At 43.1% G+C, this 66,115-nt stretch overlaps 2 protein-coding genes across 2 annotated transcripts in view; both read right to left on the bottom strand.

Moving 5' to 3' along the window:
* Window positions 1–15,130, bottom strand: part of LOC135896020 (uncharacterized) — a 16,462-nt gene extending 1,332 nt beyond the window's left edge. The window contains exons 1-8 of the mRNA XM_065424307.1: window positions 14,972–15,130; window positions 9,107–9,207; window positions 8,200–8,238; window positions 7,677–7,709; window positions 6,887–6,986; window positions 4,034–4,146; window positions 2,189–2,236; window positions 1,452–1,487 (exon numbers count right to left, since the gene is read on the bottom strand). Of these exons, the coding sequence (XP_065280379.1) occupies window positions 1,452–1,487; window positions 2,189–2,236; window positions 4,034–4,146; window positions 6,887–6,986; window positions 7,677–7,709; window positions 8,200–8,238; window positions 9,107–9,207; window positions 14,972–15,041 (540 nt within the window). The 5' untranslated portion in view covers window positions 15,042–15,130. The remainder of the gene's footprint in view (window positions 1–1,451; window positions 1,488–2,188; window positions 2,237–4,033; window positions 4,147–6,886; window positions 6,987–7,676; window positions 7,710–8,199; window positions 8,239–9,106; window positions 9,208–14,971) is intronic.
* A 22,738-nt stretch (window positions 15,131–37,868) lies between these two features.
* Window positions 37,869–56,717, bottom strand: LOC135921110 (uncharacterized). The gene is made up of 10 exons (XM_065455432.1): window positions 56,526–56,717; window positions 50,333–50,760; window positions 49,488–49,526; window positions 49,052–49,084; window positions 44,296–44,395; window positions 43,580–43,689; window positions 42,759–42,806; window positions 40,700–40,735; window positions 39,073–39,217; window positions 37,869–37,963 (listed from the first exon to the last, which is right to left on the bottom strand). The coding sequence occupies exons 1-10, from the start codon at window positions 56,593–56,595 to the stop codon at window positions 37,956–37,958; spliced, it is 1,017 nt and encodes a 338-aa protein (XP_065311504.1). The 5' UTR covers window positions 56,596–56,717; the 3' UTR covers window positions 37,869–37,955.
* Window positions 56,718–66,115: the final 9,398 nt, after the last annotated feature.

The following is a 66,115-nucleotide window of genomic DNA, read 5'->3' as shown; positions in this document are numbered from 1 at the left end:
TTTGCCCGTAAGGCGAAGCATCACTTAGGTTAGAACATAAAAGAACAGCTATAAGAAGTAAGGATAGTAATGTTATCGGCTGTATAAACTTGTGAACATAGGCACACTAACTAAATTAACGAGCATGGTGTAACGTGCGCACAAGAAAACATGAACACATATCGTTCAATTATCGTGAAAAATCTCTGTCAATGCACTGAACAGAGGAATCGGAGGCTTCAGCAGCGAGCGAATTGACCTTCCTGCTGCGTCTCCCATCTACGCTAAGTAAGCCAGGAAAACACATCGTGCGGCAGACTCCGTTCCCGTCGCCGATGCCTTTCAAGATGCAGCGGCTCCTCCCCCCTACCATCCCAAAGAAGACTTGCGTGCGGCGGAAGATGGCGCGCTTCCTCCCCGCTTTCTTCCCTTGCGTGCGCGTGATTGAACCACGATCGCTGGCTCAGCCGCGAACGCTTTCACTCGCACAAACAGCACACGGTGCGTGGCGAGGGTTTTATCGTGCTTGTACTATATAAGGGACCTCAGGGCGACGGCGGCACCAAGGCAGAAATGCACCTTGAATATCCATATAACTGTTGTCGCAATAAGTACACCTTCAACAATTTTCACACCTCAAGCTGAACTTAAGCGTCTATCTGTCGTCCAGCTGCGTGAAAGTCAGCGTATGTACTCGCAACAAGCGTTAGCGCATGTTCCATAATCCTGATCATTCTAGTTACTATACCTCTGCTGTCAATAACTTCCGCAGTTTGTATGTTTTCAAGTTCAAATTTCGTTATCTTTCACGCCTAAACATTTGGTGCAAGAGGATAATACCCCAGCAAAGAGTCGTTTGTGTTTATCGGCAAGTAAATGGAGGCTTAATTTCGGCTTGAGCAAGACAGAATACGAGTTTTCAAGTATTTTCTTTTTTTTTGTCTACATACAGTCGACCACCCGCAGCACCATTACATTCTACGGTTTATCGCCACTTCATGTGGTGTTATTCAACGTTCACTCAATGTAGGTGCTTTTGAAGTAGCTGCGTCAGAGAGAACGTGACTGCATTGTCTAATTTGTTGACTTCTTTTCCCGCAAAGTGAGTGCCGAAAAATCATTACGTCAAGATAAACTAAAGAACTCTCTTTTCCTCGCCCTTCGTGGATGATCAGAAAATATTATGTAAACATGCATTATGGAAGAAAGCGACAGCTTTGCCATAAAACTTCTGTAAATATGTTAAGGCACTGTTCCCCCATGGGCGTTGTAGTCTTAAAGTCTGCGTTATAATCAAGTGACATATTTCATATGACATATATCCGTGTCGAGGCGCTGGACACTTAAAAACATGCCTTGGGATCGAGACCAAAGAACGCACATTTATGTCTTAGACCAATTTATGTGCTGATGGGTAGGCGACGGGGTGGTAAGAAACGTGCTGTAATGGTATTCCATCCGCCCGCACTTACCCCAACTGTCTTGACGAGGGATTCTACAATGGAAATCTGAAAACACAAAAGGGTCAATTAGAAAAGTGCAAGCAAAATTCTTTGTAGACGCTATTGTGCACTGACTATGTCATAAGCTATAGACTAATTACTAATATTGTATGTATTGGGTTGATTGGATGTAATGGAAGTCTGAAAATTCAAAAAGGACAATTAGAAAAGCGCAAGGAAAATTCACTGTACATGCTGTTCTGCACTGACTCTGTCGGAAGCCATCGACTAATTACTAATATTAGAAGTTTCAGTCATCTGTCTTGGTAATTGAAACCAATGCTATCTGCACCATCGCGTTGTCAAAGACGAGATGATAATCTGCGGAGTGCTTTTGGGTCCGGGGAATGCATCCGCGCTGCTTATTTGTAGTTTCCGGTATAATTTACTTCTGGGAAGCAAATAATTTTATGTTTTTTTGTAAGACAATAGTGCAAAGCCACGTGCAGATAAGAACAAGTATTTTCTTATAAAGCAGTGCACTCGTTCCAAAAAAGCAGCCCCTAATAATGTTGGCGTTCGCTCAGGTTAATTATATGGGGTACATTTTAATAGATATAATTGTCACCAAAAAACTTGACATTAAGAGCCGGCAGTTTGCCATTCAAAATCATTTATGTATCACCACTAATCACTGCGTGCATTTACTTAAGAAACAATGTAGGATCGATTTACGAAGCCTACGGTAACACAAAAACAATACTCACGTCAATTGTCGTTCCGTTTTTGCAAAGCTTGAGTGTGTCATCGACGCACTGTAAAAAAAAAAGAGCACATTAACCCAAACAGGGGAAAGAACGGAGAGAATTTATGCAGCCTCACATGTGACCAGCAGTGGTTCTCAACGGAGTATTGTAATGTCAACCCTATGATATCGTTAAATAAAATGCAGCCACGTTGTAGCGTAAACTTAACTATACATTTAAACATGCAGATTGCGCAAAGCCCCTTAAAGCAAACGTAATGGAATATCAACTCCCTAAGATCACTTAATGTCAACGCATATTTGACCTCCTGGCTGTCTTTGCACATAATTGGATATCTTGCCATGGTATAGCAGGTGAGAAGAATGCAGCCGATAGCAAGACCAAAAACAGCCATTGATGACCCCACTACTTTCTAAAGTTTATTTTTAGCGGAAAAGAACATCTATTTGTACGTATACAGAAAAGTGGGCGAATGTGCGTCTTAAGTACAAAAAGTGCTAACAAAATCGAGATGCCCTCCGGTCTAGAATCAATGTTGCTGCACCCATAGCAAATTTCTCCCACATTTATCACCGTAACTTTTTAATTCAAAATGCCTCCAGTGTTTGTCTGGTGGCGTCATCCTTGCTGCTGCCCAGAATTTGTATCTTTTGGAACCACGGCTCACTTTTCGTATAAATATTCATTTCTGCTCCGAAGCAAGTTCAGTTGGTGCGTGTGTTTGTTCATATCTGTTTTGTTGTTCTGGTCCGCATTCCTGGCACCAGTTAATTTGAGACATTTAATCAATATATACTCAGCAACAGCGGGCTTTTCGGGCTGCCTTGCCTTTATTCTATTTCGAAATTACCTCGGAAGTGATTACGTTATACATTCATCGTGCTTATAATTTTGAAATGCAAGTGATGGTGTATGGAAGTGATTCAAGCATATGGTTGGTAGCAGATTTTGTGCAAATTTACAAAGCGCTGATCTAGACCCTTCCTCGCTTCGTCGCAGAAGAGAAAGAAAACCCTGAATAGCTTTTAGAATACAGCGAGTTCGTATATATCTTGCATGGACCGTCATACTGCCAACCAAACACGCAATGCCACAACTTCGTCTTTTTGTTTGCTTAGGCGAATGAAGGCGGGTTGCACGACAAAGTGCCTGCTGACGCTCTTACTTTCTCAATTTAAATTAATTTTACGCGTTCAGAATTTATCCTCGCAGAGTATTAAAGCACATAATGTGCTTCCACGTTAGTAACATACAATTCGGTAATAGCAGACAACTTCGAAAACAATTGCATCTTTGAACTGTCTTGGGGTCTAAGGTTATAATCAAAGATCATCCGGCTTTAACGGCTTTTTTTTTCATTTATGTCAACAATGCCGTTTTCTCACACAGAAATTACTTGCGCAAAACAGTCAAGCGCACTCAACAGTTAGCCACAGTAAATGAACCCAATCTTTGATAATTTGACGCTAGTAAACTGTTTATATTTTATATTTAGTATTTGATGTAAAAAGAGCTGTTTAAAAATTACGCAAGCAACCACTGAAGGCACAGATACGAGGTTACTGATTCATTGCTATCCCAAAGTGTGAACTTCCTTGCGATGTCTGCAGTATTGGTTTTAATAATTTGCGATAAGCAATATTCCCTGCAAGCACGTTAGGGCTATGTATGGCTTTTATTTTAATAATTGCGGGTTTTAACCGAAATGTTTTCTATATGTCGCGCACTTTGTTCTTACCTTCTAAGCTGCAGTGAGATTTGTCGAGAAAGAGTTTCTTTATTTTTCCACATTTCACTGCAATACTTCACTATTGCTCATAAATATAAGAAAACAGCGCAACTTACTTTTCCAAGGCTGTTAGGAACGGTAATTTTTATTTCTCCGTAGCAAACGTCGTCCTTAATTTTGTTACTTGCAAGTAAAGAGAACATGTCCAATCCATTCAATACCGTGCCCACTGAAAAGGGAAAAAAGTATCTCTAAACGCTGCACAGAAGAACCGCATAAGAAATATGAGCTAGTGTAAGCAGCACAAACCGCGGAAGCACCTACTGACACCGATCGCTAAACGTTACAAGAATAAATTTGTAGCTAAGCCGGCACCGATTGTAAGATAACCACATGAACTTCTCGGAACTAGTGGTAAAGCTATGGCAAGCAATTTTGGCTACTTCCAGATTTGGTCTCTTGATTATTTGACAAGTGCAGGACTCGCTGAAACGCTGAAACTATGTTCTCCAGAGCAAGAACAAATGCACACGCGGATTAGAAAACGTCGAGGCAGTTATTTCTCTTTCTTTTTCACTCTATTTCTGCATTCTAGAAAGATTTACACCCTTAAGGGTGTTTCCTTGTCCCACGAGTGACACCCCTACAGTTAGGGCTTTCGAAGTTATTTAAAAGACGACAACGGACCTCTTACTAGACGTGCGATGAGAAAGACGCCGTTGTAAATTATGTAATTATTCCAGCAGCATTGGGCGCACAGAGATATGCGAAAGGAAAACTTGACAAAGATAGATTGGAAACTTTATTTAATGCGCTTTTTATGTCACCTGTCACAGGTGTCATAATTATTACTAGCAAGAAAAATCCGTCAAATAAGGTACCATTATTGGTTCCCACTAGCAATTTTATCTTATCTTTTCAACGTGAGAGTGCTAGCAAGGGGACAACCGAACACCCTTTATACACATATAAAGGTGCAAAAATGTTATATTGTGTGTATTCTGTGTTTTCGTTTTGGCGAACAGCTTTTGGATCCACCACCCTAAATCTACTGAAAAGAGCTCAGCACGCCGTCCTATTTGCCCTTTTCTTTTCTGCCGCTTGTCTTTTCCCCGTATTTTTTCCTCTTCGAGACTTCTGGGCTAGATCGTCCATAAATAATGAGCACAACAGACGAAAACAAAAGGGATACAGACTAACCTAAGTTTAAGCTAACGTTATTCTAGTTAGAGTAATCAATTCAACGATGTTTGCACATATGCACAATTAGGCAGCACATGTGTATTATGGGAAAAGGGTGCCACAATGTGTTCAAAATGAGTGCGTCACAGCAGCCTGGTGCGCCAGAAATCCCGGCGGAGCCAAACAAAGAAACTGTCTTTACTGTTACTCCAAAGTGATTTAGTAGAGTGTCCGCCACGCATTACCCAGCCTAAATCCGCGGCTTTATGAATTATTGCCCAAAGATGTCGCACGCCATCACCCAAAGCGTAGGCTGATTCGCCCGCACAAAATTTCGTGAACGGCAGGAACAAGTTCATTCTCGTCGGGGGTTCAGTAATACCTGAGGTCTTATAACATAAAGCTATTGCAATCAATTTTGATTATAATCTACTGAGGTGAAATTTACATAACCACCCACGCTAGCACCGAGGGCTGACCCGCAGCGTTCTTCGAACCATCCACTCAAACGCTGTCCTCATCTATAGGAGGTCACCTTGCTTTAAAGCGAATAGCATTACCTCCTTCGACGTCTTTTTTTCTTATCCAATTAGCGAACTAGAAGAGGCGAGGAGCACGCAGAAGTGAATAGCGTTTTGGTAGGGTGGAGCTAGCAGAGAAAAAGTAGATAACCGAATGAGCAGGGTGGCTGCGGTGTCTTGGACTGACTCGCTTCCCTTGGCTTAGCTTATCACGGTGGCGCACAACAAAAAGTTGAAAATGCTGCTAGAACGGATACTTATGGAAGAAGAGTTCGAAGAGCAATGTCGTACACGTGCACGCCAAGGAGGAACATGACCGCATCCCCCCCCCAAATAATTTATTCGTGCCCTACGCCATGTAAAATATATCATCGTTGTAACGAATTCTCAATTTATTTACTTGCTATTCGCGGCTCGTAGCTTAATAATGGTATGGACTCCATCAACAAACCAGAGCAAACGCGATCTGTGTGGCGACAAACTCAAAATATGCTATTACAACAACTTCTAATCCACTAGTCAGAAGTGCCACATACCCTAGAAAGGCATATGGTAATATAATGAACCTTATTCGCCCCATTCTCTTACTTATACCAGTCCTCCCACGTATCAAGTCAGTAAATGGACAATTAGCGAGTTCTTATATTGAAAGTTGAATTGTGAAATGCTTATGTAAAAGCGCATCTTTGTATATTTCGAGTGTGCACCATGCAACAGGTTGCGCTTTCAGTTTTCTGCGCTTGATGCCACCATTGTAGCATTTCTTTTAGAATGAACTCGTCCACAGATTTTCTAAGCAACTGCACCTTTCCGAGTTACAATACTATCGGTTTGACAACTACTTTTCATTGTAAATTCCTTATAAAATGTGCAGCTTATTTACGCTCACATAAATGACACTCCTCAAAGTCAGTCCGTGCTGTTATCAGCAACGATTCGTCATTCGTACATGGCTCAGACATACGGTAATGAGAGGAATAGAGCATGACTCAGGGTGATAAGAGGAAAACGAGGAAGCGCTGTCTATTTCCTTTTCTTCGTCCTGTCCCAAGCGATATTGCTCTCACTTCAACTTGTACAAACCGTCCAGAGTTAGTATTATATTGCGGATATTTGCAAATTGGTGACGTAAATGCCAATGTTAGACAAATTTATGTTAGCAAACTTTCGCATCGAACAGATGTCCCAACACTTACAAAATGCCTATATTCATACGCGAATAGGCTTTTTTTTCGTTTTAGAAAGAGAGAATTTTTTTTTACTTACAGCTTGGCACCAGTTTGCCGAGAAGGGCAACCAGCAGATCTCTCACGGTTACTAGGGCTTTGACTACACTCAAGTTCCTAAGAACGCCATTGACAGTGCACTGGAAAAAAACATTTGGTCCTTAAACACATTGTAGAGTGCTATTTGAAAACAAAGTGAGTATGCCTAGTGACGAATACGCAACTATGACACTCCCTTCATTTCTTCATGCTCATAACACAAGTGATCTAGTTTCGAGGATGGCGGTTGTAACGGTTATTCCCATCATGTATTACGACTATTTAATGACAACCAAGCCTATTGTGCTGTCGTTGTATAAAGGGAAAAGTATCACCGGGGAGTTTGAGTAGTCTTTGCGCTATACTTCTAAGCAAAAGCCAGAAGTTCGACTGCTGCAACCAGCAGCAGCACTCATTTGGGGGGCTGGTATATACAATATATATATGTATATATATATATATATATATATATATATATATATATATATATATATATATATATATATATATATATATATATATATATACATGCGCTCGTTAAAAACAATGCTTGGTCCAACGTACTTCAACTACCTGCACTACCACTCTCAATTGTAGCTTCGTGCGTTAAATGCTGCGAAATATTGCAATCTTGTGATCTTTACCTCCGATTCTTATGCGCATATATTTTTTCTAAATGGCTGTTTTCTCACCATTCAGTGTTATTGTTACAGCAGTGGTCGCTGCAACCTAAATTTGGTAGAAAACTGGGAGCATTCACAGATGAATCTATTAAATTGAATCAGACTTACGTTTGCCAAAGATAGGACGCCTTCAATGAGAGTCTGTAAAAGCAAGTTTCAAGATGAGAAATGTATTAAATGGGAAAAGCGAACTTTAAGGAGAAAGCTTTTATAGTTACTTTTTCTTCAAAATGCTAAGAACTTTGTTTAAATCGACACTGAAAAGTACCACTCGACATACGTTTTACACACAAAAAAGACATTCTGGATATCTTTTATTAGACATCGACAGAGGCAATTCCAAATGTGCATAATTAACATGCTTAACAAAGTTATAATGATAAGTATAAATCTGGTAGGCGTGTGGAATATATACTGCCTAAATACTTCTTAGAACTGGGTCGCGAGTAGCGCAGTGGCTGCCCACACAAGTGCGACACAATAGTGCTTTTCCACAGTAAGCCTATGATAAACTTGTTAGCTTTTACCACTCTCTGCTATTATATTAGTTATCAATGTTACAACGGTATTGATAACGTGCAATAACTGTAGCAAGTTACAATCAATCAAGTTATGCGTCATGTGTACGTACTGTCTTTCCTTTGCAGAGGTTGAGGTTATCTCCAAGGCACTGCAATAAACAACATCAATGTGACTAAAACATTTAGCACCATGAAATGGGAACATGTTTAGTCGTGTAACACCTGATAATAGGTCATAGGTAAAATGTTAAATGTGGACAGAAGATGCCTTAAGACAGGTCAGGAAGGAAGAACACTCGTGGTCGGGCACACTCACTGTTTGAAGGGATTGTCATTAATGTATGTACAGCTTCTAAGTTGAGGAGGCGCCCACCACTCGTAAACCAGAATAGCCTAGGCAAATATTTAGTAATAGGGCACTTATCTAAAGTATGATGTCTACCCATGAGGAAATGTCCATCTTCGGGACTCTTTATTGCTCCAGATGTGCTATAATAATGTTCGGGAAACACAATTTTATACCTGCGCGCAAATGTGTGTGCCTTACTAGAATCGGACATTGCTTTGCGACCTGGTTAGCGGGTGTGTTGCTACGGGTAAGGAGCCTACAAAGTGAACTCTACTTTCTCATACTGAGCATTATTCCAAGTTAGTTTCTGTTGCACTGTGTGTGGTAGTAGTATTTCAAAATCAATTTAGACAGTCTTAGCGTATGTGGCTGCCTCTTTATTTTGCTGTACGCGAAATCCATAAGGTTGAGATTTCGGCAGTGATGTAATATTTGACTATATTTAAAAGTAACAATAAATAGAAAGCTGATTATTCGGACAACTTCATAATATCCGTGACATCTCTTTAGCTCTCAATTCTTTTCATGAACCAACTTCTAATTCTGCACAATTTCTGTAGAAATCATTAATTTCGATGTCCATGTCAAGGGCCACGTCATTTGCATTTTAAAACATAACAACCAGCTGGCACAAGTGTCGCCATGAGGAGACATTCTTTTCATCTCACCTGATCAATCTGCAGAATGTTTGGGAGTGTGATTTCGATACAGGTGTCCTCGTTGTATGCCTTTTCTTTCCCTTCTCGAGCTTCTTCCGTTGGGTTTTCGCCTGCAGGTGTTACATATAAATTGAGGATTGCTGACTACGACGTGTTGTCTCGTACGCAAGACCTGATCTAAAGACGATATTAGGACTTATTGACAAACTTGCACACCCTAAAGGAGGATTATAGATTGTGTCCTTCGGAAGATCTCTTTTTTCGATTATGCTGTCACAAATATTTCGTTTGAAAACACATTTTTGAGCTTGGCATGTCATTTGCTCCAAATAGCATTGAAAGTAAATAAAATATGTGGTTTTACAGGCCAAACCCACCATATTACTATGAGCACGCCGCAGTGGGGGACTCAAAAGTAATTTAGGAAAACCTGGGGTTCTTTAATGTGCACCTTATTCTAAGTGCACCTGTGCTTTTGCCTTTCACCCTCATCGAGATGCAGCAGCCGTGGCGGGGATTCGATCCCGTTACCTCATGCTTAGTAGTCGAACACCATAACCACTAAGCAACAACCATGGTGGGTTCCAAATAGCATGACCGACTCAGCACTAGAATTGCACCTAAAGTGGCGCCAAGATCACCTCTGCGTTCTAAAGGAAGGCTAGAATTTATAGTCATTTCACTCAGCTACTTTTATAAAGCGACGAACTTGCAAAAATCGTTTCTTTTATTTTTCTTTTTACAATCGAGGTTGTTGCTTTATAAATGATTTGAAATTTTGAACATTCACCGAAAGACCCAAAGAAAAAGAGCTGCGTCTGAGAAAAGCGGGGTTCTACTTTACGGCAACAAAGTTTTAAGCCAGTGCTCGCGAGGTCGAACCCCATATTCATCTGTGATGTATCTCTCAATTACTCAAAATAAAATCAAAACGAAAACTGTGAGTAACAGTCAGGAAGAATTTCGCACAATTATTCTGGTTAACTGAAGCTGGAAAATGTATCCTTCGCGCATTTTAGGCGCTACGTTTACAATTGAAGACTTAAACGCAACTTCTCAAAAACATTGGTCTTGCTTACAAAAGGAACATTATCGCCTCAAGCAATGGATATTCACTGGAATATTTTGCACGTTTTTGCAATGTTTCTGATGCATCTGCTAAACTAGCCAAATTGTGTACTTAACAATTTTTTTTCAAGTAAAACATTTTCCTTGGTTAATTGTTCTCGCGTAAAGATGGAAAAGTGAAGAAAAATATTCTAAATGAAATTTTACTGAACCTTAATCCTTTAGTTTGCACAAAAGCAGACATTGTTAACAACATTTTATAGAAGGTTCATCGCTTTTTTTATAATCATCTTTAAAGTTCTTCGACCAAAGTAAAAGCCAAAGTGACAGATGAAGACGGTTACAAATGCACCATTTCTCGTTACTCGAAATATAAATTTGGTATAAGAAAAGTGAAAATTGTCATTACTAATTAGGGCGCAAATTTCAGATTTTTTTATCTGGTGAAAGTTAAGAACAAATCCTTCATATTCTGTGTGCGCCTACCATCGCACATTAAGCTTCTCAGGCTGCCTTTGAGCTTAAAAGCGTAATGGTGAAATGATGTTCACATAGCCGCACGCCATCCCAATGAAGCCGTATTTGTGTGCCCATCACCAATAACATTCGACCATCATCCCTCAACCCTCTTTAAATATTAATTTCTGATCACATTTGACTAGCAAATAAACAGTAAGAACCGAGTGAACATTTTGGCGCCCTTCACATGGCACCTATGATAGAAGAAAATAAAGCGTGTAGAAATTTTTCCACCAGCCGGTAATTATCACCCACATTACCGCATCAGAGGACCCCACTATTCTTCTCATCAACTCTTGTGCGTTGGGAAAGGACCCGCGCAAATCTTCCAAGCACTTCGCTGCAAAAGGTGTTCTTGATGTGCCTCTTTCTGCCAAAATTCCAGTGGCATGGGTAGCATTATATATATTCTTTTAGATGTATTCGTGGATTTCATATGTCAGTCCGCGAGTTTCAGGGGCGGTTCCCGTGGATCAGTCGCAAGACAGCTGTATTTAGCTTCTCCGAGCCGCGAAAGAACTAGCGAATGCACAACTGGACTAGTGCGATTTTTTCAACTTGTCTGACGAACGCCACCTGTGCAAAAACGACCTAGTGCTTCATGTTGAAGGTACGCTGTATTTTGAACCGTGAGGATGACATCATCAGCTGCTACAACGATATCATTGCGGAGATGGCAGGTGTTGTGCAGTGACGTCGTCCCCCGTGAACTATGACTGCGTTGGTGTCGACTATCAGTGACAGCGTTTCTGCCTTTGTAATAGACTTAATATCGTGAGCTTATGATAATTGTTTTCATGTAAAATTGATTGAACATCGTTGCACACCACTGAATAGGTGCATGCTGGAATGTTACGCTCCGGGCACAGCAGCGATGGCTCCATGGCTAATGGCTTCCGTTGCTCAGCATGAGCTGCCAGGTTTCACCCTAGACCTTGATGCATGAACGATTTTGCACAGTGATATGAAATAATGCGAAAGCTACAACTCAGTTCCTGTTCCCCGGCTTTCCTTTTCCTCTTCTGTCTTTCATCTTTATTTCGCACTTTTCAAATCGCGCCAACAATGTCTATTCTTCCTTTTTCTGAAGAAAACTGGACACGCTGAATTGAACATAACTGCTCACTCGTGTCGATGATTTACCGTTTTGGTTATGTGCACACAGTAGAATCAACAGTGCTACCCCTTATTGTTCCTCCACTATGACTATGAAAGGCGAATTCTCATTCTTGATTTCTTCGTTTGAAAACTGACTACCGTCGCCTTATTCTTTACGTGCCGGCTAATTCTCCTCCTCCTTCACACCGAGGGTAGTTGAGAGCGAACTACGACTATATAAACAGGTATTCGGAAAGCAATTGCCAACAAGACGAAGACCAGAACACTTGTCCCAAATATACGCTATAGCTACATTCTTCGTTATACCACTCGATCGCTTCAAGGCCCTGTCTTCCTGTGAACTTTATTTTATTTCTCTACATGCGTGTTCCTCATGAAAATAATGAAATCTTTGAGGTAAGGGCTATGTGCGTCCTCTTCTGCCCTTGGTTTGTATTGCGTCTAGCAATACGCCTTCATTCTGGCGTCGACTGGTACTTCTCCTGTTTAGCACTCAAGTGTCAAACCGTTCGCATTAATAATTCAACGCCTTCTTGAATTTTTTAGTATTTGTTCATAATCTTGATTTTACGTTGGTGCACAGGACTTTTTGGTTAGTTAATGTGCGTTACGCACAAGGACCTTATGTATTATTAACCTTAACCCACCTTCTCTGTTATTTAGAACGATTCCACAACAGATAATATTGACACGCATGCTTGTTTATCTTTATTCGGTGACCGCACTTCACCGTCTAACAAATGCTCAAAGTTATCGCTCAGCGCGAAACGCACCTTTCTTTATCGGAAGCTTCTCCAATGTTACCGATAGTTCTATCTGGTGTACGCGTTGTCGCCGAGCCTCGTGTAAGCAAAATCTGTGCGCGACTGGAATACTGATGCAAATTCTAAAATCTACGCGAGCACCGGTGCTTAACCTGGATGGTTCATTAAGCCACATACAGATAGCCGACGCATCTGATGCGCACACCAGATTACGACGATCGCCGACTGTGCTCTCGGCTATCGTTGTGCTTTGAACTCAACCTGTTTTTATCTTAGCACATGTAGGCCGAATAGTTCGTATTGCAATACACACCTTTTGCTACTGGCGTTTTCGCATTCACTACAATCTGGCAATATACCAATTAGAATGCACTAATCCTCATACGGCACCCAATGGCCATATGCCTCAACATGTTTCCTATACTCGATAAGTCCTTGGATGTTGTAGATAACTTGTGACAGTTCCTCGTGCATCCACTCTAAGTTAGCTAAGATATGGTTCGCGTGTTCAACGGTGGACCTGAACCTTCGAGAGAGGTCACATGTTCAATGTCGCTAGGTTTCAGGTTTGTGGAACCAGGTTTTGCTTCTACACTCAGCATTTCTTCAAACACAGTTCTTAACACTACCGGTAGCACATAAAATGTGCAAAGCACCTCGACTACATGTTTGAAAATTGCCTGGAATTGTGGTGTGAATGATCAACAGAAAACTTTGTTAGGAAATATGCTGGCCTGATAGAGTACCAGAATGCCATGTTATATGCTGGCAGAACGAATGCTTTTTTGTAAAGTACTGTGGGCATTTCTAATCTTATCAATTCCTTCATTCATTTCATTCATTTCAGTCTGCAATCATGTAGTGCAACCGCTGAGTCTAAACCATGGTGTGCAGCACCTTTGTTATATACATCTCCGTAAACTGTTTTTCATTCCCTAAACCTTTCTAACTGCCTTGTAACGCTACCTGTGCAACTGCTCAAGGCAGGGTATAGCTAAAGTAATGGTATGCAACTGCAATGGAAAATGTGCGTGCATCATGGCTACGCGGCGAGCATGCGAGATCGTGTGTCGCCTCGCTCATAAGGACACGCTTACATGGAATCTTTCCGCGGCATGTTAGCGAGCGCTGGCGTGGTTCAGCGCTACAGCAGCTGACTCCCAAGCAGCGGACGATGGCTCGATCTTGGCGGAAACTGGGTCATATTTTTATGCGAAGCATACTAGCCGCACAACCACGCTCTTCCTTGCTGCGCCGCGCACGGCCGCGTAGCTACCATTGAGGGTATGAGCCATTGTTCATTGCTGCGCGTCTCATATGTGCTTCTATTCTCTTTTAAGTTTGCTATGTTTGTTATTAAGTTGCTTCTATTATGCGAAGCATACTAGCCGCACAACCACGCTCTTCTTTGCTGCGCCGCGCGCGGCCGCGTAGCTACCATATGACGTCATAACGGCTGCAAAAGCGGAGGCTCAACTCGTGCGCTCGCTTGCGGCCGCGTAGCTGCATAGCCGGGTCTCAGCTCGTGCGCTCGCCTGCATGAGTTGTTTCTTCGTCTAGTCGAACCAAATATAGCCAAGCAACAGCAGTTCACCAGGCTAAACAGTGGTTCAACCACTAAAATAAAGGCTAGTATGCTTCGCATCCTGGGCTTAACCTTAGCTAAGCCACAGTCATTTTTTTCTTATTCCCGGCAGTAGCTGCTACGGACACCGGACAGCGGCGGCAGTGGACATCATCGCCAACCGAAACGGCCCATGGAATGAGCCCATAACAGCTTACGCTGTAAAATGACTGGCGTAGTGTTAAGGATAAAAAAAACCTATGGCTCTCGATCAGACTGCCAGCGGGGGTCCCGATGTTCTAGTTGAGAATAAGATGAATAAGTTCAGTTCAGCACTTCATATACGACATATAGCAGATAACCGAATAGGTGCTATTACAAATAAAACCCTGTCGATGAGGGCAAAGGGTTTGCGGTGCAATGATGTTAGGAAATTTTCAGGTGTACAATGCAGTCAGCAGTAACAAGACAAGGGTAATGGGAGATTGCTGGCAGATGATTCTCTCCTGCACCGAGTACGACAGAAGGATAACGACAATAATGAAGATTTTCCGTTGGATTGACTTCAGCTTATAAAGGCGAGTGCCGCTAAAATGGGCACTGACAGCTTCAGATTCCAGCAAAGAAGAAGATTCCACTTCCGGGAAAGTCACTCGCAATGGAAGCATAATTATTTTAATGTGAAAAAGAAGATTGTTGTGGAAATACTAAATTATTATGAAAGCAACTTCTTAGAATCTTCTTAACCGTAGACCTGTTAGTGAGGAAACGGACATTACGAGCGAATAAATCGGGAATGAACTACCGGAGACAATGCTGGAAGCAAGCACTACTACATACCTTCAGCAGCCCGAAGGCTGCACGGGGCACTCAGGAGACAGACCAGAAGGAATATTTGAGCGAACTTCATGGCTTGCTTAAGCCTATAGGGGATAACGAGCAATTTCTCTAGTGAGACTGCTAATGCATCTGCATAACCTCTGCTGCTTGCCCCTATTTATAGTGAAATAAGCAGGCGCATAATCACAGAGTGCTATGATATCCTCCAAGGGCATGAAAGCCACACGTGTCCCCACAGTCGCTGTGCCCACTGCCGTTTCATTATCAGTGCTTTGCGTCATCGAGACCTTCTTATCTATATACAAGTACTCAGCGCGGATATGTTTAATGCTCGGTAATACGCAGGGCAATTTCACTTGCTTATTGCTATGCAGGAGGCCTGCACTCAACCAAGAGCTGATATAATATTGGAGAATAAAAAAAGACTACTAGATATCCCTCTAGAGATCAAAGGTAGGACTCATATGGTTGTCACAGTACAGTTGTCGCATGATCCAATAAGAGCCGGCGGCGCAAGTGGAAGCCGTACAATTATTACTCGTCAACCTTCCATTAAGTTTGCAAAGCCATTCCATGTAGTTGCGACGCAGCGGAAAATGTAACGCCTGCGTACGTGGAAGTGTACACGTTCTAAGGAAGTCATGCATGGGTGCTGCATTGTTCTTTGATACACTTTTCTGCAGCATTCGCCCATTTCCTGGTGAAACAGACGGCATTGGCTCATGCGTTCATATTCATCTCATTTGAGATAGAGTAGAATAAACAGAAAAGTTAAAAGGTGTTTTGCAGCATCAAAGTCTTCTTTAAGCTGTTATTCATGAAAAGTGGAAAATGCAGCCAGCGTGAAACGTTTGCTCAAAAGTCAACAATGCAAAAAGAATAAATCAAATTTGCTATTTTGTGTTAACACTGTTTTAAAGTAAAGGCGAGAAGAAAGCAACCTGAAATGAATTATTGCTGATTCAGTCCACAGTCACATTCTCGCCATTGATAGATACTTAAAATACCTTACAATGTTGAAAGAAGTAATTGAAAATTACATTTTTTCTCTGAGGCGCACCAGGCTGTACCATACCGCAGTTCGTATTTATTCCTATACGAAACAGCAATATGCTTATGGCATGCGACCGTCGGCCACCTGAACGCTACTGGAACACTTATTTTTAAGAGCTTCTTCAGTGTATCCGATTGCTGTCAAAGACGGACGCCTTGCTACGCTACCATCTAGCTTTTACCGTTACGGAGCAACGTTAGCGAGCTGTTTATGGCTGGGAGTGGCGTTTACAAACGCATACTCTTACTGTGGTCAAATGGCTGATAGCCTGATATACGACTCGTACAGGCGCAAGGAAAGAATTGAGCCCCTGTTATATATCTGACCTCGCTACGGCGTCTGCCGCCACACGCGTCAGGCCTCTTTAAACCGGCCGGGCTCGACACCTTTCTTTTTCTAGGGGGGTGGGGGTGACAAAAATAATGGGATGATGGACAGATTCGTCACTGGCACAAAGAACCTTTCGTGCTTGAGTGCAGCTCTTGAAAGGAGCAGGCGTGAGTGAGCATTTATGATCCTCCTGTATGCTTGCCATGCACGCAGTGTTCAGTTTCTCTCTACTTTCTTTTTTTATATCCCGCCTTTATTTCTTTATTTCTACTTGTCTATCTCGGTACATACGTACCTAGCAAAACGTGCCCTTTCTTTAGGATCGATAAAGAATGGATACATGCCCAGTGAAGCATACAGTCGCTCAAGTTGGTGTCTATTCGGCAAGGCATCTCCACTGTCAAAAGAGGCAAAGGATGGTGTTTATATAGGTTTGTGTTTTATAGGTATATAATAGGTTGTGGTTATAAAACACTTACACGCATAATCTCATGTGCGAGCTATCTAAATGATGCATAAGCATTTGGTACTAATCTATTGCTAATACGTCGTCATATGCTGCTGTGTTTGGTGTAATTGGGAGAAACACCGCGCACGAATCGTGAAACACAGAAGCGCGATTACAACACCGAATTGTTAACTGAGACCAGCATGACACGACGAAGAAGAGGAACGTTTACTAATGTCATATGATGGTGAGTTTAGATGACGTCACTGCTTCGTGGAAGATGAGCACTGGCCGACGCGTCCTATAGGAATTTACGTAATTGAGCAGTGTCTTGCATAGACGTGATGGATGACACTGCCTCGTCTCGGGGGGAACCGTTGTCAACCGTGACCGACTATACTCCGGTGGCGGCTGCTTATGGCACGGCCACATGGGCCCTATCTTCAAAGTTATGGGGCCATAGTAGGTTCAGTGATGATAATATGTTGTGCGCTGTGTTCTGGCAGCTTTGTTCGCGTCAAAGCGACAGGCTGCACAAAGGCTAATTCGCTCGCTGCTCCGGGCCCTGTCTTGAGAACGATCGTCATACGTGACAGACGGACGGACGGAAGGACGGGTTTGCTCGTTGGGTAGGGATAGAAATACGTAGGCATTGAAAAACTAATGTGTCCTTATGACACGCCTGTGAACTGTGTGCTCGTTGGTTTAAATACCACTGTTCCAAAAAATCGCCGACGATTACGATACCCGCTAATGTAAAATTTGAGCGCAATTCTAGAAGTGTTTTGATTTCACGGTATATTCGCACGCGCGGACAATCTGTCACGTGTGGCACTTTGCAAACGGAGCGGAATGTGGCACGACTGCCTTGTTAATTGGGAGATCACGAGACGCAGCGCGTAGACGGTGTATCGTAACGAAATTGTTTTTTTTTCTTTTCTTTTTTTTTACAGCGAAGCTGTTCATGGCTACTTTCCCCACTATCGTGTCCGCGTGTTGAAAAAAATCTCGAAGATGGTACCCTTAGAGGACCCGCTTAAGGGACAGCGCTCGCATGCGATCCCAGAAATGAGAAAAAATATATATAGATAGAAAATTATCAGTCATATCACACGTACTACAGCCCTCTGGGCCGTTCTCTCTCCAAAATTAGTCATATTAGGGTTATTATAATTATACAAAGACATTTCGCTCTCGTGAGCCGCAGTCATTGGGATAGTTACTCGGTCTAGCTTCCCACGCTAAGCGCGCCGCACTCGGCTCGCACCTGCTTAAGCTTTTCCTAGTCTCTATACCACCCGAGTTCTCTCTCATCGACGGGCGGCCATTTTTTCCAAGAAAGTATGCCTTCCAAACACTCGGAATCGACCATCACAGACAACATCAGTCCACGTAAGTACGAGGCTCTGGACAGGAGCCATGTCGCTTCAGTGTAACCTGGGCCCTGACGGACCAACAGCTGAGCTAACTCTCCGGGCGTCATCCAAGGGTCACTAGTTGAAATCCCTTGTTCTCTTCTTTTTAATTTCTTTTCTTCTAGTTTATCACTAAAAATATATGTATATATTTTCTCCTGTATTATTTATGGCCACTCATGTGCAGACCATAAAGTACCAGGTCTCTCCAGTTGAAAGCCACCTGTGCGGTTTAACAGAGACCAGATTGGTCGACCTTAACTGATCGAGGAAGGCACTAAAAATTAAATTATGGGGTTTTACGTGCCAAAACCACTTTCTGGTTATGAGGCACGCTGTAGTGGAGGACTCCGGAAATTTCGACCACCTGGGGTTCTTTAACGTGCAACTGAAACTAAGTACAGGGGCGTTTTCGCATTTCGCCTCTATCGAAATGCGGCCGCCGTGGCCGGGATTCGATCCCGCGACCTCGTGCTCAGCAGCCTATCTAAGAAGGCACCACTGTAGGTTAAATGACACGTACAACTCTTGTGGGGGCGAAGAGGTAGAGTCCTCTTGCACCTCACCTGCAAGAGGACCATGGTTTGAATCCCCGTGCCAGGCAATTTTCCATCGGATAAAAAAAAAATCCGCGTGTGGATAAAGTTGCATAAACAGGCCTGGAGTGCGGCCTAATCCCGGTGACCATAATCGGCAACCCACTCTCTCACCAGAGCAGGATTGACAACCCTGGTGCAGTACTTGGCCACAACCTCCTATATGAATACAAAAATCAAACCCCGGCCCTCAGTCCCCAGCATCCGCGACGCAACTGACCACGCCGGCGGTCAGATCTGTGACGCAGCAGAGGGTGCTAAGAATCCCTGGCTCCGCACAGGCCGCCATTGGAAGCTGAACCTGGTAGCGTTCAACGTTAGAACGTTATCTAGTGAGGCGAGTCTAGCAGTGTTATTGGAGGAATTAGAGGGTAGTAAATGGGATACAACAGGGCTCAGTGAGGTTAGGAGGACAAAAGAAGCATATACAGTGCTAAAAAACGGGCACGTCCTGTGCTACCTGGGCTTAGCAAAGAGACGAGAACTAGAAGTCAGATTCCTGATTAATAAGGATATAGCTAGTAATACTCAGGAATTCTATAGCATTAACAAGAGGGTGGCAGGTCTTGTTGCGAAAGTTAATAAGAGGTACAAATTGAAGGTCGTACAGGTCTCCGCCCCTACATCCACTCATGATGACCAGGAAGTCGAAAGCTTCTATGAAGACGTGCAATCGGCGATGGGTAAAGTCAAAACAAAATACACTATATTCCTTCCGCAAGCGGGATAGCCGAAAGTGGACGTGCAGGAGCCCGAATGGCGAGACTAGAAATGAAATAGCCTTCATACTCTGCGCTAACCATGGCATCATACAAGATGTGGACGTGCTTGGCAAGGTGCGCTGCAGCGACCATAGGATGGTAAGAACTCGAATTAGCCTAAACTTTAGGAGGGAACAGAAGAAACTGGTACACAGGAAGCCAATCAATGAGTTAGTGGCAAGAGGCAAACTTTAGGAATTCCGGATCAAGCTACAGAACAGGTATTCGGCATTAACTCAGGACGAGGACCTTAGTGTTGAAGCAATGAACGACAATCTTATGGGCATCATTAGGGACTGTGCAATAGAAATCGGTGGTAACTTCGTAAGACAGGATACCAGTAAGCTATCGCAGGACACGAAAGATCTGATCAAGAAACGCCAATGCATGAAAGTATCTAACCCTACAGCTAGAATAGAACTGGCAGAACTTTCTATGTTAATCAACAAGCGTAAGACAGCTTACATAAGGAACTATAATATGGATAGAATTGAACATGCTCTCAGGAACGGAGGAAGCCTAAAAGCAGTGAAGATGAAACTAGGAACAGGTAAAAATCAGATATGTGCGTTAAGAGACAGAGCCGGCAATATCATTACTAATATGGATGAGATAGTTGAAGTGGCTGAGGAGTTCTATGTAGATTTATACAGTAGCAGTAGCACCCACGACGATAATGAGAGTGAGAATCGTCTAGAAGAATCTGAGATCCCACAAGTAACGCTGGAAGAAGTAAAAAACGCCTTGGGAGCTATGCAAAGGGGGAAGCCAGCTGGGGAGGATCAGGTAACAGGATTTGTTGAAGGATGGTGCGAACACTGTCCTAGAAAGAATGGCCACCCTATGTACACAATGCCTCATGACCTAGAACGTATCCGAATCTTGGAAGAACGCTAACATATTCCTATTCCATAACAAAGGGGACGCCAAAGACTTGAAAAATTATAGACCGATCAGCTTACTGTCCGTTGCCTACAAAGTATTTACTAAGGTAATCGCAAATAGAATCAGGAATACATTAGACTTCTTTCAACCAAAGGACCAGGCAGGATTCCGTAAAGGCTACTCAATAGACCATATTCACACTATCAATCAGGTGATAGAGAAATGAGCGGATTCTGAATATAGCTTTCATTGACTACGAAAACGCGTTTGATTCAGTCGAAACCTCAGCAGTCATGGAGGCATTACGGAATCAGAGTGTAGACGAACCATATGTAAAAATACTGAGATATATCTATAGCGACTCCACAGCTACCGTTAGTTCTCCATAAAGAAAGCAACAAAATCCCAATAAAGAAAGGCGTCAGGAAGAGAGATACGATATCTCCAATGCTATTCACAGCATGTTTACAGGGGGTATTTAGAGACCTGGAGTTAGAAGAATTGGGGATAAGAGTTAATGGAGAATACCTTAGTACCTTGATATTTGCTGATAGCATTGCCTTCCTTAGTAACTCAGGGGACCAATTGCAATGCATGCTCACTGACCTGGAGAGGAAAAGCAGAAAGGTGGGTCTAAAAATTAATCTGCAGAAAACTAAAGTAATGTTCAACAGTCTCGGAAGAGAACAGCTGTTTACTATATGTAGCCAGGCACTGGAAGGGGTAAGGGAATACATCTACTTAGGGCAGGCAGTGAATTTCGGCACGTTTCCGACCTCGTTCTGCCAACTCTTGTTTGCTGAGGATCCGTTTTAGCGTCATTCGTAAGCTGCTGTTGCATGGCGCCACGATTTTTGACCAGCCACCGCAAGCTAAGTAAGAGAAAGCGGACGAGTGGCAGATGCCGGCACCACCTTCTTCATTCGCTTATCCATTTTCAATACAGTGGCTCGGCCCCATCTAATCCCCCTCCACTTGAGAGTGCTCCTCGCCTTTTGTCAACCAACTAGATAAGACAAGTCACTCAGTGTAGGCAATGTTATTCGTTTTTCGAGCAAACATGAGTGACCTCCTGTGAACGAAGAGGGCGTTTGATTGGTCGGTTCAGACAATGCTACGGGTGACCGCCCGATGCTTCCGTCGGCGTTTACGCAAATATGACGTCAGGAGATTGGAATAAAAACATATTGGAATAGTTTGACGTTATAGGGCCCATGTTCATTATTGCTCGCAGGTTGTTTACAGATAGTCGTGTGTGGAGCGAGTGGAAGAATACATAACATGGTCTAGGACTAGTTTCTTTCAAGAAGAAATTAAACACATGATTTGCGTGCTTTCTGCACAAAGAAATGGCCGAGCGATTTCGCATGTATTGCCCCAAAGTGTGATGCCTTCGGTCAAGAGACTGAATATAAGCTGACTCTTAGCTTGCTTTACACATGAAAGTAAGGAGTTTTCTGTCGGAATGAACTAGCGGCAGAACTGCAATGGCTTTAGCGTCAGCATAATAAGTAGTCGCAGGAAGTTTCGCGGAATACTTTTATTCAGGATTTTTGCCAGATCATAATTAAGGCTTAGCTGGTATAGCGCGGCCTTCATAAACACTTAATACACTTTCGTTACTTTTTTTCGAGGCGTTGTAGGAAAAGCGGACGTCTCTTCCGATGTCGTTGGAAAATATGGCATTGATTTTAAATTTATAAATAATGGGGAGCATTATACGAGGAACATTTAAAGGCCAGGATAATCATCCACTTTGCGGAACAATGCTTATTTCTTTGAGGAATATTATACAAAATGCTTGGAATATTTCCCAAGTGTCGTACAAAATTGAACGATGTATTGAGATTCAATTCGAACGAACACTCTGGCATACTGCTAGTGTTGCATGGACAATTTTAGGCTGACCGAGTTATGGATGTTGCAGAATTATTATATACAATTTTGGGGGGAATAGTTGCACTAGTGTTTTACGAAGTGCATAGCATATTTGTCTCTGTAATGGGTAAATGAAAGAGGCAGTGCCTCTATGTTTCAGGGCAATCTGGGGGGCTGCTGAATGTGGGTTTGGAAGGTATGGGGAGAGGGTGACTGGCATGAGTGTTGTCCACTGATAATACACAAGAAATAAAACGTGAGAAATAATTACAGTCTTTGGGGAAAATAATAGCTCAAGCTTTCTAAACCAACAGCTTTGCTGCAAATTGTATCACTCCTCCAAATTATCATAAATCGGGTGTTCCTACTTCTTTGTTTGTTTCTTTGGTTGAATTTATGGCAAATTACCTAGGTATTAAAAAAATTGGATTTATCTTCAAACGTACTTTCTTATTGTAAAGTCTGCGCGGTGCTCATCCACAAACGTTTAATCGTGTCTCTCACAGGAACAAACTCTCAAGCGAACATTTTCATTTCTGCCACGCAACGCTCTACCAGACATTCTGCGCTACCAAGCCGACGCATATCTTTTATGGTCGAACCTTTCTCGCAATGCCGCAGGTCAGCCTTATCACTTGATGTTCATACTGCTTTGACGTCGCCTGCTAAAACATGCTGTTGGAGAGAGCTTTTTTATATTATGCTGTTTTATTAATTCATGTTTTTTTTTACTTTATGCCCTTTACGGCATTTTGTGTCGCGAAATGAGCGTTTTTCCTCTGGGTTTAGGAATATTTGGCTGTGTTTTATCAGCGTAACCTCGAAAATCAAAGGCAGCGGGCCTGATAAGCGCAGTTTTAATGGGCAATAAATTATATCTGGCGTTCCATTATTTTGCGAAACAGCATTTCGAAGGTATTGTCGGCTGTATCATATTCCACGTGTCCTTATCTTCTCACATGCGGCTCTTCAGCTGCGCATATGTCTGGAGATAAACACGCTCTCTGCACTAGGGGAAAATATAGCATTCGAACAAGACTGCACACGTGAAGCGTTCAAATGAAATCTTCGTATATGTTGTCATGTGCCGAGGACCCGGAGGTTCGCAATGATCGAAATAATTAAGTAAAAGCAAACAACAAGTGATTGGCGTCCAATTCTTTCATTATGTAAAGACTGTCGCTACTTCCTTGCATGCGGATGTGATACTTGTGTGGGAATCCTACATACAAATTTTTATATTGGCGTATAAAAAGGCACAGTTCAAGTTGGCACACGATTATTTTTGTCGTCTTGATTCACTGCACGAAAAATTCGTTAATGGACTCAAAGTAACAAGATTGTCCGGCTATGAAACATTGATATATGTTCCAATAAATATTGTTTATCATTAATAAATAATAGCAAGTGCATTTTTTGAATGGTAGAAAGTATTTTCTTGCAGTCAGGTTGACGCAGACTGATTTCAAAATTACTTCATTTCATCGATGCAAAGATTAAATGATGAAACCAAGAAATATTAGAAGTTCTCATAAAAGTATAGTCTTTATGAACTTTGCGGATATTTCAGCCCTAAAATGCTTGGCCTTCTATGTACCTTAACTTTTGCGACAGCAATTTGCAAGGCGTGGTCAAGATGCCACAATTACTTTACCTATATATGCACAACTGCATTTTCCCTACTCCCTCGCCACCAATGTTGGATGCCGTGTGGACAGTGAGATGTTTGTGATGACGTGGAAGAGGAAGCACAACCCATCTTATCGTGCACATGTGGAAGTGATATTTTATGGTCGCAGCATAGTGCCAATGTGATTTATCATTTAATAATACGATAGCATATCAACGGAGCGGATGGTTTGGGCGATCCAGCGTAAAAAGCTCTTAAGAGGTCTTATTGCACCCGTTTTGATTAAATATTCAACAAATCTTATGAAAAAAAGCATCTTCAGTCGTCCTTTCTGAAAACACACAAGGTCTTATGACGAAAACTGAATACCCCGTGACATCACGCAATGTTACTTTGTGCAAACTGATTTGTTTGACATACACTAAGAGAGAAAGAGAGAGAGAGACAGGGATAGTAAAGAGAGGAAAGGCAGGGAGGCTTGCCAGACGAGCGTCCGGGTTGCTGCCCTACACTGGGGGACGGGAGAGGGGGAAAGAAAGAGGAAAGCAGGATAGAGGGAACACTGTATGTCCACGCACCAAAGCGCCTCGAAAACAGTCAAGCCAAAGCAAGTGCTCCGTCGATAGGTTAGGCTGCCGTCATTCTGCTGTCTGAAGCTAATCGTGGTGCTTCATAGCCGGTGATGCACGTTGAAGTGACCAGTGAAGACGAAGAAGCCGGTGGACGTCAGCAGTACGCTGCAGTGCGTGGCAGTATATTTTAAGCTAAACCACACCCTCAGTGCCGATATAATGATGCGGATGACCCATGATGCTTACTCAAGAGTTGCAAGGTCTGAATTGAGAGCATTCAGCAGTTGCATTTTACTTCGTGCTGATGGAGTCTTCAGGTTATTTGAGAGCATTCGAAAACTATTCATCACTTACCGGTCTTCTTCGGGCAATTTTTCAGGAACCCGCGCTGTGTACTCTACAGCCGTGCGCAGCGGTATCACTTGACGCTACTCCGGCTCCGGCTGTGGCATCAGCTGCGGCATCGCTTCCGGCGGTGGCATTGGCTGTGCCACCGACTGTGGCATCGGCTGTGGCATGAGCCGTGGCTTCGGTTGTGACTTACACTGTTGTTCTGGGTCTGGCTGTTGCTTTAGTAGTGAGGACCAAGTTGTATTGTTCTCCGCCGTGACCTGTCAGATTTACATTGAATTGCCTCCGGCCTAGGGGGCTGAGGAGCAGGTGTTGTCGGATGGGGCGTACTCTTCACAGAGGCATAAGCGTTCTGTGAAGTCCAACGGTGGCGGAAGCGTCGCTTTCTAATGGCCACAGCAGCTTCTCGACGAGCGAATGGTCTCTCGCTATCTACTTCAAGATCGCCTTTTCGTTCTTCATTTTGGGGTAGTCTTTCGAGGGAGCATCATGGGGCCCAAGACCGTTGGTGCATTTGAGTACCGCGGCTGCACAAGAGTCTGCAGCGTGGGGATCGCTGCAGTGTGACTAACTCTCGTGTTCCCGCACACGGCGCTCATAAGTCCCAGCCTTATACGATTGCGGCATCGCAGTGGCCTTGGGATGAATTGTCGCACAGGGTGTCTAAATTGGCCCACCTTGACTTGCGAAGGGGGAATCTCGCCCTTGAATATAATTTTCACACAGCGGGATGTTCCGAGGCGATACACATGTGTTATGGCGACGCCATCAACGACAGGCGTCACTAGAATCGGCAAGACAGCACTGGAGATGGAGACGTCCACGTCGTAGATGACAGCAGTAGTGGAACCACCGTTCAGGGGGGTGTTCGTGATTACAGTTCGTGATTACAATTCGCGAGAACAGTTCCACAAGTAATCGCGAATTGCAGCGTAAGCTTCTATGGGCTCATTCGCATAGCCGCTTCGGTTCTGGATGTTGTCCGTCGCAGTTGTCGCGAGAAATGAGACGAAATTCGCAGTTTCGCCCCTAAAGGTGAAGCACCCCACCCCTTAGCCTGACTCCCCTGCCTTGCGCGCGACAGGAGAGGGCACGTACCCGGCTGGCCTTCCTCGCTTACGCGCGTGATATTGAACCGTGTTCACCGCCTCAACCTCACACGCTTTCACTTGCACATGCAGCATACGGGGTGCGGCGGCGGTTTTGTCGCACGTGGCCTTTATACGGAACCTCACGGCGACGGCGACGACAGAAATGTGCCTGAAATGCCCCTATAATTGCTATCGTAATAAAAAGAAAATATTTTCCACCGAATCGAACACGGCCCCGCTGCGCCGGAGCCAGCTACGCTACCACCGAGCCGTGCCAGCGCCTGCAAGGCTGTAGCGGAAAAATGCCCTATATAAGCTCCCTACCGAGCGAGGAGTCACGCGATGTGAGATGCACTACGCGTAGCATCGATGTGAGCATACTCGGCATTGCAGGTACACAATATTACCCAAGGTGGCACACCATGTAGTAGTTGTGCAGGTAGGGGTACAAGATAGCCCAGGAAGCCTTGAGGAAAGAAAAGGAGATTGAGGAGATTTGTAAAGAATCCTAGAATGAAAAGCATGCATGACATACCTGATTGAAGCAAGCAGGTTATGTAACTGTTTGTCACCGCCAGATTGCAAAGGGAATGCCAATAAATAGTCATCACCATTATTATTATCACCATGAATTCCATAGCTTCGTGGCACATTTCACGAGATCTTAGATGCGCACCGCGTAGCGTCCCTACGTGCACATTTTGCATTGCAGTTGTATATTATTACACCCGGTGGAACGCAATGTAGCATTTGCGTAGGTAGCGGTACAAGGTAGATATAGAAGTTTTGAAGAAGTAAAAGCCGATTAAGGTCATGCAGACAAAAATGCTACGATGAAAAATAAAATGTATAGTATGCGTGATTAAATCCGGCTAGCTAGGTGTCTATTTTACGGCTCCGTTTCAATAGCGATATCAATAAATTATCATCATCAGCAGCAGCAGCATCAGCATCATCAATAGCAACGTACCTTCCCTCATGTCACGTGATGTGAGAACGCGCCTCGTAGTGTCGATGCATGCGCACATTGCATTGCAGCTGCATATATTACACCAGGTGACACGCCATGTAGCAGTTGCACAGGCAGCCGCACAAAGTAGATGGAGAAATCTTAGGCACGAAAAATAATTCAAGGAGATGCATAAAATGCTAGAATGGAATACATGTATGGCATAACTGAATAAATCAAACAGGCTAGGTGACTGTTCGGCACCGCCCCGTTTCAAATGAGATACGAAAAAATCATCATCGTCAACAGCATCGTGTCGTGCCACTTGTGACACGATGTGACATTTGCGCCACCTAGTTGCAGCAGCAACCTTGCAGTTGCACACTATTACAGCAGGTGACACGCAAGGTAGGAGTTGAATAGGTAGCTGTGCAAGCTAGATAGCGAAGGTTTCTGTAAGAAAGAAGATGGTTAAGAATATGTATACAAAAATACTGGAATTGAAAAAAAAAACTTGCCATCTTGGCCCTGCGAAAGTGTATGTCAGGCGAAGCTGTTGAAAACCACCACTACATGTTCCGAGGGGCGTAGGCAACGCTTTATTGCTTTACAGTAATGGAAGTGATGGCAAAGTAGAGTAATTGTAGCAATACGAGTAATGCTAATTTTGACAGCCCGCCACAGCAAAGGCCCCCCGCAAGGTTCAGTTATCTCTCCCGTGCTCTTTAACTTAGTCATGATTGGCCTTGCCCAGCAACTACAATGAGCCGACAATATCAACCATATTATCCACGCCCACGACGTCACCATTTGGGCCTACCGAGGCAGCGATGATCAAGTGGAGTCAGCCTTCCAAACAGCGATTCACACGGTTGAAATGCAAAAAAAAATCTGATTACGTCCAAGTTACAGCAAACAACATTACCTCGGTTTTGCACAGCTATGTGGCATTTGCCGATATTTAAGACTTGGTGCATGGTAGTTGAGACGCCCTGTATAAAAACTCGCAGTGCTATCAGTGGTAATGCTTCACCCGTTTGGCGGTCGAACAAAACCGCTAAAATATTTGTGCGCTTCGCATCGGTAAAGAAGAAGAGCGCGCAATGTTACCGTACCTGCCCAAAACATCTTCGGTAAGGTTACCTTATTTTAAAAATCTGGTCATGTTTCAAAGAACATTCAGTCAAGTCAAGATTTTGCTGTGACAGCGATTGATTGCAGTGTCTAAACAATGTTTATGGCAAGGCTGCGAGGCCAGCCCTACTTTCTGTACCATGTGCTCAACTAGCATTCCACGCTCACACGCTTATACGGCTTCTGCAGAGAAGCAAGCAAAGGCGCAGCCAACTTCTTTTACTTTCGCTTCACTCTCGGCGCCATCACTTTAGTCACATTCCCACCTCTTCGGTCCCAATACGTGCTTCTGTCAACTGTACATTTCCGCAACAGATTGTGTGGCCTCAGATTACTCTTAAGTGCAATATGTTCTACGAAAACGAAACAAATAATTGGTCGGTTTAATAATTTCTGATCATATCTAACAATAATCATTTTATCAGACCTATACTAATATATTCTTTCATTGTACTTCATTTATACTGTCGATACCATCTGTGTTTATAGGAAGAAGGGACGTTGTACGGAAAATACTATCAATTAGTAAAAGTGTGACTGCACCAGATAGGTGCACACTAAACGCAGCTAAGCAGTGCGGTAAGTGGAAAGTAAGAGAAGATTGGATGTAAAGTAAGTTGCACAGGAACACTCCCCGCGATTAGAGGGTGCAAAATTGTTTTATAAAACCCCATAGAACACTGAGCTTCACGCTGAATCGGCGTAAGTTAATAGTTTCTTAACCGTTGTGACTTCTAGGTTTGCGTATATATATGACCTATTGAGAGAATTCGTTCAAGCAATAAGCTCGCGAAGTTCTTCAAACTTATTGTAGAATTGCACGTTAAGAAACCCCAGGTGGCCAAATTTCCGAGGTCCTCCACTACGGCGTGCCTCCTAATCAGAAAATGGGTTTGGGACGTAAAACCCCGTAATTATTAACCTTATTGTAGAAGAGAAAAGTTATGGTCGACTGGCAACTGTGCCCTATCACAACAGTTTCCTATTGGAAGTGGCAAGGTGGCCCAGCCGACCGCGCCAACTACAGGCCAGTCAGCTTATTGTTACATACCATGGAAGTGTTCGAGCGCGTCCTCGACGAACGGATACGAGTCTGTGTCAAGCTGACATTAAACAAAGTTGGCTTCTTGAAAGGCTGTAGTACCACCAACCCAATTAAGGCCACCCGACTGTTACTTGAGAAGCACGACGAGCAGCAGCAGCCACTCCCCGTCGCATCCGATTATCTTTTTTCATCATTCAATCGTGATTAGGTGCTGTTGTGATGCCCCTGTCGTTATTGGGGCGTCGTCAGACAGTCACTATCAAGCCCCACATATCATAACGTCATGGTCATGCCATCGTTGTTGTGACATCACCGTAATTCCAGCTTTGGCATGTTGTTTTCATAATACCGCGGTCGTCATACGCTCGTCATCATCTCATTGTACTCATGTCTTCTTCGTCACGTTGTAATGGCCATACCATGGTCATCATATGAGAATCTTCATCTCGGTGTGCTCGTGCCGTCGCCATCGTACTGACTTTGTCGCTCTAGCGACGTCATTCGTCATTGTGTAGGTGTCACTGTAGGTGTCATTGCGCCACTGTGTAGGTGTCATAAACCACACGTCGTGCCGTTTTCTTTTTCTTTTTATTTTTGTTTCTTCTTTTGTAGATATGCTGACTAAAATTTACAGTTCTCTCGGCCTACTCGTACGGTTTAGAAAATCCCAATATAGCATACTCCGAATATCATAGCAGCATAGTCACCTGTTTTCTAGACGTCCTCCTTAGGACAAAAACCATAACACACTTGGAAGAGGACGCGGAAGCCACGTGTTTGTTGTGGCTGCTTATTGAAGGATTAACTTTGTAGTTACATTTCACAATTTTTCATTTTCTAGAATATCGCACTACATTTTGTTAGTTTCGTTTTGCTTTATTAGCCAGCCGTTATACTTAAAAATGCGATGACCTTTTATGATAGACGTTACAAAATCGGAAGCATAGCTACGCTTCTGTTTAGAGAAGATTGAATAGCACTTTCTCGCTTGTTGTCCCAGCTTCGGGACTTTGCTGCCACGTCACGCACGTGCTTTCCAAGTGAATATACTTCATTTGCTGGAGTTTGTGAAGAATAAATCTTCACATGCCGCAAACCAACACTAGCAATGTTTCTTTAATTAAATGTCACCGTGAGCTTCATTTATGAGAATATTGTACATATCTTGCAAGGGGGCTACAAAATGGGATAAAGTTCGGTGTATCTACTGCTTGAATCACTAGAGACAGCTCGCAATCAAATTCCCCATATACTGCAATAGAAGGTCAAGTCAGCATATATGGATAAAGAAACACAGAAAACACGAAGCCAGGCAACACAAATGATCATGAATTCAGGCAGAGAAAAGAAAGGAAAATATTTTTGTAAGTAGTCCTTAGTGCACATAGGTCATTTTACTTCGTTTGTCACGTTTATTCTTTTTACCTTTTTCTGGCAGGGTCACCTTGCTCTTTTATTTCAAAATCTTGTATATTACCGATGTTTCACTGTATTATTACTTCTGTTACACTCTCTCGATTTTAGTATGTACAAACTATGACCAGTGCTTGTGATTGCCCCCCCCCCCCCAGCATGTAATACCCTCGTAATGAGGGCCTCTGGGGGTATTTTGAATAAATACATAAATAAATAAATACCACGTCGTTTCCAGACGCTACAACAACTGAGCCATTAACCTAAAGTTATGCTCGTGCAAAAGATGATTTAGTCGTTCCACTTACTGGCTCGCCGAAGGCTCATATATTTATTATACCTTCTAGATATGCTATTTTGTTTCTGCACACAGTCTCGAATTACTAAAGGAAAATCTGTCGACACAGAATGGTACCTCTTTCAGGTAAGACCACGGATCATCAGAAAGATTCAGAATTCAAGGGCCATCCCCAGTACACGGCTATTTCACTCAACGCTGGTTATGTTTTTTTTTTGTATTTTCGCAATTGCTCATTTTTGTTATTGGTAAATTGAAGCCGCTTAGTGGTTTATGCATGTCCTTTGAGTAGCTTGATATATCTGGCCCCCGTATGGCATGCAATTACGTTACAATGTTTTCTGAAAACCTTTGATAGCCATAGCGAAGGACAGAACGTCAAAGAATATATAAAGAATATCTTGTAACTTATTTCACAAAGAAACAAATTGATAGTTAGACTAGATTGAAAAGACCTGCGAAATAGCGGTGCTTCTGGGTATTTCCAAACTCGAACTCCGTACTTGCAGTATCAAGAGGAACAAGAAGGACGTTACTGAAAGATCCGACGAGTTATTAGGAGGGGTTACTTTCAATATCAACTGTAAAATTATTTCATTCTTCCAAGTTGTTATGGGGGCATAGAACCTAAATCTCATTATAGATCAATTTTCAGAGCTTGTCAATGCTGTAAATTGGGGCTGGAAAAATTCATAGTCCTGTCCAGATTGCTGTGTTTTCTATAGGTGAATACTATCCGTAGAATTATTCTATTCTACGGATTCTACTATCTGTAGAAGAGCAAATTGTGGCTAGGTAATTGAGAACGAAAAGTAGAAGGTGAATGAGTTGGAAGATATTGCACAAAGTTTTTGTCACCGTAGCAAATATACTAAGAGTTTATAGACCGTCAGACATGGCGTCTGGAAGGATCACAACGATAATTTCGCAAAATATAACAAATCAAATAAGTTATTAGTTCGTAGCATATATTTATGCGGCAGATGTGAACCTTGAAATTGAACGTTGTACTCAGAAAATGTTTCGTGGAATCAGTCAAGCAGTAAAACACCTTGAGTGCAAATAAAATAGGCTCATGTCCTAGAACCTCACCGAAAAGCAATATGTTTTATTTTTTATCAATGTAAAAATGATACGCGTTCGCCCTTCCCCATGTTTCTTTCTTTCTTTCTTATAATTGCTGATTTCCTCCTATATTGAATATCCTCTGTGCTTACTCTCGTACCTCCTTATGGCTTGTGTATTGTCTTCAAGGAAGTAATAAGTACCGATTTCTAATATTTTCTCTACAAGTTATAACGATACCGTGTGGACAAACGCGGTTGCATGTATGTTCTCTTTTAGCAGTGGACGTTTCGGTAAATTGTTCAGCTGGTTTCGCTCAATCTCTGCTGGAAATGTTTCGGTTCCAGTCATTCGTTAACGTGCCAACTTATTTTACTCGGTGCATTTTCATGATAATGTGGCCAATACGATAGATTTGTACAACAACATGTTTTGTGTAATCGCTTGTTGGCTTCTGCTGTTTATAACATCATCTTGTATGTATTATGCAAAAGGAGGCTCCCAGACAGTTCTGATTTGGGACGCCCTAAAGCACTGCTTAAGATGTATGCTTGTGTAGCTCTTGGCCTACAAATAAACTTCAACTCGTGGGCTGCCGAGTAGTACGTTGCGAAATCGAGTTCCGGCTGGTCAGCGACATTTTACCACATTGTCCAAGAGAACCCAATAGAAAAAGTAGGGCAACCTGGTCGACTGCAGTTTTCGTCGCTGCATAAAAAAAAGATCAGTATTTAAGCCCTTTAAATAAATTATACGTCTTTCCTTGGTGCGCATGCCGTACACGTGTTCACGTCGCACAGTTCACATCCCATATCCACATTCGATTCAAGCAACAGCTGCATCGTCGCACTGTAGAAGGACGACACGTGGGCAAAGCTTTTGCAACAAGGAAAACCAGGTTCAACTCGGCAGGAAACACTCGTGCAACATCTAGTTTTCGCAGCTTGCGTACATTTGACGTCAGGCAGCATGCCGAAAAACGAACAAAAGCACATTTGTTATCCGTACCATGAGAGCCTACAATGAAAGCTATAACAGAAAGGTATTGATAGAAACTTTCTTCATTACGTGTATTAAATTAAACATACCTGTAGCACGAAGCGCTCATGATGGCATAATTACGGGGCTGGGCAGTGTTGTGCAGGTGCTGAATCACAATAAACATCTTGCACCGCGATATACGGTGGCAGTAATGAACGGACTTTTTATAGAGCAATTTGTGTGTTCACTTCTATATAACTTTAAATGGTCAATTGGAAGCTGGTAGCCAATCGCGAAGATGGCTCCTATACAGGCAAGTGGATAGCCATGCTCTATTTGAATGTAAAAAGTAAATACCGCAATACGTTTGTACATCTCCGATTACCCATATGATTGAACAGGCCGCCATTTTTTATCCTCCAGTATTGTTCCGTATCATGCCTGAGTACGCATGCATGTCAGGGGCACTCCTGTGATTTGTACACAAAATATTAATTTCATCTGAACATTGGTCGCAGTGCGTACGAAATCCCTATAGAACCCAATGTCACATAGAAATTTCAAAAAACAAAAACAAATATAGGGTGTGATCGTGCGGTGTATTAAAATACTTCAGTGTGCCCGTTACACGCAATTTACTTTGACGATTCATGTAAGGTAGGAATTAACAATGTTAATCGTATACTCCGCGACTAAATGCCTAACTTTTCTAAAATTGCGTATACAGGGACGCTGCTTTACAGAATACTTACGTTCCTCGAAACTGAACATGTATCAGTAATATGAAATCATAGTCAGTATAACGTAATTGCTTGAAATTAAATAGCGTGATGTATATATGTTTGTTTTATTATTCCTTAATAAAATGTTACCGCAAATATACTCTTTGTAAACATTAACCAAGTATTTTTATAGTAGTTACCTTTCACCGAGCCGCCAATCCGTCACTGCCTGGTTAATTTTTTTGTAACAACATACTTCCTAGTCCGTTAATCTGTGGCGATTTTACATCTCGACGCGCGTCAGTAGCAGTAAAAAGGTAAGATTTGATTCGTGATTTGAGAAGTATTTTAGTCATTCTTACCCAGTTTTTTATTCAGAAGTACGGAACCACCTTTTCATAAGTGTCGTAGTCGTCACCGATAACAAACTCTTTCGACGGGTTATAGATAACATTCTTTAACTAGGAGGCCCTTGATGCTATTACCAGGCCTCTCTCTTGCTTTTTTTCTCAGTGTTTGGTTTGATTAACACTCCCGCTTTTTACTCCGACTTGGCCTTAGAGATATTATTGCGTGTGAACTGCAACGTTGCAGCATTGCATGCAAATTGAACATTGCAAAACTGGAGTGCCCGGTTCATAAATGTAGACGCACTGCTATTGGACTGACTGACATCACAAAAGAGATGCGCTAGCACAAGAAGCACGTATAACATAGAAGTCTGGGTGCTTTTTGCAAGTTTTTCGCCTGCAAACTGGTTTACATTTACGGTCTGCATCGATCTTCGCGCAGCTCAGCACTGCCAGTAGCCTTAAATATCTACGAGATATTTTAGTACATAAAAGCCCCAGCAGATATGACAACATTGTAACGTCGCTTGGGGATCTGCCTAATGGTCTCTTATAATTCGCGTTTCTTGCACCTCTGAGCAACGAATATAGTGGGACCTATGTTCACAGAGATCCGTGAATCTTTCAGAACTCTACGAAATCCGAAATCCAAAATGTTTAAGAACCCGTGCTCTTTAAGAACTCAACAATACCTTTATATATAGGAATCCACCCCCCCCCCCCCAAAAAAAAAAAGATCCATCGTATGTGCACACCTGTCCAGCTTCCCTAGAGTGAAAGTATATAGAAAATTCGCACCTAAAAAGGATGTTATTTTCTGCCGTTTCCGCAAGCTTCGGATAGAGCTGCATGAAGTCTGCGCGACCAAAAGGCCAACGAACTAGAAGGTCGCACTTCTTTTCTGAGTCATGGCTCGAAATTACAAAAGCGTGTTACGCTACAACTACTCATGAGGGCAAACTTCAGTTCATACTGTTGCAAGACATATTCGTAATGAACGCGGCCATCCAATAGCCAAGAGCGCTTGCGGACGATAATGCAGCTTTGCGAAGTTGGCCTCAAAAGGGGTTCAGCACACAGGCCATCATTTATCGTTACATTTAGGTTATCATTACGTTTAAGTTCGAAGCAACCGGCGGTGAACGAGGAGATATACAGAATTTTCAATAATCCTGCTGCGCTAGAGCGCGAAAGGAAACATATTACTTCGTGCCCTGCGGCGAAGGTTCCCGCAATATTCAGCAGGACGTCTGTTCCCCGAAGGCTACTAGAATGTTCGAAACTATAGCTTTGTCTCCGTTTTCTTGCTTCGCGACAGTGGGCATTCAGAAGTGTGGCGACAAAGTATATATGCCGAAACAGGCACTACAGGTGCAGATATTGTTATCTAGATTGCCAGGCCAAACTTCCGACACCATCACTACTACCTTTATAGTGAGCCGAAGACTCGGGTGCCTCGTATTGCGTTCTATTAGCGCAAGAAATGCAAGGCCGAAGGTTTGTGGTATCCTAGTACACCCCTGAGAAATGCGCCACTGGGGAGGTTGCTTCGTCAGGAAAGAAACAACCCATGGAAGAACACGCTTACTCAAAGCACGACAATTGCGAACTGCGTTGTGCCCCTTAGCAAATATGAGAGAGAGAGGCCCGTAAGTTTTGCTGTCACCATTCGAAATCTTCACATACACTTCAATAGCAACTGCATCATACACGTGTGGGACATGTACAGGGTGGTCCTTTATGAAAGGGAACATGCAAGCGCTCTGTGATGGCTGTTTAGAGCGCCACCAACAGGCAGCAAGAGGAAGCACGTCCACTTGTAGCGTCATCTATTGAACGCGGCTCGTAGGCAAGCGGTTGCTGGACTGCCTCGCACACCACATGAATGCGAAACAGGCGGGGCCTGCAACGCAGCGTCTGCTGCTAGCAAACCGCGTTCGGTACGCTTGCAGACTGGAACCGTGGAAGTACCAACATATGCCGGCTTGTTAGTACGCACTCCCAGCGTATTTTATTGCGTAAGCATTCTTTGTCGTGCACCGCATCAAGCTCTGTCCGCCACTCGAAAAGTGTACTGCCTTGTATACGCACGAAAATGCGTAACGTTCGAAGTTGCGACATTTAATTATCATAACAGGATAAATGTAGACGATCGGTAGCTTTGCAAGCGACACGGAACAAATAAATAAATGGTTATACAGAATAACTATAGAGATTCAGAGGACACAAAGAAAATGCATGGGGAAGCCTATAGCAAGAGTGGTCAACTTAAATTTGGGGGTAGGCTTGCCTAAATTTATGGTGGGCCAACTTAAGTTCCAGGGTAGGCCATGTTTAAAATTTGGAGGTAGGCCAACTCGAAATTTGGGGATGAGCCAACTTGAAATTTGGTGCTGGGAGACTGAAATTTGAGACTGGACGAACATAATTTTCCAGTGGCCAAGTTGAAATTTGGGGGTGGGCCAAAATATATTTGGGATTGGATCAACTTGAAATTGGAAGGTAGGCTTATACACACTTTGACAATTCCAGCAGAGCGAATTCTAGTAGGCGCTTGTCTATCGGCCATGCCTGCTCATTCCGGCCGCCAATAGATGACGCCACAAGTGGACGTGCTTCTCCTTGCTGCCACTTGCTGGCGCTCTAAGCAGCCTCCGCAGAGCACGGACCATGCACTCGCGTGTTCCCTTTCTTGCAGGACCACCCTGTGTGACCACCTTAAATATCGGCAGGATGTATGTAGTGTTTCTAAGAATTCGGCCGGTGATATACGCCATACATTTTAGGAAGGTGGCGTAAAAATGTTTGAAATTAATTGTTTTTCGTTTCGCCTAAATACCGTGCTCTGTAAATGGTAGAGCTTTCGCGGTCACCTCGTTCTACTTAAATTTGGATGTCTAGTCCAGGCTGGAAGCTAGCCAAAAGTGGGTAGGCCGGTTGGCTTTGGCAGCCCGTGGCAAAACAGCGCATGAGGCAGTGCAGGATCGCATGGGTTGGGCCTCATTTGAAGTTGGAGAAGCCCAGAGAAATATTTGTTTTGAATAAAGACGCACCAACATTGATCAAAATAAATGGGCGGTTTAGGTACACAAGTGTCTGCACTTCGAAAGCGTGGACACATAATACAGAAAGAGATCTAGAAAGTTGGCACACAAGTAAAGGGTAATTGAAAGTGCAAACAGGCAAATAGGAGACAACAGAAAGAGAGGGTAACCAGTGACTTTGAAATAAATCCGTAGAATGTAAACAAGAAAGACAATAGGACTTACATGACTGAGAAGAAAGCAATTAGAAGCGGGAACCTGTGCGACAACACGAAGGGAAGTGCCTTGCTATTTGAAGCTCGACCTGGTTGGCTAAGGACAAAACATGCCGGAGCAGATATTCGCAGCAAGATGAAGCATGGGCATGCTGTATCGAAAATCCGTATATCACACAGCAAATCCTAATGGAATGCGAAGGGATTTAACGAGTGAAGTACGTAGGTACCGTACAGCTTCCAGAAGCACTTGCACTTGATGTGGACGGAAGCATCAACCAGTCAGCAGTCTAGATATGCAAGAGACCTTTATAGTATTAGTGGAAGAAAAGCCGGAGAAGAAATTCATACCACTAGATCCGTTGCAGGCAAAGATAGCGGTAAAAGGTTCATAGAGAAGTATAAAGGAAGAGGAAAACTATGAAAAAGATTAAACCAAAATGCATAAATTAAAAGCATTTATGGCATACCTGAGTAGCTCAAGTACTCTAGGTGACTTTTTTCACCTGTCGTTTCAAAGCGGATGCCAATTAATCATCATCGTCATCATATTTTCGCAGTAAAACTGTTTACCAAATGTTGAAGACCTAATTTTTGTTAGCGCTGATAGTAATTATTCCAAGAGAATTACTTTTGAATGGGAAATAAAAGTTCTCAAATATGCAGAAAAGCAATCTTTAATAAGTTGTGCTTTATTGACTGTCATTCGCATTACCCAATTCGGGAACTTTATCCTCTGGATAGTCTTGCACGAGCCCTATATACCTACAACGAAAAGAAATTTCAAAGTGTAAGATTCAATTACAACACGCCAAATATATCGTCGAGATATTCCATAAATGAACCGTTCTATAGTGTCAGAATCACGACTCCGCTATTATTCAAGCTACCAATAGGGCAAAGGTCTTCTTGGGCAAGTTGGTGCTTAGATTTCCTAGGTATATTTTGTAGCACAATATACACTTCTTAAAAAGGGACAGAAGAAAGGAAGACAGCGAAGCGCCAATCGCTTCACTGTCTTCCTTTCTGCTGTCCTTTTTCAAGAAATGTATGTTGCACCACAAAATATACCTAGGATACCTATAGGCATTCCCAATGCTCAGCAGACAATGAAACGCAGCTATTATACCAGTCCAAAACACATTAGAGTTTCTTATATTATGTAAGAACTTTGACCGGAATAATTTTAAATAAATACCTTGGCGTTTGAGCATTTTTATTGATCACCAACCCTGCATTTCAGTTACAATGATTTTCAGAAATAAAAGAAAGGAAACCAATACAAGAGTTATCATTTTCTCCACTTGAAGAGAAAAATTAAACCCAAGCAAAACAACCTCAATCTGCTGGTACCAGTATTAGGAATTTTCTTGAGCTAGCATGCTTTACAAAGTTAACGGAAACCTTCACGATTATTTATGCCCTGAAGAGTGTGTTAAGGTCTAAACTTGGCTAAGGTTGTCTTGATTTGCATCGAAGTCATCCTGCATAATTTCTCCGCGCAGTTTTGTAGAATTGAGCTGATCAATATTTTCACAAGTTTTTCACTGCACACTATATTAAAATCACTGGCTGTTCGAAAATATAATTCTTGTCATATGCTCAATAGTCTGCGCCACGAAATTTATTATAATCTTGCAGGACATATAGTTTGTGGCTTGTCTGTACAACCCGCGTAAACGTGTGTGGACAACTGCTCAATTGAAGCACCATACTGATGGCGAAAGCAAAATTTCTCTTTCAGAAATAGTCACATACCTCTAATCCTGCTGCCGGAATCGTCATGAGCACTGTCCGTTGTTTACTCGAAACTTATAATCTATAAGTATACATCTTCACCACAAAACGCCGAAAGGTAAGTGATATATACTTACACACTGCGTTATACAGCTGGTCGTACATAATAGGTCCGATAAAAAATATATTTCCGAACAAAGCCTTTGCTCCACGCAGAATGTTGCAGAAGAAGGTTCGTGTCATATCCAGTGGAGACGTAGTAATCGTTTCCTTCATGAAGCACTGCATTTGTGAGGAAATACCAAAAGAAGAAATATATTTACACCCAACATGAGATGCGTCATTCCGAACAGCAGTGCTAATAAAACAGTCGCGCTGTGGGGCAGAAACCTAAAAGCGGGTCAGTTGTTCATACGTACATTAAAATTGCAGAGGCCAATTACGGATCAGCATGTTCATTTACGAACTTTCTTTTTTTCGGGTGCACAGCGCCATATTATACTGAATTCAGGTATCATTGTAGCATGCATAGCGCACAGACGCTTTATTATTTCCTCTGCAGTTCTAAAGAAATGCGCAGATTTATACAGTCTTTAAGCCTTGTTTCAGAATGTGCAATAACAATCAAAGAGCTTGTACTTGCAACCTTTTCTTTCGTTTTGTATACAAAAAGGTATTACAAGAAGCACATTGAGGGTTAGCTTTAACGTCATTTAGCGTCATTTAACGTCATTTAACGTCATTTAACGTCATGCTGGGCAACGTGAGGTGGCACACAGCTGGGCTGAGTTTTTGGTAACGCTCCACGGCGGAACTAAAAGCTTAAACAGCTCTGCTGTTAAAAATGGTAATGTTTACTATAAAACCTTAATAACAAGTGGCATGAATACATAGACAAACTATTGAACGCACACAGAGTGCAAAATATTTCCTCGTATTTGAAGAATGTACTTTACCTGGGAAGAAATTATGAAACGGTAAAATTTTAGGTTTGCTGGTTATTAACCCCTATTTTGAGTGTAGACAGAGTGCAAAATATTTCCGCGTATTTGAAAAATGAACTTTACCTGGGAAGAAATTATGAAACGGTAAAATTTTAGGCTTGCTGTTTATTGCACCCCTATTTTGAATGTAGACTCGCAACAATTCTTCAATATATAAAAGCTCTCTTTGAAAATATTTTTCATCCTTCTGGGACGGTATAAACTGACTAAATGTGATCAAATAATCTGTGAGCCTTTTCATGCAAGCTACGTTCAGCACATCTTGAGAAGAATAACTCAAAGAATTGTTAACATTCTCGAACGTTCACGAGTGGCACGAGCGCAGTTACTTAAACCATATCCTTTTTCTCAATACATTTGGTGTTCCTCGGCTGGTAACAGTAAAAAAAAATTGATATTCTCATTCGGTTCATTTCCGTCTTAGCTGTTAGTGGTAGGAAGTACTGATGTTGATTTAGCTATAGGCAAAGTATATTATTGAGACAATATATTTCGCAAAGGCACTAGCTTCTGTGCCACGATATGCGCATTCGTGTGAAGGAAGCCGTTAAGCAACGTGACCTTTTTGTTGATCCCCAAATTAGACAAGTATGCATTTTGTGAGCAGATGGCATGGTTTTTTCTGATTTCGAATCAACCTTCACAAACCGGTGCTAAAATGTACTTCACAGCCAGCAAGTCCAAGGACGAAAGTTGGTTGCATTATGCAAAGACCACCCGCAGCTATTATACATACTCTTCATGTCCTTTCGGGACCTACCATGTTGCCCGCGATCAATGACTGCACAAAAGACACCTGCCGAAGTTGAAAAAAGGAACATTAGGCATTACACCATCACGAAAATACTCATTATCTATTGTAGTAAAGTATTCCCCTTCAGGTTTCTGTATTAATAGTTGAGTCGTCACTGCATGATGAATGCGGCACGACAAGGAAGCTGCTGCTTTCCCCTTAGCTTCCAACGTATGCTTCAGTTGCCCACAAGGAATATCGCCCAATAAATGAGTTTTTTTTTTTACAGTATTATGGCGGATTTCAGAACTTCGCAATCAAGCCAGCGCGGACTTAAACAAAGAGCCTCCCCAAGTACTCCAAATAGCACATCTTGAAGTCTTCAATCAAAATTTAATCGCCTTTTTTGATACATTTTCGATTTATCCAAATCATACAAACATGGACAAATTGCAGGTTTGCTTCATTGCTCGATGACCTGCAGTTACTCTTACGATTATCCACGTGTATAAAACGTGTAGTAAAATATTCTTGCTATAGTCCAATCGCGAAACTACACGTTCCACGTGCGCTTCACGCGATATGGAACAGGGCCTGTTTTCGCAAACAGAATTTGCGCTAGCATGGTCATAGTAGCTTCATTCTCGGACATATCACTAGCGGAGTTGGCCAGCCAATGGCAAACAGAACTTATGAACGAACAGCTGTGCGAATTTGGTAACACGTCATTTGCCTTAGGAGGGTCATTCAAGTGCTTCAAAGTACAGGCGCATCCGTTATCTTCCACGCATGAACATTATGTTTCTTATCCCTTCCCAAAGAAAACCAAATATATAAAAACTTCAACAAAGATCAATTGTTCCAAACTTTCCCTGGAAGGCCAGGAATGCGCATGATTTATTCGGATGGCATTGTGAATGTTGGTTCCTGTTGTGTCACCGGCCTCATGACAAATGACATTGTCTAATGAGTAAAGGGTGATAATGTGAGGTCATCTCAAAAACAAGCCAGCAAACGCTGCTGCAATAAAGCGTATTTCGTAAACATGCTTATACTACAACAGTCAATATAGAGAAGAAAAGAGCACTATAGTCAATCTCTAACCCTTACAGAATGCTGCGACATAGCAATAACACACAAGGACACGAAAAGTGTTAGTGCATAGACACACTGTCACTTTCTCTAAAGAAGGCTGCTAAAGCTTTCAGAGCTCATCGCTGTAATGATGCCCTATTCCATGGCCCAAGAAACTCATCTATCCTGAAAGGACAATATTTTCCTTGAAAATTTCACTTCAAATTCCATGCTTTCTTTCTGTTTCATTTGTAGATTCGTTATGCAATCCGGTGAATGACAATATTTTTTGTGAATTCGCGTTATTTAATAACTGCAATAATACTCCTTTCATTGGTAAATATATACAGAGTTCAATGTGAGATATGGTATGGAGGTATCAGCAGTGTGCGCGTGCTCTAGACATCGGGGCGAAGCCCAAAATTTGGAAAGCGGACTAGTTTTCATCAGGGCCAACTATTTTGTCTGGCTGCTTAATCTCTCCCCTCTGCCCCTCTTCCCTTTATTGAAATGAGGGCGAGAGGCTAAATGGGTACCAAGTGTTTACGTGAAGACTAGCAAACTGGAAAGGTGCACTTGGGAAAAAATGGACAGGATCTTGAGAGGCCGTTAATTCAGTGTACAGCGGTTTCTTCTATGAATTCGCGATAACGAAAAAGCAACAACTCTAAAGAAATCTGCTGGATTAAACGGTGGTGCCCATCAGATCAATTGTAATCTTTTACCAGGAAGTATAATTTGTGCAGAGAAACGCCATGCGCAGTATGATAATGAATGACAACAAACACGAGAACAACAACGAAACTTAGTACAACAAAAGGTAACCACTAGAGAGTTAAATATGCCACTCGGAAAACATATCGATAAGAGAAGGGCGAATAGGGCAAAGCAATGCTTCTTCACTGCTATATGGCCGTTTACCTCATTTTTTGACACTGCCGCATCAGGTAAGCGAGTCAGACAATATTTGTGTAACAAGAAACAAACATTTATGGAATTTCGCTGTACTCACATTGATGAGTGTCCCATTTTTGCAAAGCTTTAGTGTTTCGTTTAGGCACTGCAAATAAGCCAACAGTAAATGGTTGATACTAGACAACATACGCAAGTTCAGCTAAAAGACTATTCTAGCCATATAAAAGGTACAGTAACTGACACACTTCTAAGTATTTTTTCTAAATATTAATGGGCAAATAACATTGGGGTAAAGGTCTTTGTATTCCGCAGGTGCCCGCGTAATGCAACGGATTACGTACCACAGAGTACGCTTCAAAAATAGTATTTGTGGCGTACATTCACGCTTAACAATCATAGAAATCCGCCATCCGGTAACATTTGTAACTCACTTCAAAGGCAATACTTAAAATAATCCTAGCGAAAAGAAGCGTGTCTGTTCGGCATCGCCATGTGTTCCTATGCGCCTAAAACTAAGAAAGGGAGAAACTGTCAAAAATAAAAACGTCGTATAATCATGCTGTGGAGACCAGGCGCAGAAATACAAAGTGCTGATCTAAGTAATTTGACACGCGACTAGAGGCATCAGAATTGCACTGGTAATAACTACGTGCTGTTCTAGGGAATAATTTGGGTAGAGATTAAACGTATCAAAGGCCAGACATCTTAAATAAAGATATGCGTGCAAATAACATTTTGTCAACTATGGCAGCAATTTTCCATCTTTATAATTTCATAACTCGAATAAAAAAATATCAGGCCTAAGAATACGTTAAGTGTCACTTCATAAGTTTCTATACTATTCCGATGAAACAAAAAAGACAGACGAGCTTTCAGGGAATTGGATCAGTTGAGGGATGTGCTTACGCGCATACCCACCTTTCCATAGCTGCTGGGAAAGCCAAGTCTGATTTCGCCATGACAGACAGCATCCCTCACGGATCCACTCGGACTCAAGGCACTAAGGAAGATGTCCAAAGATCGTCCCACTGAAATATCCCGTTGAATTACTGAATATCGGGAACACTTTAGTTGGCTCAGCGATAATGGGACGTTATTACAGCCTGTACAGCCATGTAGGTTTCCTTTTAGGTAAAGCGCACTCTGAAGAAACCTGCCTTTAATATGTCTGTAGGCATAAAATGCTGAGACCCATATAGGGGTATTTTTTTTATTTCCCAGCTGTAATCAATAACAGACAAGACTGCTTCATAGATGTCCACCAGAAGAATTTCATTATTAATTTTTGTGCGCCTTGTTCGCATTTTTCTTATTCTTCTACGATCAGGTCACTCTGTCGCATTACTGTGGGTTTCCTACGCGGAGGCAAAACATGGAATAAGACAGGACAAGGACTATACCTTGTCCTATCCACGTCCTAATTTTGCCTTCATGCTTTAAATTCGTGACCATGGATCCACAACTAGCCCAGACAGGTACCTCGTTGCAAACAGCACAACCAGTTTATTCTAAGTTGCCCAACCCTCTTCTAAAAAGTGCTGAAAAGAGTACTAATATCACACTGCGCACCGAAGCACCATTTTGCCGGAAAAGCGTGATGTTATGACTCATCGCTTGACAAATGCTGTACTTACAGAATGTTGAGAACTTGTTCACAAATGCTACGAGCATGACTCGTAGAGAATACAGAGCATTCTGTGGTGACAAATTATTGAAGACGCTGGTCGCGGTGCACTGAAAGATATGAAGTTCAAGACAATGCATACAATCACATTAGCTAAAGAGCCTTACTAAAGGCAATCGCTTGTCCTTTAGACAGATATTTTTATTCCACATAGGACGTCTCCAACATTAAGAGAGAAGTCTTCTCAACTTTGTTACGAAATAAGTAAAATTAAATTCAATCTATTTTCTTGCGGTGCCAAATAGTGATAATCTGCCAGTATAATGCACTTCGCATGATTCCTAATACGCACGCCCCTATTGAAGACACTTATCTTTTTGTGTGACACTTCAATAAAATATCTGGCATCAACTGTTACAATTGTGATCATAAGAGGAAACACTGCCTTTTAAGCTTCTCTATAAAGAGGCAATGTAAAAATCGCTTCTCTTAGACTTCACTGCACCAAATTTTATTACATTCTTCGTCATAAAGAATGTAACAGAACAAGTACGCAGCGAATTCCTTGTAAGTGTCAATAATTATATTACAGCACATTAGACATCAAAAGGCTATATTAAGAGAGTACCAAGATGACAACGTTCAAAACATTTTACCTTCTTAACACAAGAAAATAATGAATTCGCCACGCTTTAGGTATACCATATATGAGGTGATCATTTTAGTTTTTCCACAATTTTTAAATATCGCCTTTGGCAGGTAGCATAATTATTGAGATGGATTAATCGAAGGAGAAAGTATTACTAGCCCGAGAAATCGAACCACGAATTCAATGTAATGAAAAAAATTTCTCTAACTATTTTTATTCGATATTTTATGGCACATATTGCCACCTAAAGATTGTAGCCGATCAGTACACAAGGCGCATACACTTCAAATGAAGCTTCGGCATGACACCACTTTCGAGATATTATTTCCAAATGTACTAGGAACTGCATGTATGTTTGGGTTACTCTAGTGCTCTAAGGCGTGAACGAGCGTTTTGTTAAAGATTAGGTGAAACAAAACAGTGGTTTTATAGTTAGTTTCATTCGGTAAATTAATTCCAAGTGGACACGCGTTGTAACCTGACCGGCTACAATTCGTAAATTTCAGTATATGGAGTAAAGCTCATCGATGATCTTTAATTAGCTTAGCCTGTATTTAGCTTTCTCGTGCAAGTAACGTCAGCCTGTCTCAATTATCAAGCACAGGGACTACAATTATGTTATCTGGAACAGGCGAGATTTAAGAATTCCGGAAAACATAAACATGATTACCCGGTATATAGCCACAACTTAGTGCTTGAATAAAAGCGACGCATTGTGAGCTTTTAGTGTTCAGTTTCTGATTGACGTCTTCCTGAAAGATAGGCTGGAGGAGTTCCTAGCTTCATTCTGTTCAATAACTGAGGATAGCATATCTGTTAGCTGTTGAATTTAGAGATGTGCTATTGTCTCAACATAAGGCACGTACCCAGGATTTTCTTTCGGGAGGCGCCCAACCCAAAGTAACTTTCCTATGCAAATTAGGGGGAGGGTACCTTTACTAGTGCAAATGTCAATAACATCTGCCATACGCCATAAATACGGGTAACCCAGCAAAAGAGAAATGAAATAATGTGTATCTCACAGGTAGTACGCCTGTGAGATACACCTCTTTTTTACCTTGGAAGCAAGGAACCACATCGAATGAACTCGCGCAAGAAAGTAGCGAAGGAAGAGCACTGCCAAGAGCAATTAAACAAATGAAAGTGCAAAATAAAAATTTATATGCTCATCACCAGCCTATCTTATAGCCACTGCAGCATGAAGGCCTCTCCCTATAGTAGATTTCTATAGTAGCTTACAACTTAAAAAAAAAAAAAACAGTTAGCAACCAAGGCACACGGACCACACGGGATTGTGTTACTCCGCCACCCAATCCCAGAAGCAAACAAAATCGTCATCATGCGGCCTTTTCAAAATGGCGTCGTAAGTGATACCTCCGGTGAATTGCAGTTCTTGAAGAGTATTTTCATCGACGGAAGCAATGAGGTGTGGGACAGACATGGACAACGCGCATGGAGTGTGGGCATTTCACTCTTCCAAAGTTTACCCACCGGGGTTCCTTAGCTGCTATGGTGTTGGGCTGGTAAGCACGAGGTCACGGTATCGAATCCTGGCCTCGGCGGCCGCATTTCGGTGGGGACGAAATGCGAAAACACCTGTCTACTTAAATTTAGGTGCAGATTAAAGAACCCCATGTGCTCCAAACTTCCGTATCCCCCACTGCGGCATGCCTCATTATCAGATCGTTGTTTTGGCACATAAAACTCCATAAATAATTAAATCTTCAAAAGTATGCGGTACAGTTCACTTCACTGCTGATCCCATTCTACTCGCGAAATTTCACTGCCAACTGAAGAGAAACTTGACAATAAATAGTTGCAGCGACGCAAGTATTCTACTTCAATAAAGATTTAGAGTTGCGCCATTCCACTATAATAGGCGAGGGAAAACGTATAAAATTACGCGCTAATAATTTTATTTTTCTCATTACAGCCATATTTGGGTAACAGGAAAAGTTTGAAGTACGAATTATTTGCAGCCTCGTGGAGGAACAGTGGCTGGTGGTTATGAGGGCGTGCGCGGTGCTTCACTGCAGAAATAATTTGTATCCGACTATAGTGGTGTTTTTTTTTTTTGCTTAGTCTGGTAGAATCATAGAGAATTATATATTTGCGTAGCAATCACAGGATCTTTTGGATCGCTCGTTTACTGGTCTACCAAGTAAAGTGCCAAAACCCACTCGTATTGCTATTTGGGAAGTTGCGTAATGATGCGCGGCTGCCAATGCCCTACAACCACGTAGAGCGCAGGACGCTGTGGTTCTATACGTACTGCGCCCACCGCGAAAGGTTAGAAAAACACCTACATAAGCACAGCAGAGAAGTGGCTACGTCAGGCGGCTCGACGAATAACTAACTGTAGAAGTGTCATTCAAAATACACAGAATTCTTTTCCTTTTCCGGCAGCGTTTTCTCTACTTCCTTTTTAAATAAAAAGATGTTGATATAGAAAATTTTCATAAGGAATAGTCAGATTTGTTAGTTTTCGCTTTTCCTTCGTGTTTGGCAGTTGCCTTGGCTTAATTTATCAACTCCTTCCGACTCTTGTTTCCAGTTTACACTTTTGTACAAAGAGTGTTGTACAGGGAAATACTAGACGAGGTAACGGTAGATAGTCATATTGCTTATGGGCTATATGGTATATATTCTTATGGGCTATATGGGCATATGGTTCCGACGATCTGCCAGCGTCGCGGCGAGCCGTCACTCGAGGAAATAATGAGGCAGAAGGAAAAGTCTACTCAAATGGCGTTTTCTCCTGCTGCAACTCCTTCCTCAAGCATACAGACCAGCTGGCTACGAACTGAATTCCTTTCCTGGTCCCTCGATCAGTCTAACTTAAAGAAGGTTGAGCTAACGAAGAAACAGCCGTGCGCGTGACCGTTGAATAGATTGTGACAACTGAACGCATCGGGAGTTGATCCCGCGGCCACCGAATCGATGAGAAAACTGGTCTCCACAGCCTAGGAGATGCCGATAAATGCCGTTATCCAAGAGGAGTGAAAAAGGCAGCAAAATGTTGACCACCGAACAGCTGTCAACTCTCGACATTGGTTTGGCGGCGCTTTAGGAATGTGTGTGAGGATTGGTGGCGTAGACGGCGAGGGGGGGTATTCCGCTTAATTTCGGGGGTGGGCGGGCCCCCCGACCCCTCCCCCCCCCTCTGGGTACGTGCTGCTCAACAGCCAAACAGCCCCGTGGGATTAACGCATTTTTGGGGGCAGCTATCTTGGTGATACTTGTTTCTAAGAAGGCCTTCCTGCATCAAAATTATGTCAACAAATTGCAGTAAGCATCCTTTGTGAACGCGTGTGTGTTTTCATAACTTATTTTGAATTTGGTGACTATAGTGGTGTTAAAAGAGATCATATTTACCATGCTCAGTGTCGCCTATCTTGTTAAAATGATTGTGATCATGTGCCAGAATGATTAGTCAGCCATCGCTATGTTGAAATGTTTCAATGTCTATGTTCAGGCGTCAAATCACTGCAGTATTTGTGTAAATTGTCGTAAGCTATGAAGGGCTATAGCTTCCAAAACATTAACCCCAAAATATGAAATGTCAATTCAGGTCCCCACAGCGGTCAGTGATGCACGCAATTATTTATGTGATTCTTTATCATTTGCATAGAAAAGTCCCACCTTCCACGCTTTCGCAATAAACCAATCCTGTCAGGTTGCTGAAAACGCCTCACCACGCGTTCTTTTAGACGTAGAAACAAACGTAGTGACTAAGAACTTGCGTCAGTTACTGCAATATTCTAGTTCTCAAAATCAGCAGCATAGATTTCTCCGGCGTAATTAGGATCTGAAGTCGTCCGTCCACACAGAAGTCGTATATTGTTGTATGTGAACACAAATATTCTGGTGCAATCGCAGGTCAGCGCAAAATTTGTTTTCTTTGCTCATAGTCTCATATATTGTGGTATTTTCATCGCGGGGCAAATTTATGATTAGATTTATGAGTAAATGGTTTCGTTTATATGCTTACTATGTTCACAGTCTATTCATATTTCACATTTCTAACCAATTGATCATCAGTACGAGGATCCCGATGTTTTCACAAAAATTAGAGAACTAGGAAAAAGCACTGCTAAATTAACGATGGCGTACTTACACTGGCTACTGTCATCAAGCCTTCACCCACCGTCTGGAAACAATATTAGATATGCAGGAAAAAGCATATACACGTTAGATACAGCAAGACGTTTTGAAAATCAATAAAGGCCCACCGAGTTCACAAAAAAGTCCCTACCTGTAAATTATTTTCCCATGTACCAGACAATATCTAAATGACGCCTTATTGTTGAGTGTCCACTTGCCATCAGGCTGTTGCGGTGCTTCGAAACAGCCGTACTAGCGTATGCAAAGTAACACATTTCTTTACATCATACAGAAATCAATGCTATAATTGGTATTGCGGCCATTTCTTTATAAATTGGCAAAACTGGAAATTACTTTTCGGGAATGTATACCTTCAAATAGAGTGGCAAATAAAAATGGTCATGTACTTTGCTTGTAAAGACAGAACAAAATATTTCGAGCTCACATACCTTGTCCCCTGCACACAAGTTGAGGCTGTTTCCAAGGCACTACAAGTGAAGGAAAATTACACACACTCGAATTATAACAATCATTATACCTTTGTCACCTTCGCAAAGCGCTTCTCACTGCCCTAAGCAACACGGGAAGAAACACCAAATTTGTACTGCTGATGCTGCAGTGGCTAAACGTTTATGCGGAATACTAAGTTGCTTAAAATCCAAACTTTCACTGGGAGATATTCTTGGCTCATATACACATGTGCGTTTTGAACCGACTAGTGACTTGTAATGGTTCGTTAACAACCTCAATCCTCGCTCCCATAATTTTAACGATGCACGGTTATCAATTTCACCAATCACTGCAGGAAACATATATTGATATACTGAATAGTTAAAGGTTGTGTGGTTTCACGATGTTAATTCATCAAAATGAGATAAATTAGGCGCACGATTGAGCGTTCATTTAGGTAGTGAAGCCAGAACATTGAATTCTAAAAAATCTCCCTCATGCAATTTTTGGCTATAGCAACGCTGGAGCAGCCACGCCTTATGTATTTTTCTGTCAATGATGAACACAAGCTGCTGCTGTAATTTGGCAGGAGACGTAGTACTGAATCACGTATTGTGGGAATGAAAATACCTCTTTACAATTGCTAAAATAGTCTCGACGCGCACACCATTAGTGTTCATATATATATATATATATATATATATATATATATATATATATATATATAGCTATATCGGTTCTGCTGAGCCGCTAAAAACTTCTCTAGGTGCCTTCAAATGTAATGAAAATAACTTATTCATTAAACCGGCAATTCTAGCCGATTGTCTTTGTGAAACCAGCGCACCTTGCTCAAGCCTATGACATCTGGCAGCGTCGCCTCGACGCAGGAACCTTGTGTAGATGGAGTTGTCACTGTCGTGGTATACGGTGTCGTCGTAGCAGTAGTTGTCGCATCAACAGATGAAATTGTTGTAGTTTCTCCAGGACCAGCCGTGGTAGCACCATTTGTGATAATAATAGACGTGACGGTTGTTGCATTGTCAGCAGCACTAGTGGTAAAAGTTGTTGTGGTGCCAGCAGATGATGATGATGTATCTCCAGGAAGAGTACTGGTCCCAGCATTAGTCGCAGCTTCGGTAGAGGAAGTGGTTGTTGGCTCTCCAGGAATGGCCGTGGTGACAGCGCTTGTAATGCTGGTAGAGGGAGACGTTGTTTCTTCGCCGATTGTAGCGGCGGCCGACGTCGTGACATCAGCCACGGTAGTAGGCACGTCTGAAAGTTAAACCATGCAATGTGCGTATCTGTCCTGACAGATAAGAAACAGTTCCCGCCATGCTGAAATCTAGAACGCCAAGTGCGCTATTTTGAACTTCAGGCATGGAGATCATTATTCTCCTACAAGAGCGAAAATATCCGAAGCAGCTAACTATTCACATTGAAACAGCAGTGCACTAATAAATCACACTAGGACCGGTTGTGACAACCGCTGTCCCCTTCTGGCAGCAATTTTCTCCATTGTTCACACGTTTAGCGTTATGTGTGTCATGTTTCATATATATGTGTGTCATATATTGGTCCGCATATTTTAATTTATTGCTACAATAATGTTACAATAAATTTTAATATGGCCTCAATGTCTCCTCACGTCTGCCACTCAGTGAAGGGGAAACAGTTCACTACTATTCAAAACATCATACCAGGTAATTTTACGCTTGAAATGAGAAATAACTATTGGTTCGTTTATCTACATCAACATTAGACGCCGTTTAAGGCCCATTTCCCCAGTGAAGCATAACGAATGTTCAAGTTACACCAGCTTCAATGCTAATCAAATGCTTCCCCAAAACGTTGACGACCCAGTGGGTGAACACGCAAAGGCCTGGATGGATGGATCTATGAGCGTTCCCTATGAAACGGGCCGGTAGGTTGCACTACCAAGCTCGTCTTCCTATTGTGCCTGATGTCCGACCTATCATGTTTCTTAAGGACCGACCAAACGCTCCCGGGATCAAACTTCGTGAATCCTTATTGGGCACTTTGTTTTTGCAGGTGTCTCTCGTGGTGTCCCTGCTTTTCTTACACCAGATCGCCAATTGCCTTTTAATAATCTCTGTTGCAGACATGTCTGCTTTCCCTCTGCTATGCTTGAATCCAGGGGCTTCGAAGTGGCCGGTGGAGCCTAAAACGACTATCTTCACATTCTACAAAACATGTACCATCATTTCCCTTCCTTTGCCGCAGCAAGCACATGCTTCTTTCTTGGTGGACATCGCTTTCTAATTACGTGTTTCAAAGCACCCTGTTCTCTCTGTGAAAAGTAAAGAGCGTGTTTTAGATTTATCGTAACTTGTTCCTTTCCTGATTCTGAGTTTTTACCTCTTAACTAGTTACTCATAGCAGGTTTCATTTCCATTGACGCCACCCAAGACCTTGTATCAGCATCTGCGACCTTGCGTTGGACTTTCTTTATGTTGCTTACAATACTGGTCGCATACTTGCTGGTGAGCTTCCTAGTTCTTTTACTAAGCTGCGAACCAATAATAACCTCTTCATTTAAGGAGACGCCCCTACAAGTAAAGGCTAGCCTTCAAAAGAGTATGCTGACGCTATTCTGGTTGTCACTTGCCAAACGCTTTTGCGTGAAGCTCACCTGTCCCCTCAGCTCGGTTCTGGAGACCATCGTTGATCGTTTTTGCATGCAGACACGTTGTATTGGAAGCCCGGCTTTGCGACAGACTTGGTATAGCAGAACGGAAGTCTAAACGCTGACAGCTCACTTAGAAGTTGATAATTGCTATAGGACTCCAGACTGATAAATTCGTTCCATTGCATAGCGCCAGCAGTTTCTTTTTTAGTTTCAAACTTAGCCGCCACAAAACGCACATGTACAAAAGAATAGCAGTGAAGCACGGGATAAATGTTGTAAAATTTCGGAAATTCATCGTCAGAAACAGTTCCAACAGTACTTTGGTCGTGATGGCTCTGTTGTTTTAACAAGTCAAACAAACTTTATTGGCAGGTGAAAAATACCGAAAAATGTTGCACAAATTCTCTACTACATATCGCGATATATATGCAACTTTACACCTTCAAGTGACGACGCCTGAGAGTTTCGCAACAGCGCGAGTAATACACAAAGCACATAAACGCCTGTGATTTACTCTGATTTAATTTTTGAGCAGCTCATGACGGCCAAAGCAGAAAGGTAGATGCGGTGACGTTCCAAAATCATTCGTTCATTTTATAAAGCCGAAAGGCAGTTTGTGATCGACGTGATCACACAAGTCATTTAATCAACCTTCATTATTTGGGAGAAGTTTAAGGCTTTTATTTTTCCTTCAATTCAGCCGTTATCACAAGGAGCGCATGGGTGCAGGTGTAAACGCGGGGACAGTAAGTCTGTTTCTCTGGGAAGTAAAACGCAAATGCCTAAAAAATGTTGAACTCTTAACTACAACGTAAAGTCACTGCGCACGTGCTGGTGGTGCGCCTACGTGGTTGTCCCGTGTCGCCTTCGTGCGTCCATTGTTTTATTTGGCGCATTTTTTGTAATTTCAACATAAAGCAAAAGCATCTATACAGTATATGCATGTGCTTCACAATTCGGCGTAGAATACATTTGCTTATGTTACTTTTTCATCAAAACATTTAATTTAAATTACTTTGTTTACCTCTGCGTACCCTTGTTTCTTCCGCGCTTTATCGCCTCCTGTAACTCTCTCATATTACCCTATGAGATGTCAATAATTTCTTCCTGTTGACGTAATATATTTCTACTATTGTAACCAGCTTTCATGTGCCTGAAACATTCATAGCAAACAACGGTTTAATCTTTTTACATTACTTTTTTTATGCCCTTATCATTTGTGAGAGGCAGCGCAATACGTTCGGAGTGGGCAAAGCTCCAAATGAAATTCTCGGCTCGGCACCCACTTGTTTAGGTTTAATGATTGTTTCTACAGTATCATAGTATTGCTCCCCTAAATCGTCATAGTGCTCGCCTCGCTTTGCAACTGCCTGCATTTCTGTTAGCGTGAATTGTGCGCTGGACTTTTCATTTGCACCCCCCAACTTTTACCTCACACTATCCGCATTCTCAGTAATCAGCGTTGTTCTTTGTCCACATTATGCCAATATTGTTACTTTAAACAACGTCGCAGGTCTACGTCAGAGACAATGTTGGCATTGCCAGTAGTTCTAGAAAATCTTCTGTACAGTAAGAGACTCGCACTGATGCAGTTTCACTACCCGGTTATCGGGTATATGCCAAGTCTCCGAAGGTCAGCGGCGGTAGAGGGATATGCACATTGGTTCGCAAGGGACTCACCTTCATTGAGCACGAGCTGCACAACAATAAATTGAATACACTCTCATCGAGGTCGTCAGGGGCAAGAAACAAAAGAATAGCACCTTTCTACTTAACGTCTTTAGTAGCCCTTCACACTGGCAGCAAAAATTCAAGAAGCTCCTTCACAGAGCCAGCACCGTGGCGGGGACTTACAGGCTCGTTGCCTGCGTGGACTTCAACGCGGTGCACACGGCATGGGGTTATAACAAGCAATTGCCCAAGGGGCGAGACCTGTTCCAAGACACGTTAGACCTGGGCTTCACCCTCATCACAGACCCGACTGATTCCACAAGGATTGGGAACTCCGTGTCCAGGAATATGACACCGGAACTCACGTTCGTGAAGAATGACGAGAAGGGAAATATCTCCTGGCGCAAAACGGGGTCAGAGCTCGGAAGCGACCACTACATCGTAGAGGTCATCATACCGGAGGAGGTCAAGGGCTCGGAGGATACCAGAAAACATCATTTTACGGATTGGGATGCCTTGCGTAGCCTGTTACCAATGGAGATGGAGGAAATCGAGAACAGAAGAATGGTCAGCCCACATCGCGGGGAAGGTCAAGGAGGCGACTAACCATAGAAACGGATGAGCAGGTCGACAAGGTTGACAGCCGCCTCGCGCACTTATTCGAAGCAAACCAATCTATCCTAAATAGGTGGAAGCAGCAACGACTAAACCGGCGCCTAAGGAAGAAGGTGGCGGAGCTGAATCGCGCCTTCGAAGTTCATGGTCGGTTGCTCTGCACGCAACAGTGGAAGGAAATCTCTAACGCTGCGGATGGGCAGATGCATTGCGGCAAAACCTGTAACTCGATGCGACATCTGCTCGACGAGACTAAAACAAAATCCCACCAACGCGACTGCCTCACAAACATCATTCACAGAGCAGTCAAGGAAAACGGGGAAACCGAAGCAATCAGACGCATAGACAGCAAGTACCTTCCGGTTAAACCCACGGAAAGGCATCCCGAGCACGGCGGTCAAGCCAACGAGAAGCTCGACCACGAAATCAGCGTCGAGGAGGTGCGAGCGGCCCTGCACGAACTAAACAGCAAGTCGGCGGCCGGCCGGGATCACATCTCGAACAGAGCGCTCAAGAACCTCAGCGATGTGGCCATCGAAAACCTCACCGGTTATTATAACAACTCCTGGAGGGCGGGGTCACTGCCCCAGCAGTGGAAGGCTGCCAAGACCATCCTCATCCCCAAACCAGTCAAGCCGCCGAACACGGACACGTTTCGATTGTGGTTAGAATAATCATCTTTTGGTAATACGCTTAGTTTATTATATGCTTATTTATTTATTTGCACGGCGCTGAGAAACGAAGTGTGGTCATGCTGAGGTGGAATAATGCTCTGCACAATAAAAAGTCATAATGTATAAGGCTCCGAATTTGTAAAGGTGATTCAAGCTAAAAAGGACAAATTTTTTCTTTAATAAAGTTATTCAAGCACAGAGACAGTATTTCTTTCCGTGAAATCTTCGGGATAGTTCTGATGGTTTCTCCTAAAGTTGGCACCATAACGTACTGCTGTTTGACTGCTCGTTGAACTTCAACCTCTACTCTATTTTGATTCGTCGTTTCCGTGTTCTCTTTTCCGCTTTCACTGCGCACGGCCGTCTTCAAGCAAACAAGGTATTGCGGAAAGTGACGTTGTTGGCCATTATTGAAGAGTTCTCGCTTACGACCTTAAAGCAATGCCCCACAAATTGAAAACGCGAACCGTTGCAAACTAGTGACCCACATCCTCATCCCTTAATTCTATTATTACGTCATTATCGATACACCGATGTTGCTTATTTTTTTAATAGCCATTGCTTCCCATTATGCTTCGTTGAGGTCTCATGCACTCTTATTTTTCGGTTGATAATTTATGTTAGTCCGTTATTTTTGGTTATTGATTACAAACCTAATTTCCTACCGTGGAGCCTTGTACTCTCTACTATCGTTGAAGAACAGAAGATGCATTGGAGAAAAGGCAGATATTTGAACCGTCGCTGAAAGCTGTTTGCTACCCTAAAAATCCAAGGGGAGGGAGCGGACAAAAAATTGGAAAGCGGCAGCAGAAAAGTTTCTGTACCCGCAGACAGGCCAATTGGAATTTCTTACTACTAAGGTATCAGCACTCAACTTCTCCACACCTGTCGACTCCATCCGACACTCCTATCAATCCCTAATGGCTGCTCTAAGAGGCAAACTAAGCTCTGTACGCACGCATATTTGTAGCCCCATCATCTATTATTGAATTGACCACACTCATGCTTGGGCAGCCTCTGGAAAGCTAGGTGCAATGCCTAACATTGATGCGCCTGTAGGTAGTAGTGGTAGAGGCTTATTCTGCCAGGGGACCTTGTCATCTCGTAAAAGAACGCATTGTGTAGGTGAGTAAGTTTTCGTTGTTTGGTGACGCATTTATTTTTGCAGCTTCTGTAATCCACGATGTATCAATTAGATAACCACAACATAGTACACTCCTGAAGCAATTTCTATAAGTTTGTGCTTGACCATGCTTGTTGGAGTCCTAATCATTTGTCTATTCTCAGTCTACTCAGCACGGTATATCTCTCAACGGCAACTGAGAATATCGCTTATTGCCGGTTTCGGCTACATCATGTACTGTGTGTCTAAACAATCACCGTTCCAGAAATATAGACAGTCATTACGAAAATAAAAAAAATGTTCTCACCAGTACTAGCCATGATGCCATCGTGAGCTGTTATTATTACGAGTGTGAGCAGAAAGCACGCAGAAGTCATGCTGACGTACAGAAGTTCCTGTAGCTTCACAAAGTGGTTCGGTGCGGACACGGCTGTTCGTGCTTCTGTCCAAGCACCATGTGCTTATTTATACGGTAACGCAGATGACTGTACCTACTATGACATTGCAGACACGTCGGCCGCGTGAACTAAAGAAGTTTATGTGGGCTATCCTCGATCCTTTTTTTGAGTACATGTGCTAGTCAGTTAGTTATCGCGTGACCGGTATAACCATTGTTCTATTTCACTTTTGTCGGTGCACAATATGTGAAACGTACCTCCGTGTGCATTTTTCACTTCTGCACATGCATCTAATAAACTATCACACAATTCCTGCAATAGGAGGCATCTGCCAACCATGTCGGCTCTGGAGGATGTAACTACCAGCTGCTATTTGTTCCGGCTCAGGCTTCCATAGCTATTTATCAAGAAATGTAAGCACTATTGCACAAGGTTAGTGCACAGCCTCTGATATCACTATAGGCCATCGTAGCGTTCTACGCGGGTTTGCATCGGCAATGTGCGGCTTTTATGAAATGCACATTCTGTCTTTAAGACGTGAATGTCCATCTGACTTCTTTTTGCAATTTTTCAACGCACTCCTTAAAGTGATTAGCAATAACTGTCCAAGAACTATAATTCATTTTTCGCATTTGTCGCCTGCCGGAACTGCAAAATGATTGCAAGAAGTCCAAGTAACCGTCTGTCATCAATCGGCAGCAATAAGAACACATTTCCGCAACTTTCGCGTCAAATGGAAGCACATTTAAAATGTTCTGAGCTTATTTTTGCTATAGTAATCCTTCGCCGCATTTATTTATCAAACAAATGCCGAGTTCTGCAACATATTGTCCAAAACCACGCAGTCTTACACAGATCTTAATGGTAGCCACTGGCTTAAACGATAGATATCGACCAGCGTACATACGCGTATACATTTAGTTTCAGGATGTCGTGTAATGTATGCCGTGAATATCTTTCCTGCTCAGTAAAGAAGTTATGGGTAACTTAAGTATTACACAAAACAGCAACGTTCTTATTACCTAACACGAAGGCATTTTACGCTCGGGTCCACCTAAAATTTATGCCATTTGCGTCACGAAATCATCATCACAATAATTTGCTTGCATCCGCGTGATATGTCATTACTTTGCTGTTTGTGAGTGGTAAGTGGGACGGCAGCAGATGACGTTGCCGTCGGCACATCACCTCGTGCGCAACATGTGCGGACGGCGGCAGGCGTAACCGTAGAAATAAAAAAGCAATACAAAGCGCGATCAGACACGAAGATGGACGGCGAGTTGGCGCCGCATTTTCATTTGCTTCGTGCAGGCGCTCCAACATCCGCCGCGGCATGAGCGTTTGGTGCGCGCCTCTCTCTGCGCACACCTGTGGCACCTGGTAGCCTCCGGAGTGCTGTTTACGGGCGCAGGAGCACTAGCCTCGCGCGCTTGGTGTCGCTGTCATTGCTTCGTCCTTCGAGCGAAACTGTAGTTAGTAAAGCACTGTGCAGGTTCATGGACCGGTATGTGTATATCTGCAATGAAGCTCTCAACTGCTGCTTAGAATACGCGCTTCACTTTCGCTTCATGGCGATATTTTATGAAAGAGGTAGAAGTCAACCTTTCTTTTTTTATGACCGCCCGCTCTTGTCAATGGTCGAAGCATAGACAGGCAGTGCTCTATGTCGGCTCGCTTTATTATGCTCCGTCGGTAAAATGTTCGCCTATTTACATGTGGCTCTGAATAATTATGTTCTAGGAGGTTACGACTCAAAAGAAACATTTCATTATGATGCGCACCGTAGTAACGGACTCCGTATTTATGGACAGCCTGGGGTTCCTTAACGTGCCCCCATTGTACTACGTGCCCCCAATGTCACGTAGTACAAAATTTATTTCTTGCAGTGGCCGCAAAGTGTCGACAACTCTCAAATTGATCAACCTTGCTTCACCAGACACACATTACTGATACAAAATTTCTACTTCGAACGCCTTATGTAACTTTGAAAAAACACAATTTCAAAACCACCTTAGCTACGGAGCTTATTCACCAGGATCTGGTAGTTTCTCCAACACGCGTGTGTCCTCCTTTTCAACACACTTCGCGCTTGACATACGCAAACAAACATTTTCTCAATATTAAATTCCAGTAATTGGATGTTCCCCCGAGCTATGGCCAGCTTTGTTACGTACACAAACTCGCAGCCTCCTATGGCCGCGGCTGCGTGATTTCCACGGGTGGCGGACCCTGACCTCAAGTGCGAAGCGCGGCTAAGGTAAACCGAAAGCTTTAGAGCAGCAGCTCTTGGGCTGTTATCGCCACTACCGATAGTGGGAGCGGCGGTTCCTTTTCTTTTGTCTCCTTCTACCTTCATGCGCGATTTCTTAGAGTCTCACTCTCCATAGTGGTTAAGGCTAATCTGTCATAGTGTTTTATGCAATAATTATTAAAGGGAACTCTGGTGCTGGTTACTACGGGAGCTGCAATGGCAGCGGTTCAACAATCATGGGAATTTCGGGAAGTACATAGATTTGCCTAAACTTCGTCCTTCTCGTTTCAAACGGTTTCATCACATTGGAATCATTTTCAACAATGCACTCAGTGATCAACAATTAAAAACACAGTATTAAAATTGTCCGACAACAGCATTCGAGCCCACCACCTGTAGCGCAGATGCCAGATATTGAAACCATTACGCCGCGGATGCACGCATAGGCAAGTAACATATAACGCCCTTATGAATTTAGCACGGACGAGCCAGTGCCTTGAGGCGCTTTGCGCGTTTAAATTTGGCCACCTTGACAAGCAAGCTGAACCGTTGCAACTAGTAGCCATTCTGCGGGTTCGCAGAGTCTCCTGCACTTAGAAAAGTATAGATCGCGCTGAAATTTACGACAACAAAGGCAAACAAAGTGTAATAAAGGAATCCACAAGGACGTGTGCATGTACAAGCACAAAGATCAGACATATCCATGTACTTCTCATCATTACCCTGGTGGCTCAAGGATTGCAGCGCCAGAGTGCCCCGTATTATATTTGAGGAAACTCTATGATTTCTATATTTGTGTGCAGAAAGCAAGCAGTACCATTCTGTACGCCGTTTCCGCTCTAATGTGAAGGTTATCCTTCAACGAGAAACACGTTCCCGCTCTAATGATCAAGCTCACCTTGAACATGGCTTTTGGTAGTTGCGTTTGTGCAGTATGTCAGTACAGCGTACATACGAGCGGTGGAGTTCCATGACGAAATCAACACTCACCACCTGTATATCTGCATTGCGTAAAGCGGTGACTCCACGACCCCACGACCCCACGACCCGTTGAGCGCGTCTGTATACGCGCTCCATTTCATGCTCCAGCACAGGTGGTGCCGCATTCATATATTCGGCTCCATCTTTGACATATTGTATACGCATTTCGTTTTCTCACTTCACAATGCTTTGTGCGCCTCTAACTATGCACAGCCTAATACCCGAAACTAATAATTCGCAACTTTGCCCTCGTAGCGCAGGTCGGCCGACTCGCTCATGAGTTGAGTAAAACGGACGAAGACAAACCCATGGCGAGCAGGCACAATATGCCTGTCGTGCCGTCTGCACCACGTCAACTTGATGTACTCTGCAGACGCATCCAAGGAAAGAAAAATTGTAAGGCGATTCAACCTCCGGTTGAAGTATATGGAAGATAAATTATTAATAATAATAATATTTGGGGTTTTACGTGCCAAACCACTTTCTGATTATGAGGCACGCCGTAGTGGAGGACTCCGGAAATTTTGACCCCCTGGGGTTCTTTAACGTGCACCTAAATCTAAGCACACGGGTGTTTTCGCATTTCGCCCCCATCGAAATGCGGCCGCCGTGGCCGGGAATTGATCCCGCGACCTCGTGCTCAGCAAAGATAAATTATTACTGAGCGAGTTGGGTGGGGCGGGTGCAGGGGAAGGTAGCGGTGCCGTCACTGCAGAGTGTCGCACTATACATTTTTTGCACTCACCATCTTCAGGATCGGCCCACCATTTGAGGTTCCACTGTAGACTGGTTCGGCTTACATTTCTGATCACACTATTTTTGACATCGGCCCACATTGTGTCTTATTATACGAGGTTCATTATTTTACAAAATTCTCTTCCTTTAACGTGCCAAAACTGCGATGTTTTGATGAGGCTCGCCAATGTGGGGGGAAAACAGTCAGTTGCATATTCATTACAGAATCGGTCGTCTGTGCTAGAGGTCCTACGTTCGAATCAGGACTCTGGACAACTGTATTGATTTACTTACTTTGAAGATCACACTTTTGCCATAAGGGCAAACCAACGAATGCAATAGCAACGTGTTACAATATTGCACGAAATGTGAGGCTCGTAGCTGTAGTAGCAGTGTGAATTGCAGTAAACGTACGCTAAGTAGACACGCATGGTGTGGTGTGTGTAGACAGGCGAACAAGGATAATTCGATGACCGCCGCGAGCCCCATTGGTTAGCACCAAAGGGCCTTGTACACGTTGTCGCGTTGTGTTCAGCTTGTGTTCCCATAGAGCCGCATGTTCAGGGCAGCACATTGTTTCTGCACCTGGACAAATGGAGTGGTCTTGGTGTGCATGTGGGCCTGTCTTTTTTCAGTTCGTTGAGCGTTCCGCTTCAGATCCTCAGCTGGAGCTTTAATACGCCGGGGCATGTTTACGGGATGCGAGGAACGTGGTGCTTTGCTGAGAGAATATTCCACCAGCAGGTGCTATTCTAGCCATCCTACCACAGCTACTGCGTCTGCAAAAACCATGGCACAAGCCGCCAGGGTCTGCATGGTCTGCATACTATGCGTAGGCTGCGTTACAATTATTTCCGGCAAGTGAAAGTGTCTAGCCCGCGGTCTTAAAATACAACTTGTTCTGTGCACCAGTCTCTGGGAAGGTAACACGAATACGCCTGGAGAAAGGAATTCGTACAGTTAATGACAATAACGTTCTCCAAATGGTGCATTAAAGCTAAAGAAATCGCTATCTTTACGTGAATATTTATATATTATATATTGGCACGAGACTACGAGCAGTGTGACAAAGACGACGTTAGCCATTGGAGGATAAGAAAACGACGATTGTAAACATTGTCTTTGTGCCACCTTGGCAGTGCTGCAGCTCGCTGTAAAGAGGTTGTCCATATATTTTCGTTCATAAGCTTACCCCTGGCATTCTGGTGGAAGGGTGGGTACAACAAAAGACGGAACTGAACCGGAATGCGAAAGCATCATGAGTTCTCCCATTATTTGGTCACGTCCGTGAGACCTCACGTCATACATTTTCACATGTCCTTCACAAATCTACCTCAATCCAGCTTATTTCACTTTCAGCCACCTTAATCCGCCCTGCTCTGATTTGTACCCAGATTAATCCACCATAATCCACTTTGGGCCCCATTAATCCATCTTTCTCTAACTCGTGCTAACCTTAATTCACCTTAATGCGCCTTAAAACACTTTAATCCACCCTATTTCACCTTACTCAAACTTGTTCTAGCTTTATTTCATTGCACTTCACTGTTTTCACTTTGATTCACACTCTGCACACTAATTACCCCTAATTACTAGTATTTAGCGTTTTTACATCATTCACTACCTTCTGTACCGCATTTCGATGGGGGCGAAATGCGAAAACACCCGTGTACTTAGATTTAGGTGCACGTTAAAGAACCCCAGGTGGTCAAAATTTCCGGAGTCCCCCACTACGGCGTGCCTCATAATCAGAAAGTGGTTTTGGCACGTAAAACCCCATATATTATATATATTATACCTTCTGTACTACTACTGACATCATGCAAGATGCTGATGACGTCACACTGATTTTTGGTACCACTCGTTGCAGAGAACATCGCCGGCTTTTCTACCTCATTGGACATACAGGGTGTTTCTTTTTTCTTTAGCCGCACCACATTTTTAAAATTACAAAAATATAAATCGCGGTAATCTTGTTGCTATTCGAGTGTACAGATTCGTGGCCTCTAGATCGGGAGAAATTGCCTCACTTACGTCCGTAATTATGGAAGTTACGGCAATTAACTTTTTTTTTCCTCAAAAATAGGTGGCTACAGCAAATGAGTACTTTTACCCCCCCCCCTCCCCCTTCGACACTATCTATCACAACGATCCAATTTTGAACAGCGGATGTAATGTGGCAGCTACGCGAACGATTCGTTCCCCTTGGCAGGCTCCACGAAACGGAAACTGGCGGGAAAAGGACCGTCTGTGTTGTCAATGTCATCGCTAACTCCCCCCCCCCCCCCACGCCTATCGTCGCGTCTCCGAGGTAACCGCCGGTCCGCCCGTTAGCTTGCGTTATCTCCTTGCTACCTGCGGCTTTGGCCGAGCGCTTCAATGCCGGCGGGCCGCCAAATTTACTTCTTCATTCCATTGGGCCCCTGATCTGCCACTTGGAAGCGGGCACGTGACACCCGGCGGAATAATGAAGTAAATTTGGCGGACTGCCGGCATTGAAGCGCTCGGCCAACGCCGCAGATAGCACGGAGATAACGCAAGCTGCTCGCGTGACCGGACCTGCGGTGACCTGGAGACGGGATGAAAGGCGGGGGGGGGGGGGGGGGGGGCAGCGACGATACAGACGCTGTTTTTCCAGCCAGTTTCGGTTTCAAGGAGCCTGCCGAGGGGAGCGTATTGTTCGCGTAGCTCCCACACGATATCGACTGTTCAAAATTGGATCGTTGTGATAGGTAGTCTCGAGAGTGTGTCCCAAAGTACACATTTGCTGCAGCCTCCTATTGTTGATAACTAGAAAGTTAATTACCGTAACGTCAACAATTACGGTCGTAAGTGCGGCTATTTCTCCCTATCTAGAGGCCGCCAATCTGTGGATTCGAATTTTACACATAACATTACCGTGACTTATATTTTTTCAATTTTAAAAATTTGGAGCAGCTAAAAAAAAGACCCTGTATAATGCTTTCGCATTGAAAAACAAAATATAATGTGTGATTGATGGCGAAATCTAATCTCTGCCTTGGAACCCAGCAGCCCGGTGCTCCAACCACTCAGCCACAATAATGCTCATGCTTTTTTTGTTGTTGTTCCAAAGGCAGCCTGCTCTTTGAAACACTCAGCCCACGACACGCACACGACTTTCTCGCCTTCTTTCCTCGTGACAGCTCGCGCTCTGCGGCGCAGTGTTGTACTGCAATTAATCCGGGACGGGCCCACTTTGCCCGGCACTTTTCTCGTAGCGCTTTACGCTACGTAGGAATTGTGTGACGTCGTATAGACTTCATGATCACTCAAGTTAGTCATGTTTTAACGTTCTTTCGTTATAGTACAAATGCGATCGTCACTTTAGCATACACCACATGGCACAACTACTAGTGCGTACTAATGCATATATCCCAGTCGCTTATGACGTCACAATCCGTGTTTCACTAGTTTACGGTCGTCCACTGCACATACAGAACCAGAAATCGTGAAGTCATAACCTCGCCCGGGCTTACGAAATGCCTACGTAGATATCATGGCTTTGACGTCATACAATAGTCTGAGAAGTAGTCGTCACCGTGCTGATGTCACATACACGTACACTTCCCCGACTCGCGTATACTACTACTCAATTTATGCGAACGCATGGGTGACACATCGTAACAGTTAGCGGAATCCGAGAAAATTCTGGATAGCCAGGCACCTGCATTATCCTTCGCATAACATCGGTTCTAAGCATGCGTTGGATCTATAGAATTTGTTTTGAGAACTGCGGTCACGTTTGTTCTCGCACGTGTGCTTACCGTCAGCTGTCCTCTTTCCTGAAATACACCAGTTGTTAGTAAGCGCTTGTGCTGTTCGGTCTCATACGCGTTTCTTCCGCGCTATTCAAGCTTACGTTTAGGCTTGCAGCACTTTGGAAATTACACACGATGCTGATTATAAGATTATTAGCAAGTACAATTGTAATTGATTTTTTTTCATTTTTATTTATTTATTACTTTTGCAGAATATGGCTGGCTCGAAAGCCTATTTGGGAAGTGAGGTAAATTAGAGACGAAAAAACAAGGTTTTAACGAAGGTCAATCTCCGCCTCTATCCTCATTGGGACAGCATTGTGGCATTGGCCTGAGGTCTGTTGTTGGGTGGGCTCCATCCTTTAGATGTTCTTAACGTACGGCCTCGGCAACGTGTGCTACGTTTATGCCGGGGCAGTCCGCAACATGTGCTTTGCCATCAGTCGAGCGCCTTTGTCGCACGCAGAGCCGGTGACAGTGCTTTGGGGGCACCAGCACATTACTCCAACCAGTATTCAGGCTCAAGTTCACCGATTCCTCGCTTATTAGTATCCTAGAACACTACGGCAGGGGACCTTCTTTAATGACAGCGCTTGGACGAAATGGCCTTTCAATTAGATTAGCATTCCTGAATAACTTCATCTCTTTAGGTTATGTACGTACCCACGTAACACATATTGGATATATGCCACCGCGTTAGGGGATAGTTTGTCATTATCTTTTTTTTTTTTAAAACAAAAGTGCGTTAAGATGTGACCACTTCGAGAGACTGAGTCCTGACTAACCAGGCATCTATACGACAAACATTGAAAGGCTGCGTCTACCTGATAATACTAGCAAAGAACTAGCCAGAGCATAATCAGCGTTTATTTTTGTTTTCACCCCAGTTGGCGCCAATTGGGCTCGGGGAGGTTCTGGCGGGAAAAGACATGTCTGTGGGAGAGAGGCAGCACTGCATACCCGTACAGTTAGCTAAACGGGAATTCTATCATTTGAGCTATCACTCTGTGGCGTTTCGCTCTTTTCTTTGATGAAACCTTATTTGCCAGAATACATTGAGTTTGCGCTGAAGAAACAGATTTACTGCTCAATCCTACAGCCAAAAATGGCGGCCTAAAAACAGTGAAGTTCGCGCCTTAGCAAAGACGCTCAGATCATAAGATGTCAATCAAGAGGCCGAACCTCTGAGCGCAGAATCAATTATTTTGCATCTTTGCTAGCATAGCCGGAAGCACTGCTGGCAACCCCACTCCAAGACGAATGTGAATGTGACAGTTTGGGGACGTAAAGTGCACCAGTAGTCAATTTCTAGATCCCTACAAATTGCTGTCGGCATCTGACTCGCGAAATGGTGCCCATTGTCTGTCTAGTAATGTTGTTTGTGTGCTGAAGTCTGTATTAGGCAAATTATGCACGATTTCCACCCCTTATGTAATAGCCCTGTCAAGGGCTGAGTATTGTATTTAGGTAAGTAGGAGTGAGGTTCCACATTTTCGAGCGTGTACCTTGAGTTTTCGTGCATCGTGATTTCGTATGTGACTTAAATAACCACACTGAGACTCTAAGAGCAAAGTCTAAGCAAGCGAAAGCATGCGCAGCTCCAATCTTCAAAGCATTCGCAGAAAACCTTGGTTCCTGTCCCTTTAACGTCTTTGTCGTCTGTGTGCCTGCCGGCTATCTTTTGCTGAGAACACCAAGCAAATATTGTTTCCTGATGATTTCGTGGCATATCTACAATATATAAAATAAAACG

This window comes from Dermacentor albipictus, chromosome 8, assembly GCF_038994185.2.
Source record: "Dermacentor albipictus isolate Rhodes 1998 colony chromosome 8, USDA_Dalb.pri_finalv2, whole genome shotgun sequence".
Taxonomy (NCBI): domain Eukaryota; kingdom Metazoa; phylum Arthropoda; class Arachnida; order Ixodida; family Ixodidae; genus Dermacentor; species Dermacentor albipictus.
The sequence above is the reverse complement of the archived record's forward strand: the minus strand, read 5'-3'. Positions and strand labels throughout refer to the sequence as shown.

Coding starts and splice junctions, on each gene's coding strand:
- LOC135921110 (XM_065455432.1), bottom strand. CDS start 56,595: ATGACTTCTGCGTGCTTTCTGCTCACACTCGTAATAATAACAGCTCAC. Junction 43,690..44,295: donor GAACAAGTTCTCAACATTCT/GTAAGTACAGCA, acceptor GGGATATTTCAG/TGGGACGATCTTTGGACATC. Junction 39,218..40,699: donor CATTGATCGCGGGCAACATG/GTAGGTCCCGAA, acceptor TCACAAATGCAG/TGCTTCATGAAGGAAACGAT.